This window comes from Lissotriton vulgaris, chromosome 7 (genome assembly GCF_964263255.1).
Source record: "Lissotriton vulgaris chromosome 7, aLisVul1.2, whole genome shotgun sequence".
In the NCBI taxonomy this organism is placed as follows: Eukaryota; Metazoa; Chordata; class Amphibia; order Caudata; family Salamandridae; genus Lissotriton; species Lissotriton vulgaris.
In genome coordinates, this window is record NC_141695.1 from 167763330 (window position 1) to 167835418 (window position 72089).

Sequence of the window (72089 nt, forward strand, 5' to 3'; positions counted from 1 at the left end):
CCAAAAACTGAAAACTGACCCTGAACCCTAAAAATACCCCTTTACCCAAAAACTGAAAACTGACCCTGAACCCTAAAAATACCCCTTTACCCAAAAACCCAAAACTAACCCTGAACCCTAAAAATACCCCTTTACCCCAAACATATAACAATTAAAATATAACTATATACTTACCAATACTTAAGTTGTAATGGTATGCGTTGTAAAGGTACCTGCGTTGTAAAAAAATACGTCGTAAAAACATGAGTTGTAACAGTATCTGCGTTGTAATGGATGCGTTGTAACAGTAGTGCGTTGTAAAAAATGCGTTGTAACAGGTGTACACCATGTGGCCTAGTGCGAGTAAAGAAAATTGAAGCCGACTCTCACTTTGAGATGGCGAACTGAGTACGCATGCGACAGTCTGAGAGCGAGCAACTCATGTCTGCGCTGAATGGGTCAAGGACAGTGTGGCCTGTTAAAACAAGGCGTTAACTTTTCGAATGTCAGCGTCCTGAATGTGGGAAAGGAACAGCATATAACACTTTCTCTGAACACTGCAGAAGACAATGGCCTTACTATTTTTCAAAATTATAATGATGACTCTATGAGAAATGGACAGTAAGACGATGAGGTGATCCTCATCCAGCCCTTAACGGACCAATCACAGACAGTCTAGAACCTTAAAGTTTCAATTTTAGAAAGATTAGTTCGTGAAAAAGGGTATAAAAGAGGACATTTGAAATGATGAAAAAAGGTGACGATTTCCAATCTTATCTTGCACCCCGAGATGATGCCGGTCTGCGCAATTTTTCTGAACTTTAATTTTGAATGGGTGCGAAGTCCTATGAGAGGGGATATCGAGAAAGATAGAGATGTTTTCTTGGGAACTATTCTGTCCTAAGCTGGTGACTGCGTTTTCCACATCTTGGTAATATTAACCTTTCTTATTTCCTAAATGTCATGCTAATAAATTACTGATTGAACTTTGAATTTTCTTTTAGGCCAATTACATTTCAATTACACTAACTGTTTCCATTTAAATAAAATTCATGAGTTTGCTAAAGATTTGTTTCATATCTAAAGTTAAATAAATGGAGAATTAAGCAGACCTTGTTATCTGTTAAAGTTAACTTTTACTAGCAGATTCATCGACAAATAATGGTAGGGTGTGTTAAATGCTTCTTAAATCAAACCATGGTACATGAAGTAAAACTGCACGTGTAAATAATGTACAAATTTTAGTTTAAGACACCCCGCCATTATCCAGTAGCTCGCCTCTGATTGTCACTGAATCCTCGGAGAAGAATATAAGAATGTGTGAATGATTTATAATGTTTTGGGCCCATTGAGTGAGTAAATTGAGATAGCTCCCTGGGATGAGGTGATAGTTTGTAGAGAATTTATATGGGACCGCTGCATCACAGCTGAAGCTCTGTGACCTTCATTACTGAACCTGCACTCTTCTGAAGTGAGGTACGCGGCCTGGCTGTCACACAGCTGCAGCTCTGCGACCTTCATTATTGATACAGCACTCTTCTGAAGGGAAGTACGCGGCCTGGCTGTCACACAGCTACAGCTCTGTGACCTTCCTTATTGATCCTGCACTCTTCTGAAGTGTGCTCGGCCTGGCTGTCACACAGCTGCAGCTCCGTGACCTTCATTATTGATCCTGCTCTCTTCTGAAGTATGCTTGGCCTGGCTATCACACAGCTGCAGCTCTGTGACCTTCATTATTGATCCTGCACTCTTCTGAAGTGTGCTCGGCCTGGCTATCACACAGCAGCAGCTCTGCGACCTTCATTATTGATCCTGCACTCTTCTGAAGTGAAGTACGCGGCCTGGCTGTCACACAGCTGCAGCTCCGTGACCTTCATTATTGATCCTGTACTCTTCTGAAGTATGCTTGGCCTGGCTGTCACACAGCTGCAGCTCTGTGACCTTAATTATTGATCCTGCTCTCTACTGGAGTGTGCTCGGCCTGGCTATCACACAGCTTCTGCTCCGTGACCTTCATTATTGATCCTGCACTCTTCTGAAGTGTGCTCGGCCTGGCTATCACACAGCAGCAGCTCTGCGACCTTCATTATTGATCCTGCATTCTTCTGAAGTGAAGTACGCGGCCTGGCTGTCACACAGCTGCAGCTCCGTGACCTTCATTATTGATCCTGCACTCTTCTGAAGTATGCTTGGCCTGGCTGTCACACAGCTGCAGCTCCGTGACCTTAATTATTGATCCTGCTCTCTACTGGAGTGTGCTCGGCCTGGCTATCACACAGCTGCTGCTCTAGCTTTCAGAAAGCTGTTAATAACCAAGGGCCTGATTTAGATCTCGGCAGACGGGTTACTCCATCACAAAGTGATGAATAACCCGTCCACCGAAATATTAATCCATTGGATATAATGGATTGCATATTTTGGAGGACCGAATATCTGTCACCGTTGTGTATCAGGCCCTAAACGTTTCAACTTCTCTGTCTGCTTGGATTTGATTTAATGATGATGGAAATGATCAAATTCAAATTCAGTTTTATTGTGTGATTACTTAAAACTATAACAATTTAAAAAATCGCATAATTCATGTATACCAGGATTTTTTTTTTAAAGACACAATTAATGCTAAAATGGTACGTTAATCTTGCTAAAAAGTGAGGTGTCATTAAAATGTCCAGCTAATGACTGATTGCCTAAAAAGTTAAAAGCCTTGGAGAGGGAGGCTTAGACATACCTTTTCAAGCCGTAAGTAAGAACAATAAGTATAGGGTAAAAAAAAATGGTCAAATAAACTATACTGGCTGATCAAATGTTCATTGTGGGGCTGCGTAATGGTGCGGCCAGAGGCAGGGAGGTTTGTGGCCCCGTATATACCCAGTGATTTGGCTGCTCTGGTGGCAAATTTGGTGAACCGAACGTTCAGAATTGTATTTTCAGAGCTCATGTCGGCTATTATCGCCTGGCGACATGTTCGAGTTCCGAGTTTGTTCCATTCATCAGGCAGTAAGTTCCTTCTGTCATTGCTTCAGAGGGGTAGCCCCATTTTCTAGATTCAATGCTGACATTTGGGCACCGCCATTTAAGTAAATGCCCCAAAAAAGGCCATTCTCCCAATCTCGGGCCATAAATTTTAACTTCCAAAAAAGTGCAAACGTGCATGATAAATAAGATGATTCAACCCCTGGTTTGAAGTCAGAAATAACTGCCCAGGCGTGTTTCCTTCTGGACAGTTTTGCCCTGTCTGAATGAAAGGACCATAGCCGGACACTTCTCTTAATAACTGTCTTTAAGGTCGGAGGTGATGGATTTGTTCCCCAGTATTCCATGACGCTGAGTAGCTGCAAGGAATGGTTGAGATTATGCCGATGTTTTTGGCTAGATTGGCTCATCAATATTTAATTTCAAAGTCTAACCTCCAAGCAGCCTTAATAATAATAATAATAAGACCATTTCTTAAGCGCCTGGTTACACCTATGACGGTGTGTCCCCGCGCTGAAAAACTACTGCTCCCAGATGAAGCTAAAACCAAGTTACACTAAAATCCTAGATTGTATCAGGAAGCTATTTACTTGGGAAAGAGAAGAGTTTTTAGATTTTGTCTGAATCTTGTTTCGGAGGGCTCCATCCGAAGATTCAAGGGGAGGCTATTCCAGTGTTTGCTAGCCAAGAAACGGAAGGAGTTACCTCCCATTCTGGATCTGTGAACTCGGGGGAGTTTGAATAACATCACTCCAGCAGATCTAAGATTTCGGATAGGGCGATGGGTGATAAGGAGTTTTTGCAGGTAGTATGGACCTTTTCCCTGGGCAATACGATGAGCCATGCATAGTGCCTTAAATTTGATACGCTCCACAATGGGGAGCCAGTGAAGTTTACGCAATGCCGTGGAACCGGATGCCCTACGTGGAAGGTTCAGTACCAAGCGGGCGGCGGCATTTTGGACACACTGAAGTTGTTGAATGCCTTTTTTGCTCAGGCCAAGGAGAAGGGCGTTGCCGTAGTCCAGGTGCGGCGTGACTAGGGCGTGGATAAGTTTCTTCCTGGCACCAAAGGGGAGCAAGTCGAGAACTTTGCGGAGGGTTTTTAATATTCCAAAGCATTTTCCAGTGATTTTGCTAATTTGTTGCTTGAAGGAAAGCTCCGCATCAATCATTATTCCCAGGTTTCTGACAACCTCTGCTGAGCGGGGGATTGGCCCTAATTCCGTCGGCCACCAGTCCTGCGACCAGGTAGAGAGAGACTTACCGACCACTAGCAGTTCGATTTTTTCGCCATTTAGGCGAAGGCAGTTGTTGTTCATCCACCCAGCCACTGCTCGCATACAATTGGAAAAATTAATGGCTTCCTCAGGCTGGTTATTTGCAAGCTGAATTATCAATTGGGTATCGTCAGCGTATGTGACGATATCCACACCATATGATTCCACAATATGTGCTAAAGGCTCCATATAAATATTAAACAGCGTGGGGCTCAGACTTGAGCCTTGTGGAACCCCATGCCTCAGCTTGCGGGGGGATGACTTATAGGGAGGGCAATCAACCTGAAAACTCCTATTTTCCAAGAAGGATCTTATCCATTCTAGAGCTGGGCCCTCTATTCCCATGTCTGAGAGGCGTGACAGCAGCGTTGAGTGCAGCACGGTATCGAATGCTGCACTGAGGTCTAATAACACCAACGCTGCTGTCTGCCCTCCGTCAACAAGTTGTCTCAGGCGTTCAGTGGAAAAGAGGACCGCAGATTCAGTAGAATAACCTGCTCTAAAACCTGACTGGGTTGGGTGGAGGCAAGAGTTCTCTTCGATGAATTGCATAAGTTGCTTATTCACCACCTTCTCCACAACTTTCCCACAGAAGGGGAGGAGGGATATCGGGAGGAGGTTTTGCAGTTGAGAAATATGAATGTTTGCTTTCTTTTTCAGGGGTATTACCTGTGCTTTTTTCCAAGCCTCCAGCACATGGCACTCCTGGAAAGAGAGAGCGATAAGCTGTTCAATCTGCTCAATCATGCCATCAAGGACTCCCGTGCATCGATTAGGGGAGATTACATCCAGAGGGGATCCAGAGTGTATTTCTCTCATAGTCCGAAGCAGGTCAGATCTCTTAGGAACTGAGAAGCTTGTCAACAGGGGCTTGGTATCGGGAACCTTTCTCACTATTGAGTGATGGTCATGTGGGCTGTCTGTGAAAGTAGCGTGTATTAAGTCTACTTTTTTCACAAAAAAATCTGCAATCTCATCACATAGCTCATTAGAGTATGTGTCTAGAGCCTCAAGTCTGGTAGGCACCGTGAGCTCTTTGTATATTGAAAAAAGTTCCTTAGTGGGATTTTTTGCATTTTCAATACGTTCTTTAAAATGCACACCTTTAGCTGCTCTAATAAGTTTATGATAGATTTTTAATTCATTTTTATATTTTAATTTGTCCTCTGGATCATAGTTTTTTCTCCATCCTCGTTCAATATTTTTACATTTGGCCTTAGCTTCCTTAAGTTCTTTGGAGAACCAGGGAGCCGTTTGAGTCTTTCTGACAGGGGGTTTAAATGTCCACAGCCTTACCTGGTATTGGGCAGTCTATTGCAAAGCTAGATAAACACGCCAGCCTTGACACTATGATGGTCTAATAGTCCAACTTCAAGTCTGATTTGGGCTGGCGACGAGGATCTTGGAGACGCCATGCTTGTTTAAAAATGTTGGTGGTTAATTTGTTTAGAGGGGTACTTAATTCGCCCATCGTGATCTCATGCCCATATGATAGTGAGTTGGTTACCTTTGTCTTCATCACCTTTAGCAATGGGGTAAGGCTTGGGCCAAGTAGTTGTTTCAAAAGTTTCGCTGAGGCAACCTCGCGTGACCAGGCTTTTGCCCTTACTGCCTCTTTCTGGTTTACAAAGGAGCCTCTGGCGTCCCTAAAAAACTTCCCAAATATTTGTAATGAGATACTGTTTCAATGTTTTTATTATTAAAGAACCACCCACCTCTCTGCTGCTTCTGCTTTTTAAAAGATATTATTTTTGTTTTTGACAAATTCAGTTTATTGTTGTGTAGGGGATAAATTGATCAAGTAATCTCTGTAGTCCTACTTTTGTATGGCTCAGTAACACAAGGTCGTCAGCATATAAAAGATTGCTAATGCGGGATACGTTTATTTGAGGGGGATGAGGATTGACATTGTCGAGTAAAGGAGATAGGTCTGAAATAAACAAGTTAAAAAGGAGTGGAGCCAACATGCAGCCATGTTTGACACTGCGATTGGTCAAAATCTTCCTTGAGACATGGCACACATCTCCCAAATTTATTCTAATCCAGGTTTTCCAATGAAGTTGAATTATGGCTTTTAAGAGAGCTGGAGGTATGCCCCAGCTCTCTAATTTTTTGCCACAGACAGCACATGGTCAAAAGCCGCTTTGAAGTCCACAAAGCAGCAGTGTAGTTGGATACCTTGGACTCCCGCTTTCTCCATCAAAACAGATAATGAAAGTAGGTTACTACTTGTTTAGGAGTACGCCACGAAGCCGGTCTGGTTGAAAGGAAAGCACTTTGTTGATTCGGCAGAGGTCGACAGCTCTTCCAGAAAAATACTGGCATAGTATTTAGATTCGATGTCGAGGAGAGCTATCATTCGGAAGTTCTTAGGCTCATTTCTCTTTCCACTTTTATAGATTGGGTGGATATTAGCACCTTTCCAGGACTCCGGGATGTCGTGGTTTAGCCTACAGTATGAAAAAAGGGGGGCCAAGAGGTCCGACCACAAATCTACGTCCGATTCAAACAGGGCTTGAGGAAGACCGTTAGGCCCAGGAGCTCCTTCTGACCTTGCTTTCCTGATTGTACGGGCAATGATGTTTCTTAACACTTCTGGTGTCATCAAGGTCTCCGTCAGTGGGTCTTCGCTTTGCTCTTTTCCGTCAAATGTTTTTGTTTCCTGGACATGATTAGCTAAGTTGTTAGGCTCGGTCTTAACTATGCGTTTGGCTTCCAAAGGTAATAACTCTAAATTAGTTGATGGTGAGAGGGCTAGAATGACCGCCCCTGTTTGAGTGGTCGCGGAAATGTTAAGATAAAAACTGAGTCCATTCTTCTGAGGTTATATTTAAGCTACCGTGCCCACTGCTACCTAAAGGACCCCTGTTAACTAGAGACCAGAATAACTTTGTGTTGGAGTTCTTGCTTGTGTGAACCTGCTTCAGTCAGAACTGATCAGACGCTATTTGTTTGTCCCTGTATATAGATGACTTGAAGGCTTTTTGTGCTTGCTTGTAGTTGTTAAATAAGCCTGTGTTGACTGAAGTTTTTCTAACCAGGTGTAGGGCCAAGTTTCTTTGAGATTTTAACGTTTTTGTCACTAATGAAATGTGAGGTTGTGTAATGTGCTGACGATTACGGCTCGTAGACGGAAATTCGAACTGTGATCATCATTTGTTCTACAAGTGTGAAAAAAACAGTTAGGAATATATAATAACAAAGTGGACATTTGAATTAGGAAAAGACAAATTGTGAACAACCAAGTATAATGAGTTATCAAAAAGACATGTTTATTTGTAACAATGTTATTTTTTTTATAGTATTTATATCTAATTTTATCTTTTTGTTTTCAAAAATTGAGAACGACGTATCATGGAGACAGATATTCAATATAAAAAACAGTGTATCAAAAAAAGCATTTGCAATGCAATTGCGATGGAGATGATCAATATTCAGCACATAGTTGGTCCATGCTTCCTACTGAAGATATACAGGCATACTTCCACATTCATCCCTTGCCTATTTCTATATAGACGCACTGTCTAATTTTTAAAATAATTGTATAAGAGTTGCTACATCGTAAGGACAGACCATCAATTCAGTTGTTGTCACATAGTTTCACAGTTAAAACATAATCATAAGTTTCATGGCTGAAGAATTTTGTGTCCTCATTTGTTCTACATCAGAGCTTCAGAGGTAAATGTCATGCACTGCAAGGGTTAACCCAGAGAGCTGCACCTCACATTCTCCTGCTTCAGAGGTAAATGTCATGCACTACGAGGGTTAACCCAGAGAGCTGCCGCTCACATTCTCCTGCTTGAGAGGTAAATGTCAGCACTGCAAGGGTTAACCTGGAGAGCTGCAGCTCACATTCTCCTGCTTCAGTGGTAAATGTCATGCACTGCAAGGGTTAACTGTGAGAGCTGCAGCTCACATTCTCTAGCTTCAGTGGTAAATGTCATGAACTGCGAGGGTTAACCCAGAGAGCTGCGGCTCACATTCTCCTGCTTCAGAGGTAAATGTCATGAACTGCGAGGGTTAACCAAGAGAGCTGCAGCTCACATTCTCCTGCTTCAGAGGTAAATGTCATGCACTGCGAGGGTTAACCCAGAGAGCTGCAGCTCACATTCTCCTGCTTCAGTGGTAAATGTCATGAACTGCAAGGGTTAACCCAGAGAGCTGCCGCTCACATTCTCCTGCTTCAGAGGTAAATGTCAGCACTGCAAGGGTTAACCCAGATAGCTGCAGCTCACATTCTCCTCCTTCAGAGGTAAATGTCATGAACTGCGAGGGTTAACCAAGAGAGCTGCAGCTCACATTCTCCTGCTTCAGAGGTAAATGTCATGCAATGCGAGGGTTAACCCAGAGAGCTGCCGCTCACATTCTCCTGCTTCAGAGGTAAATGTCAGCACTGCAAGGGTTAACCCAGAGCTGCAGCTCACATTCTCCTGCTTCAGTGGTAAATGTCATGCACTGCAAGGGTTAACTGTGAGAGCTGCAGCTCACATTCTCTAGCTTCAGTGGTAAATGTCATGAACTGCGAGGGTTAACCCAGAGAGCTGCGGCTCACATTCTCCTGCTTCAGAGGTAAATGTCATGCACTGCGAGGGTTAACCCAGAGAGCTGCCGCTCACATTCTCCTGCTTCAGAGGTAAATGTCAGCACTGCAAGGGTTAACCCAGAAAGCTGCAGCTCACATTCTCCTGCTTCAGTGGTAAATGTCATGAACTGCGAGGGTTAACCCAGAGAGCTGCCGCTCACATTCTCCTGCTTCAGAGGTAAATGTCAGCACTGCAAGGGTTAACCCAGATAGCTGCAGCTCACATTCTCCTCCTTCAGAGGTAAATATCATGAACTGCGAGGGTTAACCAAGAGAGCTGCAGCTCACATTCTCCTGCTTCAGAGGTAAATGTCATGCACTGCGAGGGTTAACCCAGACAGCTGCCGCTCACATTCTCCTGCTTCAGAGGTAAATGTCAGCACTGCAAGGGTTAACCCAGAGAGCTGCAGCTCACATTCTCCTGCTTCAGTGGTAAATGTCATGCACTGCAAGGGTTAACTGTGAGAGCTGCATCTCACATTCTCTAGCTTCAGTGGTAAATGTCATGAACTGCGAGGGTTAACCCAGAGAGCTGCAGCTCACATTCTCCTGCTTCAGAGGTAAATGTCATGCACTGCGAGGGTTGACCCAGAGAGCTGCCGCTCACATTCTCCTGCTTCAGAGGTAAATGTCAGCACTGCAAGGATTAACCCAGAGAGCTGCAGCTCACATTCTCCTGCTTCAGTGGTAAATGTCAGCACTGCAAGGGTTAACCCAGACAGCTGCAGCTCACATTCTCCTGCTTCAGTGGTAAATGTCAGCACTGCGAGGGTTAACCCAGAGAGCTGAAGCTCACATTCTCCTGCTTCCGAGGTAAATGTCATGCACTGCGAGGATTAACCCAGAGAGCTGCTGCTCACATTCTGCTGCTTCAGAGGTAAATGTCATGCACTGCAAGGGTTAACTGTGAGAGCTGCAGCTCACGTTCTCTAGCTTCAGTGGTAAATGTCATCAACTGCGAGGGTTAACCCAGAGAGCTGCAGGTCACATTCTCCTGCTTCAGAGGTAAATGTCATGCACTGCGAGGGTTAACCCAGAGAGCTGCTGATCACATTCTCCTGCTTTAGAGGTAAATGTCATGCACTGCAAGGGTTAACCCAGAGAGCTGCAGCTCACATTCTCCTGCTTCAGAGGTAAATGTCATGCACTGCGAGGGTTAACCCAGAGAGCTGCGCTCACATTCTCCTGCTTCAGAGGTAAATGTCATGCACTGCAAGGGTTAACCCGGAGAGCTGCTGCTCACATTCTCCTGCTTTCACTTCTGCTTTTCTACACGGTTCTCTGGCCGCTGTCACAGAATCATTAATGATGCATAAAATGACAAAAACCACAGCCAGCTCTGAAGAATCTTCATTTTGTGCTTGTTAAATTGTTTTGAATGTGTTGGGTTTATATGATTTAGTACTAATCTCTAATGTTAGCTGAAAATACCCTTGTTAGTCCAAGCATTGTTCATGGTGTTGATTTTACAGGTAGCATGGTCAGGTGTGCTTGGATTTCTTTCATTATAACTCTCTTACAGAATAAAAACCTTTACTTTTAGTCCACTTTGTTCTAGTCTCCCAATGGGTTTCCTGATATTCCATGTTTTTCCTAGCTATAGGGAAATAAACAATAGCACAGAATAGACAATTTCATTGATGGTGATGGTAGAGTGCTCAATGATTTTTTTATAGATTTGAACATTGACTAAAGCTTTTTTCTTGTTCACTGACATGACATTGCTTTTCTCCTGTGTGTCTTCACTGATGAATCCTTAATGTTGAAGAATCACGAAAGCTACTTCCACATTCACTTCAATGGTATGGTTTTTCTCCAGTGTGTTTGCTGATGTCCATGTAGGACTGATAAGCGACAAAATCTCTTCCCAGGTTCATTGCACTGGAATGGTTTTTTCCCTGTGTGTGTTTGTTGATGATACATTAATCTTGAAGAGGAACTAAAACTACTTCCACATTCATTCACTGCACTCGAATGGTTTTGTTGTAGAGATTCTGCACATAAAGAACTATGCACAAGAAAATAGTCCGTTAGTGCAAGATTGGTTGTATCGCACTTACACCTAAGAACTCCCTAGACTAGCTATAGTGTCTCATTAGCTCCCCAGACCTTCCGAAGATACCGAATGCTTAGACAAACCCAGAACATGGAACTCCAGACCTCTCAGAGTCGCGGTAGCAATGATTACCCTTTTGCTCACTCACCCTTGCTTGTCCACACCAAATAATGCAGAGTCTATGTAAAGTTTAACATTTATATTTTTCAACTAACAAACTATGTGCGTTGTTTTATAATGCAGTAAACGAGCTAGCATGAGCAGAATAATACATATGATCAAAGTTACAATACCATAAAATAAGAAGGGGGAGATAATTCTGAATGACCAGTGGATAATACGGCTATAATGCCTAGACCACCCTCCCCTGGTAGAATTATGTATATTATATAAAAGAAGGTCTCTGGGCCAATTCTGGGGAACCCCTCACCTTAGAACGTAGGAGTAAGGTTACATCATAGGCTCAGCAAGGCTCTAGTTCGTAGAAGTAAATCTTCCGTCTGGCTTGAGGAAGCTGCTGCGTGTTAGTATAATGCAAGCCTTTCTCAATCGTGCCAAGAAGTGCCTAATGTTATGTCTAGATAGTACGGACTGACCAGAACTGGAAAGCACAGTGGCTTGATTTTCGACCTTGTACGCTGTGAGCAAACTATAACAATATGAGCTCATGTGGGCCCAAATGGGTCTTGCACAGAAGATACAGAGTGTTGTGCGCAAAAATAAAAAGACACACACGAAAATTGGTTACAAACTCAGGCTAACTTTACCAAAGAATAGCGTGACCCTAGGCGCCATACTACAGTATTTCCCCAGTGTGAGCTCGCTGATGCCGTTTTAGGTTTGATAAATCACAAAATCTATTCCCACATTCATTGCACTTTAATGGTTATTCCTCAGTGTGTGTTTTCTGATGCTATTTTAGGTATGATAAGCGACAAAATCTCTTCCCACATTCACTGCAATGGTATTGTTTTTCTCCAGTGTGTGCTCGCTGATGATTCCTTAACGTTGAAGATTCACTAAAACTTCTTCCACATTCACTGCAATGGCATGGTTTTTCCCGTGTGTGCTCGCCGATGTCTATGTAGGTCTGATAAGCGACAAAATCCCTTCCCACATTCATTGCACTTGAATGGTTTTTCCCCAGTTTGTGTTTTCTGATGCTGCTTTAGGTGCAATAATTTATAAAAACTCTTCAGACATTCACTGCAATTATATGGTTTTTCCCCTGTGTGTGTTCTCTGATGGAGTTTTAGGTATGATAAGCGACAAAATCTCTTCCCACGTTCATTGCACTGGAATGGTTTTTCCCCCGTGTGTGTTTGCTGATGCTGTGTTAGGTACCATAATTTAGTAAAGCTCTTCAGACATTCACTGCAATTATATGTTTTTAGGTCGAGCGACCTATCTCAATGCGCATGCGCATTGAGCGGGAGCTTGATATATAGCGTCTTAAACAGACTTTACCTAACTGGGCGATTTGGTGCTGTGCCCGTGGCTTTTAGGTCAATGCGCAAGCGCATTGACCTAAAATGCGCGTGCACATCACTAAATCGCCGTCTGTTCCCTCAGTCGCACTCCTCCCACACCTTTGAAGTGAAGCTTAGCTTCACTTCAAAGGCCCCTGCTGCTTTCACACCCTCTCCCCGCTCCGCCCCCTCCCCTGCCCGCCGTGTCGCATTTCTCCCCCCCCCCTTCTCTGCCTTCCCTCCGTCGCTCGGCCCCCTCCCCTAACTCTGTTCGATCGCAGAATTAAGTAGCAGCCCACGCAGAAAGCAATTTAGTTAACACAGATGACTCGGTGTGTTAGAGTTTTATTGTATACCCTTTATTTGCTCATTGAATGTGCTTTCTGTGGTGGCAGGCTCTGTCAATTGTTATTCTGTGCCCTTCTCTGGATCCACAATTGTAGTTTGTGTAATGTCTCCGTTTTTGTGTTTTTTACACAATATGTTCGCTCTTCTATAAATTCCCTTCACCTAGCAGCCTTTATCCCACCTGTCACCCCCCGATGAGCCGACCAACGCTTAAGCATGAGTTACCGTGATTCCCTGATTCACTAAACCTTCTCTCTTTCCCTCGAAGTCTATCCTATGTATCATGGACATGATGTCCAATACTCGATTGTTTTTTTCAGCATATTTTTTGCCAAACTTCAGCGACCTTTTTTGCAATGGCTAAACCTGAATTACTGTTCAAACATGACACTTACCTAGCTTCACTCCATGAACATGGCATGAATGAGAGAGAGAAAGAAAGCGAGCATTCGCAAAGCCAGTAACCAAGCCTGTCATCCTTCTGAGGTTGGTAAAGTGAGTGGTAAAAGCAACATCTGTTATTTTACAATGCTTATTTTATTGATAAATTATTAGGGTGCTTTCAAACACCCGGTCTGGTATGAAACGCTCTCTCTATATGTGCAAGCATTATAGGCATACATGTTTATTACTGCCGGTTCCTAAGTAATGCGGCGCAGTTTTACATATGGGTGTGTGGGTCTCTATAGGTGGCACAGGCTGATGGGTGCTATGGCGACATCTCTCTTTTCCATCGCGTCGTCTCTGCCATCTCTCTTACCTTCTCCCATGCCTCTCTCTCACCCCTCAGACCTTCTCCCTACCCCCTCTCTCTCTCTGTACCCTTTCTTTTTATGGCCCCTCTCAACGCTCTGCAGGCTACAGCACCAATGCCCCGTTGGGCGCTTGGCCTGCCTTCTCAGCCATCCATGGAGCGCGACGTCCAGGCCACCCCTGCAGCACGGTCCTCAATGGCCTCTAACTCACAGCAGGATGCTTGGTTTTTTTCGGGATGGCTTCGACCGTTGGTTGTGTAATGTACTCTTTGGTCGAAATTCCGGAAGAATTGGATCTGTCTTAGACACAAATACAGACACAAATTTAAATGTTATTGAAATAAGATCATCTTTTCTCTGTCACAAACCCTTATGGAACCCACAGGACCACCACACCCACCACCACTACATCCACCACCACATCCACCACAACCACCACCCCATCCACCCCCACCACCACCACCACATCCACCATCACCGCATCCACCACCACACCCACCACCACTACTTCCACCACCGCATCCACCATCACCACATCCACGCATCTACCACCGCATCCACCACCACATCCACCATGACATCCACCATGACATCCACCATGACATCCACCACCACCACATCCACCACCACCGCATCCACCACCACACCCACCACCACTACATCCACCACCACATCCACTACAACCACCACCCACCACCCCATCCACCACTACCACCACCACCGCATCCACCACATCCACCACATCCACCACCACCACATCCACCACATCCACCACCACATCCACCATTTATTTGCAAGTTTGTACCGCGCTGGCTTCACTCCCGGAGAAGTATCTCTGCGCCTTTGGCTTCTACAAAGAATTAAGAAGGGCTATTGCAGATGTTCTAATCTACTGTTTAAACAGGAAGGTCTTCAACATTTTCCTGAAGGGAACCATCACCACCACATCCACCATCACATCCACCACCATATCCACCATCACATCCACATTCACCACCACATCCACATCATCCACCACCGCCACATCCACCACCACCACTTCACCAACGCATCCACCACCACTACATCCACCACATCCACCACCACCACATCCACCACCACCAGCACATCCACCACCACCACCACATCCACCACCACCACCACCACCACATCCACCACCACCACCACCACCACATCCACCACCACATACACCACCGCATCCACCACCTCATCCACCACCTCATCCACCACCGCATCCACCACCACCACATCCACCAAAACCACCACATCCACCACCACCACATCCACCATCACCACCACATCCACCATCACATCCACCACCACCACCACCACCACCACATCCACCGCCACATCCACCACCACCACATACACCACCACCGCATCCACCACCACCGCATCCACCACCACCACCACACCCACCACCACTACATCCACCACCACATCCACTACAACCACCACCACATCCACCACTACCACTACCACTACCACCTCCACCACCGCATCCACCACATCCACCACCGCATCCACCACCACATCCACCACCACATCCACCATCACCTCCACCACCGCCACATCCACCACCACCACCGCATCCACCACCACCACCGCATCCACCACCACCACCACCACATCCACCACCACAGCCACATCCACAACCACCACATCCACCACCACCACATCCACCACATCACCACCACATCCACCATCAGATCCACCACCACCACCACATCCACAATCACCACCACATCCACCATCACATCCACCACCACCACCACATCCACAATCACCTCCAGATCCACCATGACATCCACCGCCACATCCACCACATCCACCACCACCACATCCACCACCACCGCATCAACCACCACCGCATGCACCACCACCACCACACCCACCACCACTACATCCACCACCACATCCACTACAACCACCACCCCATCCACCACTACCACCACCACCGCATCCACCACCTCCACCGCATCCACCACCACATCCACCACCACATCCACATCCACCATCACATCCACCACCACATCCACCATCACCTCCACATCCACCATGAAATCCACCGCCACGTCCACCACCACCAAATCACCACCACCACCACCACATCCACCACCACCACCACATCCACCACCACTTCCACCGCATCCACCACCACCGCATCCACCACCACCACATCCACCACCGCATCCACCACATCCACCACCACATCCACCACCACCTCATCCACCACCGCATCCACCACCAACACATCCACCACCATCACTTCCACCACCACATCCACCACCACATCCACCACCACATCCACCACCACTTTCACCACATCCACAACCACCACCACCACATCCACCACCACCACCACATCCACCACCACCACATCCACCACATCCACCACATCACCACCACATCCACCACCTCCACCACCACCATATCCCCCAGATCCACCACCACCACATCTATATGTGTGTGGCTCTGTGTGTGTGTAGGTGCAAATGCAACGTTCTTGGATTTTCGTCACAATAAAATACACTGAACATAATCTTCACAAAAGTTATTTACACACGTTTAAGCTATTGCCATTATAAATTACAAAAACTTTTGTTTAAGTATTATTATTTACAAAATTAAAAGCCATTGTTATTTGTAATATCAATACATCTAAGTCACGTCAATACAACACACATTGCATTACAAATGCTATAGGTGTCACATTTGCAAAAGTCAAAACTATTGACATTGTAACTGACAAAGCTATTAATTTTGCTACTTTCAAAACCAACACATAAATTAAAAAAGTGTCATTTACAATACCAATAGCTCAAACTTTCCTAATGCGAGACCTATTGCATTTCCAATGCTTGTTTCCTCTGTGTGTGTTTGTTGATGATACCTTAATACTGAAGAGGAACTAAAACTACTTCCACATTCACTGCAATGATATGATTTTCCCCTGTGTGTGTTTGTTGATGATACCTTAATCTGGAAGAGAAACTAAAACGACTTCCACATTCACTGCAATGGTATGGTTTTTCCCCAGTGTGTGTTCTCTGATGCTGTTTTAGGTTTGAAAATTGACTAAAGCGCTTCAGACATTCACTGCAAGGATATGGTTTTTCTCTAGTGTGTGTTCGCTGATGAATCCTTAATTTTGAAGATTCACTAAAACGACTTCCACATTCACTGCAATGGTATGGTTTTCCCCAGTGTGTGTTCTCTGATGCTGTTTTAGGAGTGATAATCGACTAAAGCTCTTCAAACATTCACTGCAATGATATGGTTTTTCTCCAGTGTGTGTTCTCTGATGCTGTTCTAGGTGGGATAAATATATAAAGCTCTTCCCACGTTCATTGCGCTTGAATGGTTTTTCCCCTGTGTGTGTTCGCTGATGACTCATGAGTTTAGATGATTCCGTAAAACTACTTCCACCTTCACTGCAATGATATGGTTTTTCCCCTGTGTGTGTTCGCTGCTGCTTTTTTAGGCCTGATAATTGACTTAAGCTCTTCAGACATTAATTGCATTTGTATGGCTTTTCCCCTGTGTGTGTTATCTAATGCAGTTTTAGGCGTGGTAAATATACTCAGTGTTTTATATAGCAGAACCCCCATTTCTTTTAGCTTTCAGTTAACTGTGCTTTTCGCTGGTTGCTGTGGAATGGCCTGCTGGAGTTTACAATACACCTCCAGCACTGAATGGCGGTCTGATATCACTTTAGGAAGCAGAGTACTGCTGTAACTACCTCATGATCAGAGCTGGTATTGGACATGTTTACACACAAAGTGTTTGATCAGTGTTTCCTTAATTTTCTAAAGGTCATTTCTTCATCTTGAGGCATGGAGGTGCACAGCTGAGACTTGTAGAACCACCAAATTGCCCTTGACGGTACTTCCAAGATCTGTCAGTTTATGTTCAGGTTTGGCTGCCTCTGTTGGCACTTATGTTTTCCTGAATACTGGAACTCAATGTTTCGGACTTTGCTTTTGCAGATTTACAGTATTATCTTCATTATTCTTAAACATTTTGTGCAGTCAAGGATTGTTTTCTGTCGGATGTAAAGAGATTTAAATTACTTAATTGGAAAATACCAGAATGTGCATACACAATTTTTAGTTGAATGTAAAATCATCTCATTTATTACTATTGTAGAAACTTATGAAGACATATTTAAGACACATCTAACCATACACAGATCTTTGCATAAAAGTTCCTTTGAATATGCCACATCTTATTTCTTTCAGCAAAGGTGTTAATAGAGTAACTTAACAAAAAAAGGGCGCTTGCATAGCACGCATATTCTAGTTACAGCTTTAGGTAGATGCATATGGTCAAGGTTTTGTTAAAACAAGAACAGCTCTTGGAGTAAGAGATGGATCAGGAAGACTCAAGACAGCACGGTAGACATCAGGATGTTGTGCCATACATCAAATCTTATTGTTCACAGAGGTGCCTGGTTTCATTCACTACTAACCACTAACTCTTTTTTTCAGGAGGGTTCCCCTCGCTGTTGTCTCAAGGCTTGATTACGGGGGCCTTTTGTGCAGTGATTATGTTTGGGGTCCTGGTGGCATAAAGGGGCTCTATCTGGGCCTTGTAGGCCCTGCATCATGTATCGACCCTCTCCCCATATAATGTCCGTGCCCAATCTAAAGTGACAGCGCCTCTAAGACTCTAGGAATCTAGATATCAACATAGGACTTAGCATGTCCTTCTTATGAACATGTAAGAAGAACTATCATGTTCTATAGCTTTAAAGTATTTCCACAGTAGCGGCCCATCTTAGAATGATGTTGTTTACTAATTCTGCTTAGATTTCCAGGTTGGCTTGGTCTATCGAATTTCTAAGTGCATCCTAGTCAACTGCTCATCCTATCCCCCCACCCCTCTATTCCGGATTCTATCTTCCTAATTGCATAATCTAGTTCGACCTAATGTATTTCAACTTCCCTTTTTTATATTTGCAGCTGTGCCCTCTCTTGAGGATTTGCTGTTTCCCACCTAGTAATCGCATGCATATAACGCTGGGAAGCCCAAAACAGAAAGAGTACCTTCTTCTCTCTTGGCATCTTCTTTCATGATGCTGTTGTTTAACGGGCTGTCTTTGTAGAACGGAGTCATGGAACTTAACTCCAGCCACCCCATGATTTGCTCCATCCCTTCCTTCCTTCCTTCCTTCATCTGACCGTACCCCCTTCTCCTCAACTCCCCTCAGCTTCCCACCACGTGAGCATGTAATACTCCGGTCCCTCCCCACCGGTCCCTCCACTCTGGAAATTTGTTGCCCTTAACCATGGATTCCCTTTCTCGAAGATCACTAGACTCCAAACTAGTTTCAGACGCCTGAAATTCCTACACTATCATATACCCCATAAACTATCGAAAAGCGTGTTCAAGAACTTCAAACACAGACTTCTCAAATTTATCCCAGAAACCCTTATTTCTACCCCCTATGTCTTCACAAATAAAGGCGCTACCGTAAGTGACCTTATTGTTTGCTTTAAAAGGCCAGCAGAATGAAAGAAAACCCTTTGTTCTCTGCTCCGGATCACTGCATCCACTAAAGCACCCACGGTCGCTCTCAGACTCTCGGTAACTCCCTCTATAGTTGGCCGAGCAGAGGCTATCATCTCCCTTTATAATAATGGGATTATCCTCATCCAAGCATCTGAATGCAGCCTAGAATTACTTGGTGAAATTTTCCTCTCATCAAACTTTCTGTGACGAATACGTTTCCTCCCTGACCCAAGCTCATCCTAGCCCTTTAGTCAACCCACGGGTACCTCGTTCTGTATCCTCCCCTCTCCCCACTACTTGTATTGCTTCACCCCTTTCCCCTCCTCCCTATCCACCTTCATCAGATTACCCAACAGCAATCATTTACCATTATCCTTGCAGCTTGTTTCAACCAACATTTTTCGTCATAATAGCCTGATCACTCATCACACCCCCAGAGCAGCGACCACTGAAACACACTGACTCGATACTAACACCTTCACCTCATCTCTGCCCCTTACCTCTGAACATTTTTTTTAAAATAAAGTTTTATATAGCGCGAACATGACCCATGAGGGTACCAGGGCACTTTACAATATACAGTTATTAAACATTAGATGGTTGAGGTAGTAAACATACATTTAGTATTCGCCTTCAATACAAAAGAGGTAGATAGTAGTGTATGGATAGCATAGGTGACTAGTAGTCAACAAAGAATGATCCATGAGGGAATCAGAACTCTTCACAATACACAGTTCTTAAACATTAGGTGGTTGGAGTAGTAAACATACATTCGGTATTCGCCTTCAAAACAAAAGATGTAGGCAATAATATATGGATCGCACAGATGACTACAGATCACAATAGAATTAAAGTCTTAGGATCTGAATTTGTTCATTAGAAGCATTTTCACTTCTTTTTTGAAGGAAGTAAAGGAAAAGATTCCGCATACCACTGGAGGTAGGGCATTACAAATCTTCGGTGCAATCCCTGAGAATGCTCTGCAGCCCGTTCTCTTTTTATGAAAGGATTGTGGTTTCAGTAGTAGTGAACTCGCACTTCGCAGTTGCATCCTCCCTATTGCTCTAGCTTTAGAGTGAAGTAACTGGGAGTATTGCTATGCAGGGCTTTATGGGTCATGCAAGCGATCTTTAGGTGTATTCTTGCCTCCTAGGGCAGCCAGTTCAGAACTTTCAAGGTCGGAGAGATGTAGTTATTTCTTTTCGTTCCTGATACCAGTTTGGCCGCAGCGTTAAGCGATGCCCTCAGGGGGCGGCCAGTAATTGGGGAAACCGCATAGAGTGGTGCGTTTATAGTCCAATCTTGATAGCACTAGGGCTTGTACCACCATTTTGAAGTCGGTCTGTGGGAGGAAGGGTTTAAGTTTCCTTAGTATACTCATATGGTGATTAGCTCCCTTGGTGGCATTAGTGATTTGCGCCTGCATGTTCAGGTGTTTGTCTGTGGTGACTCCCAGGGATTTCGCGGAGTCAATGATGTGCGGAGCACAGTCAAAGGAAGTTAGATGTTTCAACCATAAGTCTATCTTGGGTGTGTGATTGGGTGTGGAGAACAGAAGGAATTCTGTTTTTTTGGTGTTAAGCAACAGGTGGTTGCCAGTGAGCCAACTTCGAGTATTATGTGGAATAGCGTTGAGGGAGATGAAGTCTTCTGTTGAGGAGATTTTCATATACAGTTCGGTGTCGTCCACATACAGGTGATATAGAATGTTCACTGAGCTCAATGCGTTTGCCAGGGGTTCCATGAGTGGATTAAAAAGAATGGGTAAAAGTGCTGAGCCCCGCTGTCAGCACTGATGCATCTGTGACACCCTTTCTGGCAAAACCCTGACACTTGCTCTCTCGGAACCCCCTAACATGACCGATAACATGGCACCTATCGACTCATCAATCAGTTTATGAGTCCCACACCCCCACTCCTCAATCATGACTCTAGCTCTATTCCCCCCCTCCACTGGTTCTCCCAACTCAGCTTCTCCCAAACACCATAAACCAGAGCAGTCTCACCTGGACTGCTGGCCCCATCACGACCTCCTGTTCCCACATTACTAATGACGCCAAACTCACTAAGATCTCTCAAGAGCCTCAACAACTTACGGCTGAGGGTTAAAGCCTAATATCCCTCACCTCTGAGCTCGCTAATTGTTGGTGTCCCACCAGGCCGATGGGTAAGAATTGTCACTCCCTTTAGCAATCCAATAGTCAACTCATGTCAAACCAGCTTTATTTGGTGTAAAAGTTACAACCATAAAGCATACTACACAGAAGGTACTATATACTCATAAATAAAAACAGTTTTCAAATATTTACATCTTTAAAAAAACAGTATTTCATAACAGGCATTACATCTTTATTCAATAGATAGTACTCTGATAATTATCAGTGCAAAAATCGCACATGTACAAAATAAGCATTTTTGTGCAAAATCCTAACATATAAGAAAAGGGGAAGAAAAAAAATGATTCATAAACATACTTGAGATTAGGATGATAGATTATATCAACATTATGGAATAATGACACAACTAAAGGCAGTTATAAGTTTTTTCATATATTAATGCATCCAGTTGTGACAAATCCTTTCTTTTCCTAATCCCCCTTTGTATAAAATGAATAACAGAATAAACAGTTTTTACATTATCCCTAGTACATAAAAAGTTAAAAGCGTTTTTATAATGGAAAAGCCTATTGGTTAAAAAAGCGGTTTTATAACTATTCTCTGGATATCTTTATAAAACGTACAAAACAGTAAGAAGTGCATAGTGGGCTGGGGGGTCTTTCCATCACACGGGCAGTTTGGTAAAATATAGGACAATTTTTCCTTACTTGAGAATGCTGTTATATAATGTAGTGTGCCAAATCTCAGCCTTGTTAAGTAGAATCAATGCTGAGTGTTTCTTACCAGAGTTAAATATGTTTGTAATCCCGCCACAGAGGGGATCCAATAACAATCACGTTAGTCGGATGACACTCCACACAATGGGATCTTAGCAATTGCAATGTCTCCTCATTTGACCTGGATGTCAATTCCCTACCCCCACGTCTCCACTCCACACATCAGGCTGAAAGATTCTCAATCAGACAACAATATCTACTCTCTCCTCCTTCAGTCAAATCCACATAGAGATCCTAGGCCCAATCTCAGAGCAGGTACCAATTCCAACTTCAAGCAAATTCCCATCACTCAGGCTGCCTCCGCTGTCTCCATACCCCACCTGAAATGTACGCTACTCAATTGCAGATCGGCATCTAAACATGCAGTGGATATTGCTGACCTTATCCTTACTCATCATCTTGACCTTATAGTCTTGACTGAAAGTTGGCTAAATTACTCCTTCATACCAACGCTCGACATTCTAGTACCGCCCAGCTTTGACATAATCAGATTAGATGGACCAAACAGACCTGGTGGAGGTAACCCTGTACTGCAATAATCTCTCTGTGAAGCAAGCACAAAACGTTACTCTCATCTTGTGTGAATGTCTAGGCATCGATATCCTGAATAAAGATAGGCCTCGACACAAACTGCATGAGTTTTACCACCCTTCAGGAGATAACCTCCCATCCATTAAACAAATTATGGAAATCATCACAACCAACTCCGGTGTATACTTCGCCCAAATCTTCCTTGGTGACTTCAACCTCTACTGGAATAACCCGATGACCAATCAGTGATTAGTCTAAAAATCTTCCTAGCTGATCTAAACTTGATTCAAATATGCGAAAGTCCTACCCAGAACCTGGAAGCGACATTGGATCTAATTATCTCTAAAGCTAATTCCATTCAATTTCAATCTATCATTCCATGTGATTGGACAGACCACCACTGTATCACTTTGCTCATCACTGAATCACAGTCCTCAAAAAAGGTTCACATAAAAAAGCAGGCACTAGAAAAGGAATTCTCAAAACATAAACCTGAATGAACTAACATCTATCAGCAATTATATCCTTCCCCCTCCCGAAGACATGTCAGATGACCAGGACCTTACTGATCATTACACTAAGTCAATGACAAACATTCCAGACTCTATGGCACCCCTTCAACTAAAAAGAGTATCCACCAAAGACTCCGAGCATTGGTACAGTGGTAGTCTAAACACTGAAAGATGCAATCTAAGATTGGCTGGATGGTCATGGAGATTCTCCTCCTCGCTTGAACACCTCCAGCAAGTGAGATCTCTAAGAATCATTTACAACAAACACATACATAGCTCAAAAGCAAACATCTTTAGGAAATAGCTAAACAATGGCAGGAATAGACCTAAAAAAAACAGTTTGAACTCGTTAAATTGCAATCTAACAGGCAGCCCCAACCTACTTTTTGGGTTTAATCTGCAGCCTAACTGCGAAGAACTTGCCGCCTTCTTCCTGGGAAAGACGAAAAAAATTGAAAGTGACTTAAAGGCTTCATTTGATCTCTTCCCGACGCCTTCACACGTCAGCCCCCACCCACCCATGTGGCCTGAGCATCCTGCACATCCCCCCAAAAATATTGCCACGTGGTGTTCATTCAAATCCTTTGATGAAATGACCATACTACAAATTCTGTCAACTTAGCCCAGGGGGTGGGGGCAGTGGCTAAGCTGGCCAAGATGGCGGACGCACTCCGCTAGAGCTCCGCATGGACACCCGCGCTAAATAACCATAAACGCGGTGTAATGCCCAGGGTCCACTGAACACAGAGTACCGGAACCGCAGGACATCATAGGCAGACCCGTGCGGGACCGAAGTTTGGCTCTGCGGGACGTTGGTGCGGCCAGGCACTTCTGAGCCTCACAGTGAAAATGGCGGTGCCCGCTGCACACTAACGGCCGGACCCGGTGGGAGCAGAGGGGCCGAGACCAGCGCACGGCTCCCGAGACCTGAGGCACAAACATTGACATGCGCAGTCCCGGCAGGACGACCCACACGGTGAGAGCGGGGGCGGAGCACCCATTCCATTGTCGGCGGATGGCCCCCTCCGCTGCCATCGGGAGATGGGGGCCCACTTAATGGAGGCCGCACTTGCGGCGCACAAGAACGCGGGGGCAACATCGAGAGGCGTGACTGGAGGAGCCCGTCGCCTCGCGGCTTGGGGGCGGTAGGGGACTCGGGCCTAGCGTGAAGGGACTGACCTGCCGGTGCCATCGGTGCCTGGCCCCCGCGGCGGCCCCACCCTGAAGTGACTGCTGTTGTGCCCCAGTGAGGAGAGGGGACAGCATCCTACACCTGGACCCTCTCCTCCCCCTCAATCGGCGTCCATCATCGAGATGCAAGGGGACCATCAAAACGCTGGGGGATTGACTGCCCGGAGGGTCCTGCCTGCCCGGAGGCCGAGGCGACTCTCAAAGGCCCGGATCGAGGGGAGGCCCCGCTGGGGCACACTATAGCATCAGAAGCCATCCAGCCACCCCCGGGAGGACATACTATCACCTAAGGGGGGAGAGAAGAGGCCCCCCCTCCTCGGCCCTGTCGCGAGGCCCCGTGGTGCTGAGGGCCAAGAAGGGTACTGCGTGGAACAGCAGGACACATGCACCTCTCGTGAGACGGGTGCCCTACCACTGGATGTCTCCCGGGACGCGGTCCTGCCAGCAAGATCAGCCTGAAGAGAAATAGCGGAGCCCAAACTCCACCATACAGCAGCGACAACTGGGGCACCTGGGCGGTGGAAGAACGGATCCTCTAGAGTCGCTGACCAAGCCTGGAGGTGCGGATACTCTAGGCAGTTCTCACACACCTGGAAAAAACCGAGGGAGAAAGGCACCAATATATTCTGCGCGCAGAGTCAGACGACAAGCCGCGCCGAGGGAATACTGAGGCGGCGCCCCCCAAAGACGAGAGCAGCCGAGGCACATACCTGATCCTCAGGGATCTTGGAACGTAATAGGACGACAGCGAGCGACTGTTGCGACGACTACCCCGATGGCGACCCGCAAACTATCCTTAGACCTGATGCCTTCACAATCATCAAAAGAGCCTCCTGGCAAGGATGCCATATCAACCAAATTAGACCAAGTCCTTGCCGCAATCGAACACTCCCGTGTAACCATGGAGAATAATACATTTGGAGAACTAGCTACGGACCTCAATTTACTGCGGGATGACCACAGAAAATTAACGGATAAAGTCAACCAAGGCGAGAAGACACTCCAAATAATGGAACCCCAACTGAAGGCGCACCATGAGTCCCTAAAAGAGCTACAACTGAGAGTGAAAGCCTTGGAGAGCAAAACAGATGACTTGGAAGGGAGGTCGCGTAGGAGCAATATTCGAGTCCTCAACCTTCCGGAAGGAGCAGAAGGAGTGCACCCTGTCCGCTACACAGAGACATGAATCAAAACCTTTACACGGAAACAGAACTTAACCCCATACTTCTCTGTGGAGAGAGCTCATAGGGCACCAGCCAGAAAACCGCCCCCGGGCTCGCCACCACGGCGGGCCTGTTGAAACTGCTCCATTATCAGGATAGAGACACGGTGCTTCGGGCGGCTAGGCAGGCGGCCCCACTCCGAGTAGAGGACAAGCAGGTCCTGCTGTTCCGGGATTACTCACAGGCCGTGCAGCGCCAGCGAGCCTCCTTCTTGGTGGTGAAACGTGTCTTGCGCCAGCACAAAATACAATATGCACTCCTATATCCCGCCCGTCTCAAGATCATTCATGATAACACCACGAATTTCTTTACGGATCCTGCGGTGGCAAATGACTGTGTGGAACAAAATCTGAGTGACCTAGATGATCATGGTGGTTCACAGGGTCGACAGCCATCAAACAATCAACAATGGCAGCAAAAGGGGAAGCGGGTCACCCTAACACAACTGCCCAAACGAGCAGAAACTCAAGCCAAAAAAACCCCGGATCTGGAACAAATAGTTGCGGAATGCAGGAGAGCTCTACGAGAAGCAGCGCTGGTGACAGGACTGACGGGCAACAGCTCCGACGGAGAAAGAGGCCCCCACCTGTTCACATTAGATGAGGAACGCAGTGACGACACGTCGTCTCGCGATGGATCAGTGACACCGCCGCTAGTGACACCCGAGATGGCGGACACACTAATATGACTGCTATCTTGAGGAGAGGATGTCGGAAAGGCCACGGCAACTCCATCTTCGCCATCCCCCTGTGGGATCCTGCTACCTGACCTGAGCTCGCCTCTGTGGTAGAGGGACACTTGGACGCTATCCTGGACCGCCCCAGCATTGCAGCATCATGGACTGGTGGGCCGTGAGTAGCATGCACTGTAATACAATCCCTGGGCTTCTTGTACCCACCATTTAGCAGCGGGTAGCCAAGACGGGGTCATCCAAAGCACATACGCAACACCCCCCCAACCTAACGAATTACAGTTAGCACGTAATGTGCAGTTTGGACATATTACCCAGAGTGATAAGTCTCCCTAGTTAAGAACGTTTCCCACAGTTCTGGTTACAGTTCCCCATACCCCCTGTGCAGCCCTTTAGTACCCCTACAGGAACACACGGATGGCAGGGCGTCAACTCCGCAGCGGTTGATCATGCAGATGGGAGGGGGTTCCGATCTGTTGGCAGGCAGTCATGTAACCCATCATGACCACGCGTGTCTCTTACACAGACATCACAATTCTCACACTAAATGTGCGGGGGATGCGTACAGCGAGTAAGAGATATGCGGTGTATGCTTACATAAAGAGGCAGCAAGCGCAGATAGCCCTTTTGCAGGAAACACACCTGACGGCGCCAGAGGTAGAGCGCTTGCGTAAGAAATGGCGAGGGATCATATGCGCTACAGCGTACTCAACCTTTGTCAGGGGGGTCCTAATCTGGATCCGTCCGGGTACCCCATTCAAAGAAACAACAAGAGAGATTGACAAAGAGGGGCGGTACACCGTGCTAGAAGGCCTCTTAGAGGGCCAACCTATACTGCTGGGGAGTATATATGCCCCGAACGGAGACCAACCCCACTTCTGGAATCGCCTCACCGGAATGCTAACAAATCACATGCACACCCCGTGGATCCTCGGTGGCGATTACAACTGTGCCCTAGATCCCTAGATAGGTCTCATCCCCCCTACCCCCACATTCACCTGCGCTTAAACAAACTGAGGCATTTAATACATGGGTAACACACTGGGCATTGACAGACGTTTGGCGACTGCGCAACCCAAGCACCAGAATATACTCCTTCCATTCCATTCCTCACGACTTGCGGGTGCGCCTGGACAGATTCCTCTGCTCTGCCACCATACTACCAAGAGTGCAGCGTACGGATTGCCTGGGGAGGGTGCTCTCAGATCACGACGCACACACACTGGCCCTAAGATGGAGACCGCCACACCCCCCATCCCATTCCCACATGGAAGTTACCGAGAGACTGCCTCACAGATCAAGTGTTTAAACATGAACACGGGGAACACATTCAAGAACATTTCACACTGAACGCTGGCACAGTGACGTCACGTCTGATAGAGTGGGACACATATAAAGTAGTGGCGAGGGGGCACTGCATACAACAAATAGTAGGGATACATAAAACTCTAGAAGACGCACTGCAAAAAGCTGAAAACACCCTAGCGAACCTCTCCAAGCAGGCGGATCGGGCCGAGACCATGCCAGAACAAATGGAAGATGCAAAAAGGCTTTACGCGGAAACACTTACCGACCTCCGTAAATACTATTTTCAACTGTATGCAGCAAAGGTCCACCGGGGAGGTAGTAGGGGGGGGTGCGCTCCTGGCTTGGTTAGCCAAACAAGATACGGAGATCTAGCCGATCACAGCAGTGATGGATATCACATGTGTTCTCCGACACTCACAATTGGACATCCTAAATGTATTCCATGGCTACTACTCCGGCATTTACAAGGCCCCGGAATGGGACAGTTGTCAAGCAAGTGCCAATTTCCTGGACCCATTATCAATTCCGCAAATCTCACCGGAAGATAAAAAACAATTAGAAGCGCGGATCAAGCCGACGGACGTGACCCAAGCACAGGGTGCTGGTGCATAATAAAACCCTAGGAATGGACGGCTTCCCAGTCGAATACTACAGCACTTACGCAACCCAATTGGCCTCCCGCATGGCAATAATGTATAATGATGCAGTAGACAGAGGGATACTCCCTTGCTCCTCAGAGAATCAGTCATAGTCACCTTCCCCAACCCGCACAGAGATCCCACCCTGCCCTCTTCATATCGCTCAATAACTCTCCTCAACATGGATTGCAAGATACTAGGGGAAAATCTTAGCGGAACAATACACTAAAATTCTGACACCATTATTCCACCCAGATCAATGCGGATTTATTCCAAGGCGCACTACCTCACAAAACCTACGTAGGCTATTCCATATACAGGATTAGACACAGATATATATTGGACCTTAAAAAGGCCTTTGACACATTACTATGGCCCTACTTGTTTGCGGTCCTCGACAGGGTAAACATAGGCCCCACATTAGTAGCCTATAAAAAACTCCTTTACACTAATCTCACGTCGAGAGTCAGGATAGGCAAATATATCTCCTCAGCATTTGCTGTGGAGAGGGGAACAATGCAGGGATGCCCATTATCTCCTCTCCTGTTCGCTCTAGCGATGGAACCCCTGGCTATACGTTTACGCCAGGAGGGTGAGGAGTGGGGCATTCCATTGGCAGGCATGACGCACTGTGTGTCCCTTTACGCGGATGACCTTTTGATATATGTCCGTGATGCTACCCGAGATCTGACACCCATATGGCAAACGTAGCAAGACTTCGCGGAGGCTTCGGGCCTGGAAGTTAACTGGGGAAAATCCACCCTGTATCCACTCAGCCCACACATAGCCCCATTCAAGACACAGATAGGGACGCAATCGCTCACGCTGAACGTTGAAGCGCCCAGATATTTGGGAGTGCGCCTGTACCACTCCCTTACGGACATGAACGAAGGGAATCACCACAGGGCCTTGGCAGTTCTTCGGTCGGCGGTGGGGTTCTGGAAATCACTACCCCTAGCCCCCATAAGCCGAGTGGCGCTGGCCAAAATAATTATGGTCCCACGCATGTTATATCACTTTGCTAACATCCCAGTTATACCGCCACTGCCATTCTTCAAGGAGATAGACTCCCTGCTTGCTGAACTGATTTGGGGGACGACGACACAGGGTGGCCCTGACTACACTATACATCCCCACGATGGAAGGGGGGCTGGGAGCACCTTCCTTTGAGGCATACTTCCTCGCAGCTCAGCTGCAATGGCTGTCCTATTGGACGCCGGAGCGGCACATAGGGGAGACCGTCACCACGGAAGGTCGCACGCCACTGCCAGGTATTCGCCGGATGCTACTACCGGGCACAAGGCCCATACGCACGCGGCCCATGCTGTTGTCTATAGCCCGTACTTGTATGCTGCGCATCCACCACATGTCCCGAAATATGCCCCCATACGTGCACTACATCGCCAGCGCTCTCCAAGTCTGGACTGACGTGGTAATCACGGAGATGGAAGCTCTATTTGAGAATGGCCAAATTAAAACGTACGCCCAAATGTCTGAACATTACGGTCTTCCCCCTGGACAATTCTTACTACACAGACAGCTGATCGACAGTAGCCGTAAGTATTGGGACCCGACAGCAGGGGAACCGCCGACACACCCGGTGATTCATACTATTTTACACATGGGAATAGGGCGCCACCTTACAAAGCTATACGGAGACTCATTCTCCGCTCCCTGCAACCGCTACGTCAGAAGTGGGAAGCAGAAATAGGAAGAACATTACATGATAAAGAGTGGGAAATGGCCCTCGAGTTTCCTGAAAAAGTGTCCAGGAATGCACACTTCCGCAATATACAATTTAACATCCTCAACCGGGCCTACCTTACACCCCACCGGCTTCATAAGTTCTATTCAGACACAGATTTTACCTGCCCCCGATGTCACTTACCGAGCGCAGACTTCAAACACATGCTCACTTGTAAAATCTCTATTTGCCGATAAGGAAGGATACCTGAACGCTGTTCCCGGAGGGCGCTTTGAACATTCACTCTGCATAGGAAAGGTCGCGCCGCTGGTGGGAGCTTCTCCGCAATCGGCGGACAGCCTGCACGCTCCCAGCGTGCACTAGACCTTAAGGCTACCTGTTGGCTCCACCGGGGGACTGCGAGGACCAGCAGCCTCTACACCTAACAGCTGGTGCCTCTTCCCCCGGAGGCCACGCCCCCCAACCGGCTCACCATAAATTGAACAGTCCCAAACGCAACGCGGGACGCGCGCGGGGTGAAGCGCGGGCGAAGCCCGGGCCAAGGGCGGGCCCGTTTAAGCCCGTTCAAGACCGGGCTGGACTGGACTGGGCCACCCTATTTTCAGCTTGCTCTTACATTCAGCCACTGACATTACATCTATTTAGGTCCCGCTAGCTTTTTGCTATTGGCCTTAGATCATTCATTGTACTTTACTATTGCTACAATTCTTATGGTACAATGTCCCCGAGAACCACCAGGAATACTGTTAAAAAGCAGGCTCAATCTGCAGGTGAGGTCATTGGGCCAATTGACCAATTTATAACCAAAGCTAATGATGCTATTGAGCAGGGTATTATCCTACTAGACCGGAGGATCTCACAGGACCTGATGATTGCCAGACGCTCTTCAATGGGCTTACTGGCCACTGCAAAAAAAACCCTACGTCCTGTCGATCTACCCCCTCCAGTGACAATACATGCAGAAACGCACACCGTTCCCCGCACAGTGGACCTTTCTGCATCTTTAGATCTTTCTGAATCCCATCTCTCTCTTGAAAAATCTCCAGTTATCTTTGTTACCCAACCAGATAACACCCCTTCTTCCCCAATGGCTAGGGGTATACGAGAAGGAGCAATTCCCAAAAAATTGAAGAAGAAGACAACTACTAAGATCCATCATTCCACCATTCCTTCTTCTACAACCATCCTTGTAACTCCTTCTGCTTCTACTCCTCCCCCGCAAATCCCTAACCCTTCAACCCTCCACCATTCTCCTTCACTGTCAAATGTACAAACAGTGGATTCTATCTCTGTTAACCCGAATATCAGCTGCACTAGCTCCAGTAGCTATGACAGTGGAGGAGACATGGAAAATGGTAACCTTACAACTAATACATATAGTAACGATAGCCTACTGCTTACCAGAATTGGAGACTTATTTAAATCCCACTTGGAACCCATAGAAAAGGCCCTACACTTGGTTCAGTCTCAACTAACTCAACTGTCTCTAGAACTAAACCAAAGTAAAGGAAACAAGAAGGATTCCAACTTGGCACAAGGCAGGCCCACTACTTCAAACGCTTCAAACGCAAAAACGTCAAAGCCTGTAACCTCTGCGCAGAACCCCAACTCCAACAAACAAAAAGTCCCTGAGAAGCCTATACAAAAACACCTCCTAAATCCTCTAACCCCTTACCGTCCCATTCTGCAACCAATCTCAATCCAACATTACCCACCCAATCAAACCCTCCTTCTTCCCTTCCTACCTCCGCAGTCCCCACTCCTGCCCCCGCCCAACCCAATAACTCTACTGGATTCAATACCATTCCGAAAAACCGTAAAAGAAGGACTCCTCCTATCCATCTCCCACCCGAGGCCTCTCCATATGTAGTAATAATGACTGGGGCCCCGGAACTCTCCCCAAACCAAGACGAACCGGTTTGGTCTTTAAAAAATAAAGTAATATACTGGTTGTCCAACAACAGACCGCTTCCAATCTTTATGGACAACAGAGTCACTACAGTGCGCAGAGTGCCTTGGTTAGGCAACGTACCAAAAAACATCCAGGGCGACTGCGTTATAGTAAACTTTGAAGATCCCAACACAGTCGAGCATATCTGCTCCTGGGGTGATCACTCCTCTACTGAAGGGATAGCCACTCACAATCTGCCGTATTTCTATCCCCCGAATACACGACGTAACGCTGGTCCTCCGTGGTCCTGGACGAGGGTAGGAAACTGGGGTGGGATCAGAGATCGAGACCAGTGGTCTGGGTATGGTTTTAGCAATCCACCACCAGGCCACTTTAACAACCGGAGAGGCCCACCATTATCCAATAGATATGATTGTCTGGATATGGTGGACCGACCACCAACTCTACCCATTACAGACAGCAGCCCCAACAGTGTTCCGCCCAACCCCAATCACTCCTGTAAGAGCACTCGGACGGTTGGCTCTATTTTGCCATCTCTGTATGGTACTCAGCCCGAGTCTTGTCCTCCCCAGCAACCCTTGTCTCAACAGACGTCACCTTCAACCCACCAGGATTCGTGTCACACTTTGTCAGCTACTCCTGTTGACCCATCTCTGAGCCAACAACCTACTATTCCTCAGCTCAGTGATCCAAAACCTACCCTCTCTTTTTCTGCCTCAACCACCCAATCCTTGCCCCAACCCCCATACTCCTCTGCTGAACCTCAGCCTCCAAACCCTATTTTTTCACCAACCCAGGACCTTCCAATCATATACTGGAATGTAGCTGGCCTAAGATCCAAAATCCATCTCCAGTCCTGGCTAGAAGTGACCAATAAATATAAGCTAATTTGCCTTCAAGAAACTTGGGCTATTGACCCTATTCACATCCAGGGCTTCAAAACATTCCATCTTCCGGCCATACCGTCCGCTCCTGGAAGATCCAAGGGCGGCTTAGCCATCTATGTTTCCAACTTAATCCCTTTTACGATCATGGAAGTTTCGTTAGTCTCGTCAATCTTCCAAATTCTCAAAATTGTTCCAGATAATAGCTCTTGTTACTATTTCATCAATTTGTACAACAATTCTTCGCCCGGCGACTGTGTAAATTCTCTGTCGGAAATCACTTTATATTTACAAGATCAAAAAGCCATGAATCAACAGTTACAATGCCATGTTGTGTGGGGTGGGGACTTCAATGTTTATTTGTGTAACAATTATAACAAAGGTATCTGTGGGCTTCTAGACGAGCACGACGCCCCTCTGGCGCACTTTACCCATAGTACTGTTGGTCACGCATTAAACAATTGTATTTTCGCCCTAGAACTTGAATTCGCGAACATGTTAGTGAGTCCTGCTGTAGAGTTCAAGACGACTTTTCACGGTAGAGGATTTACCACAATTATTGATTTTATTTTATGTTCCCAATCCCTTAACAACCGATTGAAGCACTTTATAACTGGTACCGATCCCTCAAGTGACCACTACTCCAATAGCATCACTATAGTATTAAATACCCCATCCTCAGCCTGCTTAAAAACAAGTCTCTTAGCGCAGCACTCCCTGGAGATGAGCAAAATTAATGGCTATTCTGTCAAATGGTCGATGATCAATCCCTCAGAGACCACCAATAAGATCATCCAAAAAACCCTTCCCTTAATCCATCACTGTTTGGAGACGTCATCATCCCCCCAGTTGATCCTCTCCAGCTTTGTTAAAATCTTAGAAGTCATCAGACAAGAGCTTACTTGCCAATATAAGACTCACGATAACGATAAGGACTCCAGAGGGTGGTTTGATTCCCGTTGCCGTAAAGCTCTCCGTGCACTAAAAAACGCTCTACACATCAGGCCAGGGACCAGCCCCTAATCGCCTCCTTAAGAAAAAATTATAAGATGGCACAACAATCCCGTAAACGGGAAATAAAAAATAACCTTTGGGCCCAGCTACATCAGAGCACACTAAGCAAGGAAGATCTACCAAGCTAAATGCATGAGCGTGGCTACATACGGGGCTGGTGTTTGGGGTTATGCGTCTGCTGATGAGCTTCAAATCATAGAAAATGATTTTTTGAAATATATATTAGCCCTCCCCCGTAGTGCTCCTACTTACGGCACCCATGTGGAGCTCGGTTGGGAGTATCTAACCAACATCATTAGATACCAGCCGATTCTACTATGGCATCGTATATGGACCAGGGAGCAATGTCATCTTACTAGGTCACTAATATCTGATTGTCTCACCTTGTCCCACTGGAAAAAGATTCCTTGGCTGTTATATGTTTTTAAATTTTTGACTGATTTGAATTGCCCTGCATATTTCACTGACCCTGAATCTCTACTGGAAGTACCTAGAAAAACTCTGAAAAAGCTATGTGCCGCCCACTTAAGCGATTTACGTTTCTGCTCAGAACTCGGTAAAAAGTCAAATGTACATTTAACGATGATTCAATCCTCCTATGGCATTCAACCTTATCTGTCTTTTTTTCTGTCAAATTATGAGAGATATGTTTTAACCAGATTTCGGTTTGATGAATTTTATCGCCTTGTCTCACTGCCTGTGCCCTCAGACTGGTCACGGGAAATAACAAACTGTCCATGCGATGGCAATACTCGACAGTCAACCCTGCACGTAACCTTTTTCTGCAGTCTCTACGAGACCCCGCGGAAACGCTGGCTGGTCCCTCTTCTCCGGCACCTAGGACTGAGAAGATGCAGACCGGCTCTTTTGGCACTTCAATACTTAGACACTCCGTATGTTGCCAAAACTGTAGCCTGCTATCTCAAAGCCTGCCTGAAAATTCATTCCCAATTATTGGCCATTGCCCCCTAAGATTTTATTTTTGCGCAATTGACTACTGTGATATTATACTTGTGCATAGAGTGTCAGTGTTTACTTGAACTTGAATGATCTTTTACTGTTTCAAAGCAATAATGCCCCGCCTTCTTTAGTAATCAACGACTAAATTGAATTTTTATATTGCTGTAAATATACGTTTTTAAATGTACTTTTTATGATTGTAAATTCAATCGAAATAAAGTTACTTTTTGACTTTGACTTTGAACACATGTTTTGGGATAGCCCTACACTTCATGAATACTGGGACCAGGTCCACCAGACACTCAGAATCACAACTAACATCACAACCTTCTCCACCTGGGAGGCGTGCGCCCTTGGGGTACTCCGTAGACGGAAGACTCACAAAATACAGTATCGCTTTCTATCCCTTGCCATCCTCTTAGCGAAACGAGTAATAGGCATGTACTGGCGAGCCGCGGCAGGCCCCCCCGTGGCGGCCTGGATAGGAGCATTGAAAAAATGGGGGAGGGCGGAGGAGGAGGTTTTGCGAGATGAAGAAGCAAAAGGTACCCGCAAACATCCCATCTCTCTCGAGTGGGCACAATTACTACTTACCTTTATGCACGAAACCACCCCCGAGACTGAACCGGCAAGCCCCCAGCCCCAGCCTTGCGCGCATCCCCTATAGGGTCCACCGTGGACCCTTCAGGGGTGCAGGAATGTACTTAGGTCCACACCAATGCATACGGCGTACCCGCGTGTCCCTCTTTCAAGTGAAAATGCTCGTTCAGACCTGCTCCACGCCCGGACCCCCTCCCTGTATTCCAGATCATAGATCATAGGATAACCGAATCACACGGAAACAACGCCATCACCCACACTGCAGATCACATCCAGCTGAACTCTGAAGGCCCTTTGCCAATCCCACCCACCCTGTACCCAAACAATTATTGGTTCACAGTTCTGCACCAGAAGTTAAGGTGTTACTGTTAATTGATTGGGGACACAAGCACTCAAGCACGGACACATTGCGCACAGCATAAGCAGGTACACATAAACGGTGGGTCACACAAGCCCAGCGTCAGCAAGCGCACCCACAACTGCAATTGCAATGATCAAGAAAAGCGCAACAAAGAGGATACACTCCCCTCGTATGTCACGCCCCACTGCAAGGAGACTGTACTAGTTGAATGTTGATGACATGATGAATTGTTGACCTGCGCCGGATGCATGCCTTGAAACAACTGTAATAAGATGTATAACGAAAGTGCAATAATTTATGAGCTTACTTATGAAACCTCAATAAACAAATTTAAACAAAAAAAATAAAGCTGCGGAAGGGATCATGATCAGGGGTGTCCATAGAAAAAGGGCTCACAGATTCGTATTGGTAAAGAGCCAGGTCTTAAAGGCCTTACAGAATGAGGAATGAGTTTCCAGAATCGAAATTGAAAGAAGAAGGGAGTTCAACAAATTGGCCGCAGCCAGCGAAAAGGACCTCCCCTCATCTAGATTTTCTGAATCTAGGCGCAGTCACCGAATTCTTTCTGGAAAATCTTAACTGCTTACAAGGGACATATCTAGGGCACAGTTTTAAATGCCTTCTGACCCCATATTATAAAAGGCCTTGTGCACCAAACACAGGGCTTTGAACTCAATTCTCCGACCCAAATGAAGCCAAGGAAGGCTATTGATGGTAGCCACAACAGAGTAGAAGTTAGGAAGGCCCATCACCAGCCTGGAAGCAGCATTCTGCACAAGTTGGAGTCGGTGTAGGAGACCCTTATTTATCGCTACATAAAGGGCATTTCAGTAATCCAATCTGGACAACACAAGGGCCACCACTGCTTGTTTCCACGTGGAGGGGGGAGAGAAATAAACATATCTTTCTGAGAGTTCTTATGATTGCGAAGTAGATGGAGACTGTTCTATTTATTTGGGGGCTCTAGGAGAGGGAGGTATCAACTATGATGCCTAGTTTTTGGCGCTGAGGCCAGGGCGAGGGCAAGATCCAAGCGTATCTGGCCACCAGGCCCTGGAACAAATCTCCTGATTGTCTCAGAAAATTTAAATCTCAGTTTTTTCCACATTGAGTCTTAGATAGTTCTCTACCATGTAAATGTAATGTAAATGTATTTGAGCTTATATAGCGCACAGCTACCCACAGTGGGTTTCCCGGCGCTTGCTTAGGGAACCCGTCCTGGTATTCCCCTGTGAGATAACCCCGGCAGGGTATCCACAAGGTGAAAGCCAGGCATCCCGCCGCGAGGGGCCGTTGTGGAGATTAAGCAAGCTATTGCCCAGAGTCGCAGAGTGTGAACCCGTGAGTCGAGAAGGCACCGGAGCGAGAATTATCGAGTCCGTGGAATTTTTAGCCCAAGACCCGCCGAGGCGGGGAATTGAACCCTGGTCCAGGGCCGATCTCAGCTTCCGGGTCTGCCGCCTCTAACCCCTGAGCCACACTTCTCCACTGCATCCATGCAGCTCCGGGCTGCATGCAGTTTTTTAAAATTGCTACTGATGCTTCAACACTCTCAGTGATGGTAATCATGATTTGAGTGTCTTCAGCATAGGATAACACTTCTAGGCCAAAAGATCTTACAACCCTGGCCAACAGGGCTACATAAAGGTTAAAAGGGTGGGACTCAATGAGGATCCCTGGAGAACTTCGCAGAACAGCCGTTTAGGAGCAGAAAGGAATTGACCCATCATAACTCTTTGAGCCTGTTCCGTAAGGAAAGATGTAAGCAAATTAAGGGCGGAGCATTCAATCCCTATTTCCCGGAGCCTCCCAGCCAATCTAAGGGGAGAGATGGTATCGAAGGCTGCGGTTAGGTCCAGAAGTGTCAGTAAGGTGGTGTAACCTGCGTCGACCTGTTGTTGAATGTTGTTAAAAACAACGGTTAGCGCCGTCTCAGTACTGTGCTCACTTCTGAACCCCTGTTGCTAGCCATCGAACAACTGATGATCCTCTAGATAAGTGCTAAGATTGAGGTTCAGGTGTTTCTCCAAGATTTTAGCTGGGACGGGCAACAGGAAATTGAACTGTAGTTCTTTAGTCCCGCCGGATCCAGAGAGGGCTTCTTTAAAAGAGGTTTAACCACGGGCGTTTTCCAGGCAGTGGGATACTGGCCAGAAGTAATAATGGCATTAAGAACTACGGTCATAGTAGGAACAATAGCCTCCATTCCTAGAATCAGGATCTTCAGGGGACAGGGCTCCATAGGGGAGCCAGATCTAACTCCACTTAACATCCGCTCCGTGTCTTCTTGAAGGATAGGGGAAAAGGCGCTCAAGCGGCAATCCTTTGGAGGAGCTACCAGAGAATCCTAAGGACGATCAGCCTTTGACCCTCCGACATTGGATATCTCCAGGGAGGAATATATGTCTTTGATTTGGTCATAAAAAAGCATGCCTTTTTATCACATAGCTCCTGGGAGACCTCGGTGTTGGCAGAGGCCGAGGGGGCCAGGAGGGAATTAATCACAGTGAAGGGTTCCCTCTGGGATTTGATGGATTCTGTCATCTTGGAACAATAGATAACCTTTTCCTCATTAATAGCTAGCCTATATTCCTTCAATCTGAGTTTATGCAGGTTCCTTTCGGCTGGGATAAGCTCACAGCGCCATATTCTTTCCTGTTGTCAGCATACCTGCCTATGGTTTCTCAACCTTTCGGTGAACCAGGGCGCTGAAGGGCATTTTCTGGCCACATAATGCTCCTGCAAGAGAGTCCAGAGCCGCCAAGATCCAGTTAGAAAAATCCTCATAGATTGAGTTAACAACCAGGTGGGGGAGACAGCAATAATTACTAAGCTTAATTAGAAGACCCTCCTTATTTATGCGGCTGCAGTTTCTCTTCATCTCCACCCTGTTCTTAAAATTGAGAACAGGGTGCGATTCTGCAACTCGCAGAAGAAATGGAATGTCGTAATGATGGGACCAAGAGAGTGGGATGGGATAATTCACCTCTATCCTCGGATCGTTAGAGAAGATCCCGTCCAGAATGTGTTCGCCGTATGAGAGGGGCTCCTCACCAGCTGAGGGAGGCCACAGGAGTCCATAGCTTCCAGGAAAACCTGCGTTTCAGAGCAGAGTTTTCTCCAAATGGAAGTTAAAATCACCCAAAAGAGTGACATTGGATCTAGCCAAATAAGGCTCAATCCGATTGCTGAAGTCCTGATTAAACATTCCTCTGGGTCCAAGAGGCCTGTAACTGACCACTCCCACAAAACTATCAGTGGGTAGGATCTTATAGGAGAAGTGTAGGGCATGATAGGGATCTGAGGGAGTGGTGAGGGCCTCAGTGAAGCACAAGAAGGTGTCTTTATAAAGTACTCCCATACCCCCTATCAAGTCTGGACAGAGAATACCCTGAGGGGATGGCCTCCACCTGGTCAGGCTCTTAGCAATCTCTAGCCCAGGTTTCAGTAATAAATATCCATTCAGACATACGGAAGGAGACAAAATCATTAAATTCTGCTCTATGTTTAATCAGAGATCTGGCGTTCAGGAGATACCCCTAAAAGGACTGTTTCATGGGTAAGGGTAGAGCTGACACGTTTCCCCTTGGGGTTTCTTAGCTATCCCCAATGGAATGACTGTCTTACAGTTAACACACTCATATAGCCCAATGGTCACAGTTCATCAACCTGCAGAGCACATCCTTCTATCCTTCTATCCTTCTCTCCTTGAAGCTCCAAGAGCTGTCCTCTCGGGTAAATAAGGGGCTTACCAGGGTCCACAATAAAAAGGACAACGCCCCTGGCACAAGGCCTAAACTTGGCACAGACAGACACCAACAGGTGTGCCTGCTGCGTGCGTTCACTGCGCGTCTGGCCCGGCATTCAGATTAAATAGCTCGGCCAGTCAGGAACAACTAGAGCGCTGCTCATCGATCTGGGACAGGAAGTGGATTAGAGCAGCAAGAGTGAAACACTCATTTCCCGCCATACAATTGGTGAGCCGTGGAAGGAGCAAAAGACACCCATAAGCCCCCCACACCCCTCCCTGAGATGAAGAAAAAAGCAGAAGAGTGCCTGGAAAGAATGCAGTAACCCCATACAAGTAAGCAATTATAATAGTTTTTAAAACATTCCCCCCATTAGAACGCACACAATGATTCAATAAAATTTTAAAATCACAGTCACTTTCTAAACGCAGTAGCAGCGCAACAGCATGGCACCTCTAATCAGGGTGAACCACCATCACGTGATGTAGAGGAGGAGACAAATGTGATAATAGTTAAGAAACTACTAGGCAAAACTGACCTAAAAAGGAACTGGGCCTGCACTGCACCCCCCAACATGTTCCAAGAGTGGAATGTGGCTCCATCATATTATTATCAGAAGTTTGATAACAACTAGAATAGTGCACAGAGAGAGTCAAAAGTTGAAGTAAAGAGACAAAAAAAAACAGAGATCAAGAAAGGGAAGAGAGAAAGAAGAAACAGGGGAAAAGGAAATATAGAGTTATAGGAATCCTTACCTGTCAATTATTTTTTTTGTTCCCCCGAGGTTGGCAGCCACGCCGCACTGCCTGTCATCCCAGAATACCTTGAAAGGAAGTAAAGAAATAATTTTGCATCAAACGACAATCACACTTCATCACATTTTACAAATAACCGTCCTGGATTTACAAAACAACCGAGCCCAGGGAGAACCAGAGTCTGACTTCAGCCTCCTTTAACAGCTATTGCTGTGAATGTTCAACAATTAACCACCGTGGTCCCGCATGCGGCTGTTAACTGTTCAAGTTTCACAGCAACAGCTTTGAATCAAAGGTTTCAGAGTACCGGAGGTGTTTCAACCCCCTCTGTCTCTGGGACACCGTTGTTTTATTAATTAACACATTCTGCCCTCATGGGGCAAACAGTGTAATGACCTTATAGTCAGCCGTAGCAGGCAATACTGCCCATTAAAGGACCGCTCCCTTGGGAAAGGCTCTTGCCTTTGGAGCTACAACAAGCTTCAAAGCTATATTAAAGGTTTCAAATAATTACTGAAAGCAAAAACATGGTTACTCAGTCAGAGAAATAATTATCATAATATTTGCAGGAGAATCACATAAAGGTAACCTCTAAAGTATATCAAAAGACAGATTCAGAAATAACTCATAATGTCAAATAGCAAACTGATATAGAATCTGCTCAATTAGGAATCAAGGAAAAGTTCTTACGTTTTTAGACAGAGAGAACACATTATTGACTTGGTTCACGATGAGGTAAAAATGACAGCAATCAATGAATGTTCATGAAAACATGGCACAACAAAATGTAATTTTAATAAACCACACCTACAAAATGAATAATTAATTGTGACTCTTCCCCAAAAAGCCACAAGTCATTTTACAAGGTTATTCCCTAACATAATAACTGGATCTTAATCACAGTGTAAGTTTGTGGCCATTCATCATTGACCCTATTTGTACGGGAACATTTGCTGACAGCTTATTAGTTGTTCATTAGAAATGCCTACAACTTGGACTCCTTTCCCAAGAGGGGTGGTTTGGGAGCTCCAGTCAGTCTGACTGTGGAACGGGAGGCACATTTATTGATTAAAAGTGATGCTGGATTCTCATTTACTTCTTCTACAAAAGAGCCACTCTGGGTGACCTCTAGGACTGCACCAAGCACGCAATCCTTCTCCCGTCTCAGGCACCGTCATTGTGTCTGTTTCAGTCCAGAAGAAACTCCTAGTGTAGGAGGAAGTTGTGGAAAATCCCTATTAATCACTGAAGGATTTTGTTGAAATACTGAATTTGTTGAGAATTTGGTGTTCTATTCTGCACTGGGCTGTGGGACCATCGGGACTGAAGGCATGTTCCAATATATCTGCCTTTGATTCTGCATGCTCGGCACAGAGGCCAGTTGGGCTGGGACCATTGGCTGTGACATTCCATTCTGTGCTATCTCATTCATGTTCCAGTCTCCCAGGTTCCTGCAAACATCGCAAGGAGCGTGTCTTAATCTGCACACTATTAGTGTTTGAGGTATTTTAATTGGCACTGTCAGTGAAACCTACACCCTGAGCAGGGCCGGACTGGCCGTAACGGGCTTCGGGTGTTTCCCCGGGGGGCTGGAAGAGTGGGGGCTGATTTTTCAGTGCTGGGAAACGTATTTGTTACTGGGGGCTGGTTTTGCTCTGGTGCTGCTATATCGCCCCCCAGCAACAAAAGAGGCAGGGAGCTGGTCTGTCAAAATTGTCAGGCCTGGTTTGGGTTCTCAGTCTGCCCCTGACCCAGAGGAACAACATTTCCTCCTTGCACATACTGAACATCATTACTCTGCACACCAACGCCGTGCACATCCAAATTCACACCAGCAACAAACCCAGAATCAAAACGAGAATACAATACAAGAGAACCACTTTTGTCACCCGTTTGGAACATTTTTGTCTGAGCGCTCATTATTTTTTCTTTGATATTTTTCTGCTTAGTAACAAAATTCCCACTACAGAACTTTGTGTAAAACAAAATCTCTTCCGAAATGTTAGTCTGCGGCCCCTCACATTTTGCAGGAAATGTGAACTAACCTCTGGATAAAACGCTCAAAAATGCGCCCTCTTTTACCCGGTCTTTGCCTTTGCAATATTGTCTGTAAATCTATATTAATCTCTTGTACTATATAATAAAATATTTTGCGGCGCTTCACTCTGACTCTTCAATTGGCCAGTTTACAAGCAACTTACACTCATTCCACAAATCTCTTGGGACAACAATTAACAAACTTAAACTCAGCTCTTGACCACCCCGCCTGGACGAACAGGCCTCATCTCCACTGCATCCTTGCTGGATAGGCCCCACCTCCTTTGAACCACCCAAACTCAGGACAGGCCTCACCTCCTCTACACCCTCCTGAACAGGCCTCTCCCCCTCTACACTCCCTGGACAGGCTTCACTCACCTCCTCTGAGGCCCCTGGACAGGCCTTGCTTCCTCTGCATCGCCCCGACAGGTCTCGCCTCCTCGGCACCTACCTCCAAACAGGCCTCACCCTCTCTACATCCCATGGACGGTCCTCCCCTCCTCTGCACCTGCTGGACAGGCCTCACCTTCTTTGTGCCTCCCCCTGGACAGGCTTCACCTCTTCTAACCTCCCCCCAACAGGACATGTCTCACCTCCTCTGCCCCTCCCCCCTCTCCACAGGTCTCACCTCCTTTTCCCCTCACCCCTCTCCACAGGTCTCACCTTCTCTGTACCACCCGGACAGGTCTCACCTAGGCTGCAGAACAGGCCTTACCTCCTCTGCATCCCTGGACCGGTCTCACCTCCAGTGCACCCCTGGACAGGCCTCACCTCCTCTGCACCCCTGGACAGGCCTCGCCTCCTCTGCACCCCTGGCTAGACCTCCCCTCAGCTGCACCACCCTGGACAGGCTTTCCCTCCACTGCACCCCCCTGGACAGGCCTCACCTACAATGCAGCTCCCTGGACAAGCCCCACCTCCTCTGCCCCCTTGGACAGGCCTCACCTATTCTGCAGCCCCAAGCTCTGGACAAGCCTCACCTCCTCTGCACTACCTTGGACGGCCTGCAGCACCCCCCCTTCCCTCTGCATGGCACCACACCACAGAACAGGCCTCTTCTGCAACCCCCCACCAGAAAAGCATCACCTCCTCTGCACCCATGGACAGGCCTCACCTCCTCTGCACCCCTGGACAAGCCTCACCTTCTCTGCCCCTGGACAGGCCTCCTCTCCTCTGACCCCTGGACAGGCCTCACCTCTACTGCCCCCCTAGACAGGCCTCACCTCCTCTGCCCCCTGATAAGGCCTCACCTCCTCTGCCCCCTGGACATGCCTCACCTCCTCTGCCCCTGGACATGCCTCTCCTCCTCTGTCCCCTCGACAGGCCTCTCTTCTCTGCTCCCTAGACAGGCCTCTCTTCCTCTGTTCCGTGTACAGGCCTCATCTCCTCTGCCCCCTGGACATTCCTCACCTCCTCTGCCCCCTGGACAGGCCTCACCTCCTCCTCTCCTCACTCAGGCTCATCAGCAGGAAGGGCTGAGCTCTCCTGACGTCACCATGAATGCCGGAGGGGCGGGGGGGGGGGGGGGGGGGGGACCATGGATTCATAAATTGCAGGCAAGTGAGTCAGCAGCTCTCTTCCTGGGGTCGCAGGTCTGGGGTCTGAGGGAGGAGTCTGTGTGGATCTGAAGATGAAGGTAACTGCCCACCAGACAGGGCTCCTTCCTCCTCTGCAGCAGGCTGAACACACTAGGGGAGGCCGGAAGTGATGTCACCACTGCTGCTGGTGCTGTCTCTGCCGCTCACCCGGAAGAGGAAAAACACACCCAATGTGCAGCTCAGTGGGGTTTCATCAGCAGGCGAGGAGCTACCTCTTGTGGCTGGCGACGGAACCGCTTCCTCCTGGCTCCAGCAGTGAATACATTTCACACAAACAAGCATGTATACCTGTAAAGACCTGGGATTTCAGATGTCACAGACATGAATGCTTTTAAGGGTCAGACAGGTCAAGTACAGGGCCTCACACTTGGCTGTTGCTGTGGAAAAATATTTATAGCTTCACGTCAGATGAGCATCCTCCAAACACTGAAGTAAAGGACTTGAGAGTGTTTACAGAAAGGTGACAACTGGAAGTGCCAGTCTGTATTTCAATGAATATATCTGAATTTCAATGAATATATCTGTATTTCATTGAATATATCGGTATTTTAATGAATATATGAGTATTTCGGTCAGTTTTGCAATTAAACTGGACAGCTTATTTATTCTTTTAAATAATTTATTTGCAGTCTTTCAAATCCACAACGTGCTAGAAAGCAAAGTAAACAGAGGTAAATACCATGGAGTTTTAAACACCAGATCAAGTACAATGTGGCATAGGTCATGTGGCAAAGCGACAATTGAAGGAACAGCTTATTTCTAGTTTTCCTGTGTCTGTGGCTTATTCCTTATATTTGATACGGTTTCATATCCTCGAACACGACTGAATTGTAGGTTCTAATTAGGTTTGAGTTTCTGGTTTAAGAGCACAACTGTCTCCTAAAATATTAAGATAGCGGCCTCTTCCAGGCTTTGTTGTTTTGTTTACAGTAACCACCATCCTCTCTCAACAAAGATTCACTGACAAAAAATGAAGCAATTTATCTATGAAACAACTAATTCCTAAGATAGAGATATCAAGTATGAACCAGAAATTTCTCACACAGTTTGCATTGTATCATAAAAATGAGTGGGTATTACTGGTCTGAAGAACAGGGGAGGGGCATTTCAGTACTCGAAAATATTCTACTCCTTCACATAGGCCCCTATATCATAGTTAGGGCTCCCAGTTTTGTGGTATTTATTTTTTTGCCATTTTTTCTGTATTTATCCACATTTATTTTTGCCACAAGCTACAGCTAGTATTTTTCCACATTTATTTAAATTGACAATTGTATTAGTTTTCTAGTACACTATAGTATATATTGTACTAGAAAACAAATAACAAGCATTGGCATAGCCAATAGGTCTCGCCTTTGAGAACTTATAAGTATTTAGTTATGCAGCACAATATCCTTGGTGCAACAACTTCAACTGTTGCATGAATAAACACTTATAAGGTCCCAAAGGCGAGACCTATTGGATATACCAGTGCTTGTTAAGGTTTATGGTTCGATAATGGGGCCATTTTTATGTTGGTGCCAAGATAGGAAGGAAGTGCACGTGAAAGTGGCTCATACATGAATAAATGGAATTGTGCCAGCGCTGGCATCAGGTTATCGTGCTGTGCCAGACCTCGCTGCCGCTTACTAATTGTAACCGCTACAGCCTATGATGCCCACAATGCTACAGACCTAGAGTACCAGCAGGCTAAGGGGTCCCTGCTCTCAGCAGCAGCGGTCCCTCCATTTAGTTAGTGCAGGCTGTGATGCCAACTTAAAAGCGGCTCCAAATCCGAGACAAAAATAAAATTAAAACAAATACAAAGTGGTCGGGGTACCTATTGCATGGACTGGGCAGTCAGCTAGGCAGTGTTACCAGGCCCACTATAGACATTTGGGTACTTCAGAGGGAACCAGGCAGCCAGGGGCTCCTCTGAAGAGTTCAGTTACTGGAATAGTACGGGTGCCTATGAGATGGTAATGTGGCCAGACCCAGTGCAGTGTAGTGCTGTGAGAAAGCCAGTAGTGTCAGGAGGCAGTCATGTGGATAGAACATAAAAGCTACAGTGGATGAGACATCGCTTCAGTCCTTGAGATGTCTGTCTTCCTGACAGACTCGAGGTTCTGACGGCGCACAAAAGGCGCGCGAGGCAGCTCCCGCACTGTAACGAAACCTGCTGCCTCTCCCCGGAGTTTAGTCTCTTCTCTCTGTCTATTCTCATGGAACCCTGTCTCGCCTATTGAATGTATGAAGGATAATTTCAAATAATAAAGCGCCATTATGCTGGTGTGCCAATTCTCTATGCAGCATGACAATTGTGTTCATCAAATAACAATGTTTTCCCCAAAAAAACCTGAACGCAGACATGCCCCAGAGCAAACATAAATACATTTTGTTTTCTATCAAACTGTTTCAAAAACTTTTCTGTTCTCCAGCACCGGTTAAGTTTCTGCCTTGGGATTCTGTTTTTGTTCTGTCAGTTAGCGCCAAGAAACCTCTGGTGTTAGTGCGCTTAAGAAGTTTCACCTAACATAACATAACATAACTGATTCCGAAGAAAAATTATTTGTGTTGCGGGTCTCGCTATTAGAATATCAAAACCACAAAGGCAGTCAAAACATTTCGGGTCTCCCAGCAATAGTTAGATTGGAGATACAAAGGCTCTAGAAGTGGTGACAAAACAACAAAGCCTCATTAACAAGTTAGAGGTCTTTTAAAGACCTGTGAAGTACTCGGGTGCGGCTGTGCCCGGGAAGCTGACTCAGCCCAGGCAACCATACACGAGGGGGGCCTGTCTGCAGCTGGGGGACGTGGCAAGTCACCTTGGCTGGAGCACGGCAGAACGCACAATTTACTAGTATTTAACCGCATCTACATATAGATACAGACAAAGGAAAAATAGTTTTCCGTCCGTATTTATGTGTAAATATCAGTTTAAACGGAAAACCGGGAGCCCTAATCATAGTACTCTCGTCATCAATACACCATTGATTAGTGTCAACTCTTTGTAGCACTGTCATGCAAGCAGTCTTGAATGCCTCAATAGCAACATTAGTTCGGACGTGCATATATCAGAGCCCTCAAACCTCACTCATCACGAGTGACACTCACACATTTGGAGGTCGGTCTGAAGTGTCACTCAAACCTGGCTCATTCTTCCAAAATATGGGAATTAACTAGAACTTCACACCTGACTATTCGGCACAGAGCAGATTTTAGTGGCAAAACTTTTCTTATATTTCACCATGAGTATTGCACAGAGTTCAGTGGAATGTTAAATTGAATGTCAATTTTAGTGAGACTTGGTTGTTAGTTTTATCACTTTATACTTTTTCTGATCATGTCTATAAATTCAGTAATGTCTCTTCCTTTGGAATTGTCAAAGTCAAATGCTAAGTGACACCACTTCCTGTGTCTTTTTTAAATATCTAATTTTTTCTTTTTTTTTAAATTTTTTTTTTTATTGTTAGCAGGCTGAAGAGGAGAACCAAAAATACAAAAAGAATGGTGATAGCAATACTTAAAACACAATACATATATATAATGATATAACAATTTCATGTTAGCAATCTCCAAAATATAATAGCAGCTGTCAAATTATACAGTTTTTCAAAGATATAACATCAGCTTTCTATAAAAGTGCCCCAATTTTTTCCATAATTTTTCATTGCTTTTGCACCCCTAATATATGCTAAAGCAAACTCCATTGAGTGTATTTCGGTTACCAGTGTCCACCAGTCCCAAATTTTTGGTGTTTCTGAGCTGATCCAAGCTCTTGCCACCGTTAGTTTAGCACAGGACATTAGTATTGTAATCAAGGCGGCATGTGGAAGTGGATCTGTATATATGTCTAATAGAACTGACGCTGCTGTTAGAGCTGGTATCTGTATCTGCTTCATATGCAAAATTTTTTCAACTTCGCACCAAAAAGATTTCAGATTCGGGCATGAGAACAGCATATGTGTCAGGTCTGCCGCCTCCATATAGCATTTAGGGCACTTCGTGCGGTCACTATAAATGTTGTTATGGGACCATTTAGAGATTTTTTCGGGGGTATAATATAACATGCATGTTGTTCTAAATTGTTGAAGTCTTAAGCTAGATGATCTTGCTCGTTTGTTAATATTCATTAAAGAGTTTGTTATCTGTGTGGAGGTTATATTTAATCCCAATATTCTGCTCCATTTGTCAGCCAGTATGCTGCAATCGTTAGGTTTAATAGCGATAAGAATACTGTATGTCTCGCTTATAGCAGATTTGTTTTTTGTTGAGTGTAAACAAGTCCAGATGTCAAATTCTGGAGATTCTGGGACTTCAAAGATTTGTTTTTTATTGATCAGGAAATCATGTATCTGTAGGAATTTGTATCTCATGTTTTCAGATAAGTTGTATAGTTGTTTAAGAGTGTCAAATTCCATAAAGCCCTGTGCGTTATATAAGTCCCCTAAGGTTTTAATACCTAATCTAGACCATCGATGGCCAGTGTTATCATTAAAAATATTTGGTAAGCCTGGGTTTCCCCATAGTGATAAGTTCGAATGGAAAAAATTAGTGTCACAGAAGGATAGGATATTACCCCATATCTTTGTTATATCTCTGGCTGTCTTAAATTTGACTCTCTTGTAATAGTTGGGATCATTCGTTCTAAATAAGAATAAATTTGAATCAGATTTTAACATAAAAGAATGAAAAAATAAAGCCCTTCCTTCATTGAGTAATGAACGTAGCCGATTAATAAAGGCGGACCAGAAATATAGTTTAAAGTCGGGAAAATTGAGCCCACCGTCGGGTGTGTCTTTTTTCATAGAGTTCAGTGATCTTCTCGCCTTTTTACAGCCCCATATAAAGCTGCTAAATATTCCATCCAGCTTCCTAAAGAATTGTGTATTTAGTGCTAATGGTATGGATCGAAATAGGTATATAAACTTAGGTAGTACCTTCATTTTAATCAAATTTATTCTGCCAATTATATTGAGGGGTAGCCTGTGCCATTTCTTTAGCTGTAGTCTAGTGGTTTTGATTAATTCATCGTAGTTTATTTTATTAATGTCTTGTATATTAGCTGTTATTTTTATTCCCAAATAAGTGGCTATTTTGCATATCTCAGGCATCGCCACAGGAGGGGCATAGTTAACTATTATTTGTGTTTTTTGTAAGTTTAATTTATAACCCGCCACTTTGCCATATTCCTCAGCTTCTAAAATTATACCTTTTTGAGCCTCTACTACATCTTCCGTGTAAACCGCTATGTCGTCAGCATATGCTGTTATTTTTAATTCTTGGTGTCCTGATTTAAACGGTATAATCTGAGTTTGGGATTGAAGAGCCAACAAAAAAGGTTCTAAAGAAAGTGCAAATAAAAGAGGTGAGAGAGGGCAGCCTTGTCTAGTTCCTCTTAAAATCCTGAAGTCTGAAGATACCAACCCCCCATAGCTAGTAAATGCAGTTGGTTTATCATATAATGCTTTGATACAATTCAAAAATTCTCCGCCAAACCTTAATTTAGATAATACGCACCAAAGAAAATCCCATCCCACTCGGTCGAAAGCTTTCTCAGCATCTAGCAAAATCATACCGAGTGGGGTGGAGTTGGTCTCCGCAACGTCAAATGCTGTTATGGCCGTGTTTACGTGTATGGTAGTGTCTCTCCCAGTAATGAAGCCATGTTGTTGCGGATGGATAATCATGGGCATGATGGGGGCCAGTCTTAGAGCTAGGATTTTGGCGAAGATTTTTGTATCTGTGTTTATCAGCGAAATTGGGCGATAAGACTCTCTCTCCTCTTTTGGTTTGTCCTTCTTCAAAAAAAATATTATTTTAGCCCTATTCCAGGATTGTGGTGTTTTCCCTTCTAGGCCTACATATTGAATTGCTTTTAGCAAAGGTTGTTCAAGCTCTTTTAAGCATATTTTGTATATTTCTAAGGGTATAGTATCTTCCCCTGCTGCTTTTCCTGAGGGTAATGAGGCAATGGCTTGATGAAGTTCTAACATAGTTATCTCATCAGACAGTGAGTCTATTTCAGTGATATTTTGAGTGTCTATGATATATTTTTCAGTATATTTTTGTATATCATCTAAGCTGGGGGTTGTTTCTGGAGTATATAAATTCTTATAGTAGTCAGCAAATTGTTCTAGTATGTCTTGGGGTTTATTATATATTTTATTCCCTCTCCCCCGAATGCTAGTGATTGTAGCACCTGCTCTTTCTTCCGCTGTTTTATACGCAAGGATTTTCCCAATTTTATCCCCACCTTCATATTCATTTATTTTAAATTTATGTAAGCTGTTAACGCTCTTTTTAATAAATTTAGATTTTGCTTCATTCTTCAGTGTCGTGAGTTTAAGCCCTATTTCTGTGCTTGAAGTCGAGTTGGCCTGAAGGGATGATGACAAAAGTTCTTCTTGGGCAATTATCTTTGACGTCAAAATCTCATTCTTTTTTTTTATTTCTATATTCTGTCTAATCACATAAGTTTGAGTGTAGCCTCTAATGCTGGCTTTGCAAGCATCCCAAATTATTGCTGGTGATGCTGTATTTGAGTTTATATTTATAAATTCTGTAAGGTGTAATTTTAACTGTGTTATGTATTCTGTGTCTGATATTAGGTGTCTTGGGAAGGAAAAAGGCCTAGAAGTGGCTCTGTGCTCTGTTGTTTTAAATGATAGAATTATAGCGTTGTGGTCGGAGGAGATGCGTGGGCATAAGATCATAGAGCTTGTGTTCAATAAGTTATCACTTATAAATGCCATATCGATCCTTGAGCATAGTTTGTGGGGTGCCGAGTAATATGTATATCCTGGCTTCTAGCATATAAGTATCTCCATGCATCTTTTAAGTTATGTATATAGCACATATCCAGTATAGAAGCCCTTGTTTTATGCATTCTTTGATGTCCCCCAGATCTAGTAGTGTCTATTCTATAATCCATGATACAGTTAAAATCTCCCATAACAATTAGTTCTCCCTCCCAGTCTAGAAGTTTAATGTTTAATTCGTCAAAGACTGTAGGCTCATCTACATTACTTCCATAAACCACACATAGAACATAGTAAGCATTCTCCACCCGTATCTGAGCAATTGCCCATCTACCGTTTTTGTCGCAGGATGTTTGTTTTGTCTCAGCCTTAAATCGTTTATCTTTAAGTATAGCAACTCCCCTAATAGGTTGGCAATATGATGAACTGATGATAACTTCATATCCTAAATGGTTAAGTAATTTTCTATCTTTTCCTGTGATATGTGTCTCGGACAGAAGAGCTATATGTGAGTTATGTAATTTTAATTCTTCTTTTATCAGCATTCGTTTATTCTTGCTATTTAGCCCAGCAACGTTCCAGGCTAGGCATTTTATTTCATGCATCTATATGTCGATTTAACCCAAAAAAGAGACAAAAATAATGCTTTACTATCGAGGTTTATCTTATATTTATCAGAGCATTGACTTAGTCTCCTGTATTGTGTTCTCATAGTTCCCTTAAAAAAGGTTCCAATATCATTGTTTAGTTCCACCCCCTCAGCCTGCAAACTTTTTTTTTCTTTTGTTTTACCTCCCCCACCCACAACCCCCCAGAGTGCGGAGAACACCCTCCCACCGCCCCCCTCCCCCCTAGCTCTTACCCCAGCCGGGGTAGAGCCAACCCTCAGCATCTGCTGCCGCTGGATGGGCAGCTGGTTGGCAGCTCTGCACCAAAGCCCTCCCCCTCTCTGCGCTTAAACAATCCATAATCTATATGTCCACCGAAAAAGAAAAAAAAGAAGAAAATAAGCTAGTGTTAATCTTGCGTGATGTAAATGCACTAGCTAGACAAATTAGTAGCAAATTTATAGGAATAAGCACTAGAGAGAAAGTAATGCCAAAAAAGAAGAAAAAAAAGGGAGCTTCTAGCAATAAAAGAAAAGAGAAAAAAAAAGTTCTCTTGCAGTGTCTCTGCTGTTCTGCTTAGTTCTTCGTTTTGGAGTTAGTCTTGCTTGGGCCAGCATCAGTGTCAGCTAGATATGCTTCTGCTTCTTTTGTGTCCGTAAAAAAGTGGGTGCGGCCCCCTTTTGTTACCTTTAGACGTGCTGGTTCCTGAAGAAATACTTGGGCACCGCTTGACTTGATGGGATCTATCAGCTTGCGTAACGACCATCGCCTATCCATGGTTTCTTTGCTGAGATCAGAGCGGACAAAAATCGAGATCGCACCAATAGTTACCGGGGCGTTAGGGCGAGCTCTCTGCCAGATTGCTTGGCGGAGTAAAAAGTTGCCAAAATAAGCCAAGAAGGGGCGGGGGAACTGGCCCCCTCTGTTTCTTTGTATTATAGGAAGGCGGTGCGCTCTCTGGATTTGTGAGTCCCAGTCCCAGTCCGCTAGATCAGGGAAAGCTTTCTGAAGTAGCCCCACTAGATAGGCCCTCGGGTCAGATCCCTCTGTTCCTTCAGGTATGCCAAAAATTCTAAGATTCGAGCGTCTCTGTCTGTTCTCCAAGTCCTCCACTTTTTGCTGTAGAGTCGCAATCTGTGTTTCATGTTTATCGAATGAGGATGTATTTCTGGAGCTTGTTTCTTCCACATCGGCAACTCTTTGCTGTAATTCCACGATATCTTGTGAGATTCCTCCAAATTTCCCAGTCAGTTCTTGTAAGGTTGTCTGTACTTTGTTATTGTCTTCTCTTAATTGTAAATAATGTTCCTGAGCCTCAGTCCGTTGATTGCTTAATAGCTGGAGTATAATATCCAGTGGAGAGGCGCCGTTTGCGTCTCGTAGATTTGGTTCCTCTTCGGGTGTAGTCATGTAGGCTGTTATATGACTATCATTCTCCGAGTTGTTATGAGACCGTGTAGGTTCATGAGAGAGGCTCACAGTAGATATGGGAAGAGCAGCATTCTCTGTTATGTTTGTATTTGTTACAGCTGAAGAGCATGTTTGTGGCTCAGATATCTCTCTCTCTGCTGCGGGAGTATCCATGGTAGGATCTTGTGGCTCAAACAGCATTGTTATAGGCATTTGCTCAGAGATAGTATCTGATGCATAGTTAGATATTGTGTTAGATAAGTTGGGTAGAGCAGTTGAGGGATCACTTTTCCCGTTGTTGGCGTCATCATCATTAGTATCATCAATATTAGTGTCATTGATATTCCCTTGTGTAGCTTTTAAGGATAGTTCTGTTGGGCTTGTTCCAGAAAGTCTTTGAGTCATATTTTTAACTAGCCCCTTAGTCACCATCCATCTTATTAGCGGGCTTTTGTCTTGTAGAGTTTTTGTCAAAGTCTGGCTGTTATTTATCACAGAGCTGTTTAGCAATAGGCTAGGTTTAATATTTCTTTTTTTTGTCTTGGATTTGTTTCTTTGTGTACGTCCTTTCTTGGCTTTTGATTTTATGCCTTTATCAACATTGTTCTCTTTCTCCCCTAGCTCATCTTCTGTTTCGGCATCACAGTCTTCAAAAGAGCTTAGTTCCGTGATGTCTGTCTGTTCTGCTGACAAGTCTTCCACTGGCCCACCTTCTGATAGTTCTGTTGTAGGGGCCATGGCCATATCTCCTTTATTAGTACTGGCTATTAAGCCTGTTAAGCCTGTTAGTTCTGCATCTGCCCCACCATTATCACTTTGAGTATCTGTGCCTGGATTAGAGCTTAACTTGCTTGATGTTTCAGTTTCTGTTTCTAATTCTGTTACTTTGGCTATCGCTATATCTTGGATCCCTTTTGAAATATCCACCAAAGTTTCCTTATCTGTATCATTTTTAGCGTCATTTTTAGCGTCATTTTTAGCTGCAGTTTTAGCAACCACTTCCTCCAGATGCCCAGTTTTTTCCCCCATTGTAGCCAAAGAAATGTTAGAAATATTAGAAATATTATTCTTTTTCAGTACCTGTTTTGTGGTGCCGCAGTCCTCCAGTCGTTGAGCTCCCACCGTGTCTGGATCCTCAATCCTCTCTGTAAGGGCAGGAAGTTTCATTTTTTTCTTTTTTTCACCCTCCTTGTTAATAACTGAGGCGTTTGGCATAGTTAAAGCTGTGAAGGTGAGCCCTTTCCGAGGTGTATTGGTTGGCATCGACTGTGGGGACAACGGAGTGGTAGATGCCTTTCCAGTTGTCAGGCTAGACGAGCCGCTAGAAGAGCCGCTCTATGGCTGTACAGGTGAATGAGGAGAAGGTGGCAGTTTACTTGCTGTATTTTTACTGTTCCTTGTAGTCCTAGGCGGGTGCTTTGGTGACATTCTTCCTCATTGTTTCAGAGAATTCGTGAGCTTGTGGCTCCAGTTACTCAAGTGTGCTAGTCCAGGTGAGTGGAGCCCAGAACCTCTGAGCCGATCAAAAATCGCCTGCCAGAGAAGCGTAGTTTTGGCAACAAAGTAGAACATTTATATTAGATTGAATTGCTCTCTTCAGGTAATGGATCACGTTTTCTAATCTCCACAAGTAAAAGATATCAGCACGTCATTGACATTGACATTGCCGTACCTTTTCTCAATGCAGCGTGGAGCAATTATTCAAATCGGCGCCGGGTCCGGGTTCAATCACTGCTCTCAGATATTTCAGCCTTTTCTCTTATGGCCGCCAGCTGCTTTTTCACTTTCAGCAGTGCAGCGGTGCAACGCAGCATAGAAACCCTCGCACTCGTGCTTGAAGTCGGGTTTTTCAGCTCTGTAGCTTTTCTTTCTCAGCCGCCAGCAGTGCAGCATAGCATAGGATCCTCGCGCTCACACCCGTGCTTGGTGCCGGGTTTTCAGCTCCGTAGCTGCCTACCTCGCGTTGTTGCGTTTTTGGCGTTTTTCCAGCTCAGCGCTCAGTGCTCAGCAATCCCGGTCTCAGCTCCGTATTTCTTTAGAACAGCCTCAGTGTTTTTCGCATCTTGCATCGGTGCGAGGAAGCCAGCTCTGCTCTTTCTTTTTTCAGCGCTCAGAACTCCCGGTTTCAGCTCCGTATTTTTTTTAAAACAGCCTCGGTGGATTTCGCATCTTGCTGCGGAGAGAGGGTAGACTCAGGTGAGCGCTGGCGTCGATCCTCACTCCGCCATCTTGGATCCCTAAATATCTAATTTTTTTCATTGACTTTTCATACACAATGAGCATATAACAGGGATTGAAGTTTATCAATTCAGCAGAGTCCAAGATACTGTGTAAACTAGAACTGGTGAGACAACATTGATAACAGGAAAAACGATAAATAAAATACCATCTCCAGATAGAGGTGATGTGTCCGAGAAGATCCCGCAGAATATCAGGGAAGGAGGACGAGGGGGAACAGGAGGGGAAGGGACATGGAAACAGGAGAGAAAAGTCAGGGTGCCAGGCCCCATGTTCGCCCCCCAAAAAAACAACTCCCACTACGAAGGCCGTAGCCAGCGTACTCTTACCGTGGGGTGTTAAATCCTGGAATATTGACATTTTGTGAAGCAAGGTCTGCCGGGCCATGAATTGCGGTGCCACCCCTTGGTTGGTCATCAAGTTATCCCAAACGGAGCCCAGTAGCACAAAGTACTGTACAGTCCACAGGAAATGCAAAATGTCACAGGCGAGTGCGCTACACCATCAGTACCTCCAGCACTTGGAATTGTCTGCCATATGTGCTTTATAGATCCACTCCGGCGTCCAGTGCCAGTGGTGTAGGAACTTGAAATAACTGATTTCAACCTGACCTCCTGAGGTATACTGCCATGATCTTTCCAAAGGTCATGGGAGTCCTGCTCAGAGAGTGAGAGGCCCAACCTCTGCTCCAGCAAACAGCATAGATTGTAGACAGCAGTGCTTTAAAAAAGGTTCCCCATTGCTGTAACATACAATCCCACCTTAGGGCCTGATTCTGATGTGGTTAGGAAGGCCTCCTAACCGCATTTGCTATGTCCAAATCGGATCGGGAACGTGTCTTACCAATTGAGGGCCCTATTACAATGCGATTAGGAAAGCATTCCCACCTCAGGCCCGATTAAGATGAGGTTAGGAACATAGACTCCCATTGACGTCAATGGGAGTCCAACCAAATCATATCTGGAAGCATCCGGACGCATCATATTCGGTTGGTTGGACTCTCCCGATCCGATTTGGTTGGAAACCATTCCCAAACCCATTTGGTCGGGAAGCTTTCCACACCGCATCAGAATCGGGCCCCTAGTGTCCTTGAATCCTTTCCACATCAGAGTATAACTCAACATTGGGTCAGTCTCAAGATCATAAGGGGGAGCACCCAGCATGTGTTGTAGGCTATGCATAGGCTGTCGATACTGTCAGTGATGCGATTGTGGCAGTCCATAATCACGCATGAGAGTAGCAAAGGGGGCCAACTCAATGTCCCCTACTATATCGTCAACAGATCGTATCTCTCTGGCCCTCCATTGTGTAATGGGAGTTCAGATCATACTTGGCCCCAAGCAGCTCCTTGAGAAGAGCAGGGGTCAGCAATGCGTTATACGTCTGAGCCAGGTGAAACTCAAGGTCAGTCAACCAATACTGTTATGCCTCACTGTGGAACTTATAGACAGCCAAATCGTTCATCGGCCTTCCTGCCCTCTCACAGCACCTGTGCAGAGGAGATGGACCCAGCGTTCTCCTCCAAGTACTGGCTCAGATATTGGAACCGTCCGTGTTTGTTTTCAGGGGCTTTATACCATGCTGTATACATACGCCAACAGGCCTGAGGGGTTTTCAACAATCAAAGTTTATGGTCAAGTAGCAGAAGATCATGATTAGAGGTACTGTTTGGGAGGATCAAGGCGTAAACGTTTACAATGGACACAGGAGGTGAAAGTTTAGTCTGCGTACCTCAGGTGCGTCAACCACCATGGAGCCATTAAGGCATGATAATCAATAATGTCAGAGAGGATGAACCGTTTCTCGGGGCTGCCTGGTCATTTGGTTTCTGGACTTGTCAAGGTGCCATATTCCAGCATCATTAATACCCTGGCTGTCCCAAAGGAGAGCAGGAGTTTGGTCAGCAGCCGGGGTATAGATAGAGCCCACACACAAAGACTCATTGAGAATCGGAACCTTGGCAAAAATATACCTGCCCAGGGGGTCCCACCATGTCTGCAGTGGGCAAACCCCCAGGGATTTGTGAAAACAGATGTCCAACCCACTCTCCCCCTGTTCCAAAGGAGTAGATGGGTGTGTAAGGGTAGTCTGGATCATGCTGGCATGTAGTACCGTACTCATCCAATCCCTTCTGAATGTATCATGTTCACTAGGTGACAGGTGTGTGTCCTGGAGCAATGCTTCATCAAGGCGGTGCATCTTCTGAAATGAGAGGATTTTTTGTCTTTTGATAAAATAGGTCAGGCTGTTGTCATTAAGGGGCATATTCACAAAGAAGTGGTGGAGCACGGCGTTAGCCTCCTTGGCTTAACGCCACACTCTCCACTTCTGAAATGCAGGACTACACCGTATTTACAAGAATACGGTGCAGCCCTGCATTTCTCCCTGTGCTGGTGCTGAATTTAGCTGCCTAGCACCAATGCAGGCAGTCTTGCACCATACTGCAAGGGTGCCTGCGTTGAGGGGAGCAGGCCTGCCAAGTACCATGCATCAGGGGTTAGACTAACACATTTCAATGTGGTGGTGCGCATCACCGTATTGAAATGCAAAGTGACACATTTTAATGGCTTTCTGAGCTGTCAAGTGCTGGAGCGCTGCTATAATAATTAGAAGTCAAACTGAGCAAAGCTGGCAACGCACGTTTAGGGGTTCTGGTTCAGTTACATTCAGTCATGGCACTCCAATCCGTCACGTGAGAGTGCAATGATTTGCCCAATGCTGAGCTGTCTGCCAAAATCGGTTTCGGTTTCCAGTCGGGCCGTGGGTTGCTCTGTCACAATAGTGCCTGCCACAGCTGGTATTTATATCCTACAGCCCCAATCCTGGGGAGGGGCTAGCTTGCATTATGTTGTCGATTTTACTCAGGTCTGGGTTCTGGCGCAGGCAAAAGAATTCCTACATTATTATTAGTAGCCGAGTCAGCCCATGTCTTATTGCATGCGTATCTGGTACTCAAATGTTGATAACATAACTGTCATCACCTGCAGACAGAGCTAGGCACACGTGGATCCATGAGGCTGTGCCTTGTCTGCTGACATGTTCTGGCAAGGCTTGCCACGCTTATTCATAATTGCTGCGAGGCACACATTCCAGCACCTCCCCAAAGGGCCACTAGCTTTGCAGCAGGCAGCAGCACTGAATGTACTCTTTCCTGGTGTGCTTGAGCCTGCCATAGTCAGGTCAAGAGAGCAGTCGGTCTGCTGCATCCTAGCGCCAGATATCAGAGTGACAACTCGGACGACTTCATGTCTGCAGCCAGCAGACTCTCATGCGGGTGGACTTACAACAGCCCTGAGCCGGGGCCTCAGCACAAGCACCACTGCCACGTCACCAGTGAAACGCTCAGATAGGCAGACACACTCCCCCACGCACTTGTGAACTGGAAGCCTGGGGGAGGCCCGCACTTAGGGCCCGATTCACAAAGGTAAACTGAGACGAAAGTCTAACTTTCCAACTTTTGGTATTCACAAAGGGAATTTATGTGTAGTAAAGTTAGACTTTCGTCTCAGTTTAACTTAAGTTTTGGTCTTAAGTCGAACTGATACCAAAACGTAAGTTAAACTGAGACAAAAGTCTATCTTTACTACTAATAAATGCCCTTTATGAATACCAAAAGTCGTGAAGTTAGACTTTCGTCTCAGAGTCCCTTTGTGAATCGGGCCCTGAGTCTGTACTGAAGTTCTCTCTGACTGCTGCATGCATATGTTTTAACAGTAGTAGGCCGTAATTCCAATTAGTTTACACCAAAATGAGTCATAGGCATAGTTTTCCTAATTTATACCTCACTCATTTGAAACGGACAAAAATGTTATGCATGTAGGTTAACTTGTTACATCCACAAAGAGTGAATGAAACATGCATGAAAAATATGAGATGAATGTTGTGTCTTCAGGGACTTCTTAGAGTTTCTTGTTACTCAAATGGATGTAATTCTGATATTTATGTTTCCCTATATATTTCATTGCTTGATTTTCCTTGCGAAAAAGTGTCACTCTTAGTCATTGAAATGTCACTCATAATTACACTGAAATTATGAAAATGTCGCACATAGCAATCAGAAACCTTGACAGCTCTGTCGATGTTTTCAGGATACGCTCATTCAAGTGCAGGCCTCACACTTGGTTGGTGCTGTAGAAAAGTATTTATAGCTTCACTTCACATGAGCATCTTCCTAAACCTGATATGGAGGACTAAAATTATTTACAGAAAGATGACAACTGGAAGTGACAGATTGTATTTCATGGAATAAAAGAGAATATTGGTCAGTGGTGCAATTTTTAAGAACTTTATTGGGTTTTTTTCAAATGCACAGTGTGGTACATAGCAAAGCGAACAGAGAAAAATACCACACAGTTTTATACACTAGATCAAATAAAGTGTGTGGCATAGTTCATGTGTCAAAGCAAACATTTTAAGGAAAGCTTGCTAGTTTTACTATATCTGTGGTAAATTCCTTATATTTAAAACGGTTTTACATCTTCGAACAAGATTGAAATTGTGGCCCAAAGTAGGTTTTGAATTTCTGGTTTAAGAGCACAATGGCCTCGTAAAACATTACGTTTGTGGCCTCTGTCAGGCATTGATACTTGGGACTGTCTCTTTGTTTGTTGCTTTGTTGACCACCTCCCTCTCTATCAATTCAATACTTTATTTTGCATAAAAGTGCATAAAAGTACATAAAACATTTACAATAATTTAATAAAAAGACATTAAATAAGAAATAGTGCCAGTACAGGGATAAAAATATCTTACAACACTACCAAGCTTGTTTTAGATCAGTTATCCTACAACACATTCATAAAAGGCAATACGTCATAAGTAAACTGAATAATCTATTGTATTTCCCTCCAGATGGTCAATAATCCAATGTTTCCACCATATCCACTCCATCTATCACTGGACACTCATCAACACCAATAATAGTTGAACAAAAAAAAACCCTCCCTCTCTCAAGAAAGGTTCACTTACGAAAAATATAAAAAGGTATAGTTGAAACAATAAATTCCCAAGATAGAGCGCAAGTAAGAGAGACCGCTTGCCTTCCACGCCGTGTTTTTAGGCTCTTTTAAACGCTTTCATTTTACCTTTCTCATTTTAAAAATACCGTACTCATTTGTACATTGCTTATTTGTACTTTCATGTCACGGGCAATGTTGTCATACAAGTTTGGGGTAGCTTTTTGTTTTTCAATTTACTGGGGGGTATACAATTCGAATTTGCTTGAATACGATTTAGATTTGCTTGAATTTGAATCTGCTTGAATCACTTTTACTTGCACTCAAATGGCAGTGGTGAAACTCCACTGCAAAGCCTTCGCTTCCCCGCTCCAGTGTTTAGCAATGAGCGGGGCAGCTTACTCTTTTCTCTGCTAACGCATCTTAAGCAGTTCAAAGCGCAGATGTGCCACTGGTGTACTGAATGTGAGCCTAAGGCAAGCCCATCTGCGCCCGTACCGGTCCCGGAGGCAACCAGATTCTAGCACATCAGACGACGTCAATGGGAAGAGCAATTACTCCTGCTGCAGATAATGTCTTACCAATGCCCAGTGCTTCGGGGGCAAATAAATGCATGTGACAAGAGAGATCACTTATGAAAGATCTGCAGCTTAAACCTTTCTGCACAATCTAAAGCACCTGAAAGGATGTCAGACCACTGTGTGCTGGAGTGTCTGCGTGCAGGTACCTCAGTGTCTCGCGTCATGTTATCAGCATGGAAGTCTTTCTCCTCTGCCCGTCCCAGCAAAGATATGGTGTTCATATACCCAAAAGATACCCTCAGGGGTTCTACCTTGCTGTGTCATGTCGGCCAAGGATGACGAAAGGGATGATCCTAATACATAGTTATTATGCAAAAAATGGTAATCCTGCTGTGATTCTGAGAATCATGCATAATAAATGAGGCTAGATTTCAAGGAAAACTACACAACATTTATGCAGAACCTACCTAGGTAAAGGTTCAATACCAAAACCTGTTATGTGGTACAAGGCAGGGAAAATGTTGGTTAAAGGTTAGGTGACTACCCAGGCCTATATTGGGGTACATTACAAATCATCACACACACTCCTCATCCGACCTGACGATATACTAAAAACTAGGGAATGTCCTGCTAATCAATCATAAGAACATTGTTAAAATGTTCAGATTAAACATTTCTAAAGTTTATAAAAAGAAAAATGTGTAAAAATCTTTATAAGTCCTTTAAAATGTGTTCACATATAAAGCTTGAACAACTGAGTGAGTCTAAAAGCCATGGTGCTCAGTAATAGTATTGAAGGAAAGAAAAAAAAGATTTTGTTTAAAATTCCAATTTTGCTTGTTTTGGAAATAAGACGAATTCTTCCCAGCACACTGAGAGCCAAATGTTTATGTGTCCTGTGTGGGAGATGCAACATCACTGCTGCTTGCTATATATACAAATCCTCTGCACACGTTCAAAAGTAAATCAATAAAGTTACACTAAATATCACAATGATGATGGTTGTCTTTATATTTTCAGATGTCTTTAATTCAAGATCTGTAATCCTTCTTAGCCAACATGTGTTCAAACATTGCCAACACTTGTTCATCAGGCTGTTGCCCATATACCTACAGACTCTCGCCTGACATTTTCCCCACAAGCATCTGTCCAGACCCCGACTACTGTTCGTAGAAAAATTAAAGAGGGTCTCTCTGATTTATTTTCCCCCTTGACACCCCTTTTGGGTATCATTCAAAATTCTCCCCTCTCTCGCCACAGACAATTTTGTAGTCAGGCTCAGATGGATATGCCTGAGAGATCTACCCTAGAACAGCAAGCTAGGAGATGGATGGAGAATGAGAATAGGTATGGGTCTGAAGATATTCTGACGGTGTTCAAGCAGTGGACGCCAGGTTCTCAGCGATTTGTTTTCGACTATATGTGCAATATTCTAATACAGCTGTGGAGTGACGTGGCTGAGGAAGGTCCTCCTCTGGACCTTATCACCATCAGAAGAGAAGTGGCAGGGGGACATGTTATGGGTCAGGATCTTGCGGATGCTGTCACGAATTTAGTAACATTCCGAGATCTCCTTACATGCAGAAATGAGGGTAAAGATGGTATATTGACATTAGCCAAAGGCTACCCTATGCGAGAAGTACAGCCGGTCTGGCGCGACGCTGTAGCAGGACCTCCTGTGGTGCCTGCTCATTTCCAACAGGTTTGGGTGCATGTCCCTTGGAAAAGGTCTGAAGTTCTCGCCCTTAAGCAAGCTTTACCTGACCCGCGGAAAAATCCAGCAGGTTACTATAAGGAACTGACACAGACATTGAGGTCTAGCAATCTGACTTTGACTGATATAGATATGCTTATGGGTCAAGTTGTTCCACATGAGGTGTGGAATAAAATACATAAGGAAGATCACGTTGCTGAATTAGGTGCTGATTGGAATGTCATACGGGTGGCAGAACAAGGACAGGTATGCGGATCCAAACCAGAACAGATAATAGTGGGACTTGCCCGGAAATATAATTACTCTTATGAAGACACTTATGCCACCTCAGGCAGTTAATTGGGATAAGCTGTCTTCATGTAAACAAAAGAAAGATGAGTCGGTTTCTGACTTCTTCTCCAGGTTTGAAGAGTCATTTGTGGATCACAGTGGACAAGATATAGCAGTACCGGGAGGCCAGAGATTATTTGTGGATACATTTGTTTCTAATCTATTGCCAGAGTTAGCTAGTAGACTCAAAACGTCGGAAAGTGCGTGGCCAGTTGCTACACCATCTGGCATTTTGACTATGGTCCAATACTATGAGAATAGTGACTTAGAAGGAAAGGAAAGGCTGGAAAAGAAAACGAAGGACCTCAAGACAAAGATCCTTTTACAGCAGGCTTATGCCCCTCGAGACCAGCATAGGACACCTCAGAATGCGCCCCCATTTCAGAGGTAATATCAGCGTCAAGGATATACTGTTCCACAAGCTCCTCTTGGTCCCAACCAGTGTGCATACTGTAAAGAGGATGGTCATTTTAAAAGTAGATGCCCGCTCTTAGTGCAGAGAGGTCAGGTAGGATTTATTCCAAGAGGTCGAGGTGGATGCCAGTCGGCACCCCGAGGTAGAGGACGAGGATCCCAACCACCACAGTATACACAGCCCGGTGTTGCCAACTATTTTGATCATCAGACTCCCCAAGCTGGAAATTATTACAATGATGACTATTTTGAAGAAGAAGGTCAAGGGTTTCTTCCCCAATAGGACAGCCTAGGACAGAGTGAGAGAGTTGTGTCTATTCCTGTGGACCAACGTGGTCCCTATGTTAATGTCACTGCATTAGTGGTACAGGAATGATTTCTATTGGACACCGGCACATCTAAGAGCTCCATTGTTCGCTCCAAGGTCCCTGGGGCCCTTTGTCTGGCATGACAAACGTTTCAGTAGGATTTTCTGGGACACCCATACAAAATCCTGTTTCTAGCCCCTTGCCCATATCTAGGACTATAAGATCTAGAAGCGCCTCTCATCCTTACTACTGGCTGTGCTGAAAACTTGTTGGGTCTTGACCTTTTGAAAAGATTACACGCTACGTTACATTGCTCCCCTCGAGGAGTACATTTGACTTTAGGCCAATGAGTAGTGTCTCCAGTATATTTGTCCATTGATGCCCTACCACAAGAGTTCCGACAGTTACCTGTCTTGCTATGGGCACAAGGTCCTAATGATGTCGGATTGTTGCAAATTCCACCCTATTCTGTAACATTGAAAAATGACGTCAGATTACCACGCATTCCTCAATATAAGATATTCAGTGAAGGTGAATAGCCCCGTTCTCCCTGTGATTAAACGTGCAGATCGAACAAAGCCCCCTGTCTATCGCTTTGTCATTGATCTACGCAAAGTCAATAAATTGGTTTTGCCTCAATTTCCTGTTGTCCCGGACATTACTGCATTGCTTACCATGATACCTTCTAAGGCTTCATGGTTTTCTGTCATCGACCTCAAGAATGCTTTCTTCAGCATTCCAATAGCTGAAGATAGTAGAGATATTTTTGGATTCACCTTAGGAGGTCGTAGTTTTAGATTTTGTAGAGCTCCTCAAGGTTATTGTGAGAGCCCCTCTATCTATATGTGTCAATCACTTAAAGCGCAGCTTGACACATTGTCCTTACCATAGGGTACTGCCCTAATACAATATGTGGATGACTTATTGGTAGCAGCAGACTCAGAGTCATTGTGCAAAGAAGCTACTCTTTTCCAACACTTGTCTCAATGTAGACATTAGGTCTCATTGTCAAAATTACAGTACTGTCAACAAGAGGTTACTTACATAGGTCATCTTTTGTCAAAAGAAGGGCGTAGATTGACTCCTGAAAGAATACAAGCTATTTCACAAATGACGATCCCACACACGCAAAAGGAGGTACGTGCTTTCATAGGTATTACCTCTTATTGTCGTCAGAGGATACCAAATTTTTCTTTAATGGCCAAACCTTTACTAGCTCTGACTTTGAAAGATACACCTCACCCTCTCCCTTGGACACCAGAATGCCAGAAGAGTTTTTCAGATCTACGATCCTCTTTATGTTCTGCACCAGTATTAGGTACTCCTGATTATACAAAACCATTCACACTGTTTGTCCATGAGAGAGAAGGTTGTGCATTATCAGTATTGACAAAGACTTTTGGTGATAGACAACGTCGTTGTGCATATTTCTCAGCGACCTTAGACCCTGTCGCTAGGGCATTGCCGAGCTGTCTAAGAGCAGCAGCGGTATCAATCCGCCAATCTGCAGGACTGGTATTGGATACTCCACTTACTGTCATGGTTCCCTATGCTGTAGACACATTATTGAATAGGACAAAGACACAACACCTTACCAGTGCCCGTCTCTCCGGGTAAGAATTAACACTGTTAGGGAGCCACATCACCATAAAGAGATGTGTTACACTGAATCCTGCCACCTTGCTACCGCTTCCATCAGATTCAGATACTATCGAACATCATGATTGCATTTTCCGAACAGAAGAACAGACAAATGGTAGAATAGATCTTAAAGATACCCCAATTCCTAACCCTGATGGAACACTGTATGTTGATGGTTTATGCTTTAAATTACCTAACAGTGATACCACAGCAGCTTACCCAATCACAACACTGCACACGATAGTGAAGACAGCTAAAATACCGTGCAATTCAGCTGAAGCAGCAGAATTGATAGCATTAACCAGAGCTTGTGAATTGCCGAAAGACAAAATGGTTAACATATACACAGATAGCCAATATGCGTTCGGAGTGGCGCACGATTTTGGACGCCTCTGGGAAGAAAGAAGTTTTCTTACCTCTCATGGGACAAAAATACAACACAGACAATTAGTTAGCCACCTGCTTGAATCACTCACTTTGCCCACACAAGTGAGGATCATCAAGTGTAGTGCTCACAAAAAGATAACAGATGACATTGGAAAGGGAAATGCTTTTGCTGTCCAAATAGCGAAAGACACAGCTAGAGATTTGTCCAACCGAATGTATATGGCTGGTCCAGCGAGCTGGATTGTGGAAAGAGGGATGTGTGAAGATACTCCAGAAAGTGTGAAAGACATACAAGCAGAAGCCACACAAGGAGAGAAAGACAAATGGAGAGAAATGACTGGCCGACTAGATGACAATGGTTGTTGGACACATTTGTCCGATCAACAGAGATGGTTGTTACCCGCCGCTTATGTTCTCCCTGTTGTGACAATGGCATATGGTCAAGCTCACATTAGTGTCAAAGGGATATGTAAGCTTTTAGTACCAGTTTGACAAAACTCTAATATTCCCAAATATGCTGATAATTTAGTAAAGATCTGTATGGTGTGCATAATGTATAATCCAGGAAAGGGAATGCCAACTCCAGCAGGACACTTTGCACCACCAACATACCCCCTTTGAAGTACTCCAGATAGATTACATTCACATGGAGAGATGTAACAATTTGAAATACGTCCTTGTAGTGGTATGTGCCTTTTCCGAATGGATAGAGGCCTACCCCCTCAAAGACAACACAGCCTTGACAACTGCCAAAGCCCTTTTGAAAGAGTTTTTCCCCAGATTTGGCTTGCCCCGAATCATCTGGAGTGACAACGGAAGTGAATTTGTGGACCAAATTATGCAGAAAGTCTGTACTGGTCTGGGTATTCGACAGAAATTTCATGCAGCAAACCATCCACAATCAGCAGGTTTAGTGGAACGCTATAATGGGACCTTGAAACTCTAACTTGCAAAAATACAAGCTACCACGGCCTAGCATGGCCTGATGCATTGCCTCTTGCCCTTCTATCCACGAAGACTATAACACACTCACGCATGGGGCTCAGCCCTTACGAAATTGTGTTTGGACGTCCAGCAAATGTCTGGGGTGTCCCCAGACCGAAGAAATACTCTGATATTGAACATCCTGTACTGAATAATTACTTGCATGAATTGACTAATAAGATGCGTGTCCTTCACCAACAGGTGCATGACGCTTTGCCTCCAACTTCCACTGACCAGGGCCATTCCATACAACCTGGAGACTGGGTCTGTGTGCACAACTTCCAGAGGGCCAAGAATCTCAAGCCAAGGTGGAAAGCCCCGCAGCAAGTTTTGCTGTCAACGAGAACAGCGGTCAAGATTGCTGGAAGAAAAAATTGGACTCATGGGATAGACTGTAAGAGAGTGTCCCTGCCCTTGCCTTATGATCAATGGGTAAAGAATGGACTAGGAGACGTTGAGTGTGAAAAAGTTCCAAGATTTGTACCTTTTAGTGACGCGCACCTAAAGTCTATCAGGACTGAGGAAGAGGACCACGAGATCCTCCAAGCAGCGGTGCCATCCTCATTGAAATTAGACACTACCGAGCCTCACCTCCTTTTCCAAGATCAAACCACACCTGGTTCAAAGAGATACAATTTGAGGCCAAGATTAAACAAAAACACTTCAACAATGTCTCCTAGACTCTGTCCGTGATTTTCTTGTCGACCATGTTCTGATTGAACACAGTTGCAGGGCCGTGATAAAGCCTCAGACTCGTGAACCGAGTAGTGGCATTAGGCCTGTGAGACCTGTAGGATCATAGGACTGCAAATAATCACGGCTGAGTGAAGCAACCACCAGTCACGGGCAACACCTAGATGGAATCGACTGTCCCGAAAACAATGGACGAAGAACCTAAGAAGAGAAAGAAATATTGTAAATCACTGCATAGTCATTGTGTTATAACTTTAATAACAGTGGTCCTAGTATGTATTATGATTTCTTGTATAGGATGGGTGTTTCATGTACTTTCTGCACAACCTACCACCGAGATCATTAATGAAATGCATTCTCACGTTACCCTATCCCCACATTTTGAGTCGAGAAGGAGCGAGTTCCACAACAATACGTTTGTTTCTATGCTACACCAACATCAGCTAGCCATTAACAACACAAATTATTGGGTTTGCGGCCTTCTGCTAAGTTCTGTAAGCACCGGGACACAATATATCCCTCTTCCCTTTTCCTTTAATGGTTTCTGTAGTGCGTGGTGGGAGTTAATCGCCAGTTGGGCATCCGGTACTAATAGAGACAATACGGATGTATGGAGTTTGGGGCTACATCTGCATCATTTGTGTTCGCCAAATGCGGAAAGAGGATACGGAGCGACTAGCGAAAAGTCAGAATATTCTGATTGCCAAAACAGGTCTATAAACTTGTATTTCCTGCCCTCTAATAAGACCTCCCGCAAAGGACAGACACTGTTAGTAACGTCCAGACAGGCACCATTTTGTATTAAGAAAGGGGGATCAGAGAACAAAGGTACTAGTAAGTGTTTGTACATTGTGACTCTGAATGGAACAGACTGGCCTCGCATGATACCTTCATGCAACACATATTTTGTGTGCGGGAGTAAGGCCTACACTTCTCTACCTGGTAACTGGACAGGCACTTGTTATATTGCCTGGTTACTACCCCCTACGTATACGGAAGATGCCAAACACCACCTACAGAAAAGAGGAGTGGTGTCTGCCGAAGATACAGCAGGACAAGAAACAGGAGATTTCTTAAAAGGGCTGCTTCCAATCTGGGGTCCAATAGCCAACAGCAGAGACATAAGACAACTTATTCGAGTTGTAGAGGCAACTGTCAATTAAACAGCTGGAGCTCTACATAATCTTACAGCAGAGCTTGCTACTGACCGCCTTGTCACGCTCCAAAACAGGATGGTGCTAGGCATTATCCTTGCTGATCGTGGAGGCGTATGCAAACTGATTGGGTCTAGCTGCTGTATTTATGTCCCTGATAATGCCCCTACAGTATACCAGGCAATCTCAAAATTGCATAAGATAGCTGAGTCTATCCACCAAGACGAAGGAAGTTGGTCATTAACAGGATAGTTCTGGGAATGCTGTCCACCTGGGGTTGGAGGATTATGACATTCATTGGAGCCATCCTAGCTGTGATAGTCACCCGTTGCCTCTGCCTACAATGCGGCCCGGCCATCTGCGGCCTGTGTGCCACATCATGCATACCCCGACTGATGAATAGAGAGAAGAAAAATACCCAAATAATGCTGCAAAAACAGGTCTCCCAAATCATAGCTATTGATATAGATTCGGACTAGAATTTGCCTGTGTTAGACCTGACATCATTGGCTTGAGTCTCTCCTCCATTTTTTCTGTTTGCCTCCACTGTTTTACGATGTTTTGCTGGTATATGCTTTGGGCGCCGTGCCACTGCTGATCAGTGCCACAGCGCAAGTGCTCCCGATGTTAAATTGATGTATCGATTATATCCATGTTTGGCTTATTTGGTTTACTGTCAGTCCCTAGTCTAGTGCACCCGGAGTGCCGGGGCTTGTAAATACAAATGCCGCTCGTGGGCTTGCAGCACGTGTTGTGCTACCCACAAGAGCGGCCTCGTAAAAGAATGTCTACGGGTCGGTCATTGCGAGACCCACGTGCAGTCTAGTACTGTCACACGGGCTGCGCAAGTATACCTACTTGCCAGTCCCTCAAACCTTCCCTTAACTTCATGTTAGTCACCCCTATGGTAGGCCCACGGGCAGGGTGCGTTGTAAGTATAAGGTAGGACACGCCTGACCAAGTTGGCATGTCCTAATAGTGAACAACAGCCATCTTCGTTCTTCACTATCGCGAGGTAGCCTGCTCTCCATTAGTTAGAATGGGTCGCCGGGATTATTAATGCTATGATCCTAGCTGGCTCGGGGAGCATGGTGCAATGTCGAGTTTGGTATCCCTGAACTCGGGGTTTAATTACGCATCCGTTGGTATGGATGGTTTTTGGACTCTGGGTTTGAAAATAGCACTTTTAGAAAGTGTCTATTTTCTTGTCTAACCATTTCTGGTTTCTGCTGGTTTTGCGTGTGTGTGACAGGAGCTGGGTGGCTCCAGAGGTCTGGATGAGTCCGTGTGGGATGAGTGGGACATTTGCGTTGAGAGTAGGGGGAGAGTAGTTGCTGATAGCCTGCCCTGCCTGATACAATGCTGGCTCCACCTCCTGCCAAGCGACTGATGGCTCTGTGCCGGCCATGGACGATCCTAGCCCCACCTCCTGCCAGGAGGCCGATAGCTCTGCTCCTGCCAGTGACAATGCTGGCTCCACCTCCTGCTGGGCGTCTGAGGACCCAGCCCCGCTCAGTTAATAAGCCAGGTGCTTCTGCCTGGCTCCACCCACAACAGACCCAGGATGTTGGGAAAGTCCCCTGCATGGACAAAGGGATCAAAGCCGAAAAGGGGTATAAGAGAAGGACCCCTGAAATAAGAAATCAGATCACTTCTGACAAGGAACCCTGTAACCAAGGACAAGAGGCCTGCTGATCTGAGGACTTGCCTACCCCTTCTGCCAGTGTGCTGTTTGCTGGGGGTAATCCTGCAGTGCTTCTTTATTTTTGCCTAGGAACCAGGAGAGAGGAACTGTGTGTGTACTCTCACACTTGCTAAGAAAATATCCAAGGACTGGAAGAGTGCCAGTCTCCTGCTGAAGTCACAGGGCTAAAGGACTTCATCTGCTTAAAGTGCTATTTGCTGGAACCTGTGAATCCAGCACCTCTGAAAGAACCAGCAATCTCGACGCCGACGGACGTTGCTGAATCCAGCTCAACATAGTGGGTAACGGCCCCAGTGTCCCACTTCCTCGACGCCGGCCGCCGGGCCCGATCGACGCCAGCAGCAACGCCAGTGAGTAGTGAGTACGGCTGCAGCTCCAAGGGACCTCTTGTCTGCACCGCTGCTGATCGCATCGCCCTCGTGCCCTCTCGACGCCGTGAGCGCTGCTCACTCTTTTGCAACGTCATCATCATCGACGACTACTGAGGCCTGATCGACACCGAAGACGCGACGCCGGATTGCTCGACGTCGCTGATCATCGTGTGCTTCACTTTCCAAGGTACTGTGTTGTTGGGGGTCCGTGTGACCCCGGGCTCGACGTAGCGCTCCTCGCGGTCGACGCCGAACCTTTGGATTAACTTTGCCTCGACGTCGTGTAGCTCCCGTGTGGGTTATGTAGTGTAGTTCCTAGTTTCCCACTAGGCCCTGCGCATTGGAATAACATAAACAGTAGTATCGACGTGGAACTGCGGATATTCCAGGCCTCCACTGACTATGCTAAACTTAATTGGGTGTGTTACCAACTAGCTCAGAGGTCACTGGAAACTTTCTTCTCTGCATGGGAAGTGATCAGCTTCACTGGCACAGACAAGAAGGGATTCAGCTTTCCAACAACCGTGCAACATGACAACTTTGCTCCTCAGATCAAGAGTCAATCTCTAGGGTCGTGTGAAACAATAGACAGGTATTTCACTCAGTCAGGTTAGTGCAGTTTACTTTCACGAGATGTAGAGAATAGAGAGACGGGCGTTTGTCAATAAAGGGTTAACATTTATTGAACAGTCTTTCTTCTCGTACAAGAGAAATGTATTGCCACAATTGCAAGACTTGTTATTATGAAAAGTACGTACAGTAAGATAAGGATTGCGAAATAGAACTGTAAAAGCATTGATATGGTTTCTTAGCCATACAATGGTTTAAAAGTAATAAAACATATATACATTCATATATACATTAGGCTAAAATACTCAACTGGTGCTTCTAACTAAGCCTACCCCAGTGTGCCTGATCTAAGCCTAACACGTGGAAGGGGAGTAAGTAAGTAGCTTTAAGTTAAGTTGGTTTTGCCAAGGTTTGCTTCAAGAATTCTCGTCTAAGGGTTTAGTCAACACCATACCTCTGAATAGAATGATGGAAGTCTGGTATTTCCTTCAGGGGGCACTCAATATCCCAGTCACCCGCGAGGGCAGACCGGAAACGCTGGAGCTGGATTTCTCTGCAGGAGAAAGGCAGCGGCTTTTCTTCAGCGCGTCGGGAGGAGGAGGCGGGGGACAGCGTCCGCGGCAGCTGGAATCTGCTGGATGTCTTCGCAGAGGGACGGCTGTTCAGCTCCTAAGCATACTGCACCATCGTTCGCACTTTAGCAGCGATGATGGTATCAGTAGCTTCACCACCAAGGGACAGCAGCAGCAGCGTACTGCCTGCAGCAGCTATGGGATGCACAACAGGGTGCACGGCAGCATACAACAGCACGACAGCTCATTGCTTAAGGCAACGTTGGTAATATTTATACCTGACAGGTGCCGGGTTTGACGAAAGTTTGCTGGACATAAGACGTCAATTAAAGATGTCACTAGGAAGTGATAGTTATCAGTTGGTCATCAGAGTTCCATTACTAATCAAAACACAGCAAGCGGGGATTTCCAGGTTTGCTGAGTTTTTATCTTGTTGAAGAACTCAGAGTGTTAATCTAGGAATATCAGATAGTGACTTCTGCTATGTCATTGCACTAATTGGTTGCAAAGGAAGTGGCAGAGAACTATTCTGGAATATGGCTCTGTTCGTGTGAGGCCAGAGATGACTTTCTGAAATCGCACTTGAACGGTTATGCCAATATAGGGAATAAATGGATTTATAGCCGAATAGGGGCATAAGGTCACAGTATCGATCAGGAACCTAGATAAACACGCAACAGTTACATTGTTGCTAAGAACTGTGTTTCCAAGAAGAAGAATTGCTTTGATTCAAAAGACTTTGTGCTGAAGAAGAAACTACCTTTGAACTATTATTTTCCCTTCCAAAAGTATTTATTAAGATTGTGTATATTTTTGTCGTTATTTGGTCTTGTGCTAAGCCTTATATAAAAATCCTTATTTTTATAATACTACTGTGTCGTGTCCATTTGTAGTGTATTCACTTGGTTACTGTATGTGGTCATAAATGCTTAACACACAGCCTCTGAGATAAGCCTGTTCTGCTCGGCCAAGCTACCAAGGGGGTGAGCAGGGGTTATCAATGGGTGATCCCCTTGCCCTGACTAGAAAAGGTGTGTCCCTATTTGTCAGAAGTGCATACCTCTGCCAACTAGAGACAGCCGGTTCTAACATTGGACGCAGCGGTGAGGATTTGAACCTTGCATTTATGACCCATGTGCAGTGATTAGTGTGCGCTACATAGTGAAAGCAGACCATAGCGCAGCCACAATCTAATTTGGAAGGATCCTATTTTTGGTTCTCCGCTTTTCTGAAACTTGATTTTTTTAACACTGCCAG

The 72089-nt window shown here is 45.3% G+C and overlaps 1 long non-coding RNA gene across 1 annotated transcript; it reads right to left on the reverse strand.

Annotated features, from left to right (window-relative positions):
• Positions 1 to 15927: 15927 nt before the first annotated feature.
• On the reverse strand, positions 15928 to 43578 carry LOC147701082 (uncharacterized). The gene is made up of 3 exons (XR_015297429.1): positions 43197 to 43578; positions 39883 to 39950; positions 15928 to 17486 (listed from the first exon to the last, which is right to left on the reverse strand). It is a non-coding gene; the product is annotated as an uncharacterized LOC147701082 (long non-coding RNA).
• Between the last annotated feature and the right edge of the window lie 28511 nt (positions 43579 to 72089).